We start from the raw sequence: 60,948 nt of genomic DNA, 5'->3' as shown, positions 1-60,948 counted from the left end.
GCCAATGTTAAATTATTCGGTTGTTGGTTGGTGTCGTTACACTTACAGGCAGCACAAATTATTTTTTTGCTTAGTTTTTCTACAAAGCAACACAATAATAGATAAACATCGCCAAGATCAAATTTTGTATTTTAAGGATTTTGTTTTTGTTGAATATAGTCTATTGCCGAAATTTATGCATCTGTTTTGTTTCAACTTTGTGATTGATTCCCTTCAAAGAAGAAAAAAAATTGTGAGTGATTGCCCTATATAGGACGAGGAGGGGCCAATAAAAAAGGACATTGATTTCCAATGATGCTTCAGGAATTTTCCTTTCTTGTCGATTATTCTACCTACATAATGGTTTAGGCACTACACCATCTCATGGGCTAATTATAACAGTTCAAAAGGTCAGTGAATTCCTTTGTGATATCAACCAAATGGCCACGACAAGGAAAATTGGAAAATCATAAAACGACAGCTCCATTGATGTCCAATTGTCAATGGACGATGACATGCTTTGTAAAGGTCCACCCATGTTAATGGACGATAATTACGGTTCTCAGGTTGAAATTTTTTTACAGTTTTTTTTTTCGTAAAAAGAAAAATTCAATGTGCAATTTCTTAACGCGAAGCACCAACTTGAATCACTCAATTACAAGAGAACAACTTTTGAAGGCATTTAAACCTCTACCACTTTTTCGTTGTGCCCTGCCGTAAACGCAATGTTAACACTAAAAACAACGTAATGTTTTGAAACTAACCATGTGATTTATTTACTTATCTTTGCTTGAGTTTTTAGAAAAAAATATCTTGTTTATAGTAGAAAGTGGATAATAGTTCAGAGAATGATGGAAGCTAAGGAATGTCTTTGACTAAACGACTCACAAACCGAGATTCAATCTATTCTGTTCTACATTTGCTATGGTACTTGTCTTGTAATTAAGTCTTACACATGATTAACAAGATTTAACCTAAGAACATTCAATTGAGAGAATCATAATTTGTCTTCTCAACTCTGTCTTAGAGGTTCTTATTCATGGATCCTCCTCCCCAACCTAGTAACAGTCATCCTTGCACTTAACTTCCCATCAATTTGATATTATGGGTGTCTTAGTAACAGATTTTCCTTGATGACCATAACTACTTTAAAGAGGGTATAGAAGTGATATAACATTAGTAATGGGATACAAGGATGTCCTAAGCCTGTCGGTGGGCAACCAGTAAAGTACATTTACAAATTATAATAATGATTTTAGAACATTAAAACCAATTATCTATAACATATTATACAAAAATAAAAAAAATCTTTTACCTATTCTTGTCGTTGCATCTCTACAGTATTTTCAGTGATAAGAAAATCTGAATCCTAGGTAGAGTTTTGGGTACTAATATTAATAGGATATTTATGCTATCATTTCGTTTCAATTAATTTTGTTTTTCTAATATTGAAATACAAGTTTAATAGACATGCATTTTCAATATAAAAAGAATTTACAATGCAAATCATAAAAGTAATTCCTAAAATAATTTTAAAGCTAATTATAATACATTCATATAAATATAAATATGCCATACATATAAAATTAGGATACATTCATACAAATATACCATACATATGAAATAGTTATTGTAGAAGTAAAAAATATTACACTTAATATATTATCTATTCTTTAAATAAATGCAACTGTACAATGAATTATGCTTCTTTCCTCAATGGTTTTAGCCACATGACCCAGCAATTATATTGTCATTTGGGTGTCTTTTTTCTGATAAAAAATAAATATATGCAGGGGTCCCAATCCGCAACTTCCTAGCATGCGACAAGTTCAAAGCCATCTTGATCTTAGCTCTCCTTATGCCATCCACACAGAAAGGATTGTCTTAGGTGTAAAAGAAATTTGGACAAAGACATAAAGTTATAACCACTTTGTTTTTCCTGTGATGAAAATTAATAATATGTTTGAAGGAATTAACCGAAAATTAGTTGATAATTGAAAATTAAAAAGAATTGAAAAATTAGTTGATAGTTAAAAATTAAAAATAACTTGAAAAGTATAAAATAATAAAATAATAAAAAAATCATATTTTATTTAGAAAGGATAATAAGAAAACTAAATAAATATATAAAGAATAAAATAAAAAAATATAAAAAAATAAAATTTAATATTTTAGAAAATGTTATTTTTAAAAAACATTAGCAACTATTAAAAAATAGTAAAAAAATTTGTTTACTAAATAACTAAATAAACTTTATAAAAAAAATAAAAACTAATTTGACATGCTTTGTGGAAGATAAACTAAGCGGTTAAACAAAATACGGTTTTCACTTTCCATGTCTTCGTCCATTCATATACTTTGTTCATCTCGTATTATATGTTTTTTTAGGCATTTTAGTTTATTTAAAAATATATATTTTTTACTATTGTTATTTTAAAAATTAAAAGTATATGTTAATTATTTTCAATTAATTATCTCCCCTGGATATTTAAATTAATTTATAATTATATTTTTATTTTTAATAAAAATAATTTTTTTCTTGAAAATATACGTTACATGATGTATTTTTGAACTCAAAAGAGCTCGAAAGATGATCCGTGAATCCACGTTGGCACGGTAAAGGGTCCAAACTTTGATAAATATAACAGAAAAAATTGCAAACTTTTTTTTTTAAAGAGGAAACGTGGCCTCTTGTGGAATAAATGGAAAATAAATAAAGTAAAAAGTAAACGAAAAATCACTAATTTTCTCATAAATAAAAAATAAATCCATATTGTAACTAACAATAACTCCAATAAAACTAAAAAAAGTGAAAAATAGAATAACGGGTTGGATTATATTCGTAACAAGTAAAATCTTTGTAATTAAGAAGTTCCAGTTTTTTTTTTTGACAGAATAACAGTTACAAAATTTGAGATTACCGAGATTTTTTTTTTCAAGCTCCATTTGTTGCTCTTCTCTCCGTGTTTTGCTCTTCTTCTCGTTTATGTGATATAACAAAAACAAAGCAATTATATTTTTCAATTGAGAAAAAACTGCAAACCTAAGATGAATATAACAGTACTCTGCTCCCAACAAAAATTGATTTAGTTAAAATAAAAGGTGCACTCATATTTTATAAGAATGTGAGTTTTTACTTAAAATTCTTGCTGCTAAATACTAATCTGTAAGTATTTTTTTTTATAAATGTCCTTTAACTCTTCTAAACTTTAATAAAATAAAATAAAAGTATATAATATAATAGTACTGCAACAACCAATATCTCCGTATAATACTATCTCACATAGAGAATCCCTTCCCCGAACTGAAGTTGCTTTTCTCCCGTGACCAGAAAACCAGGCATCATCTCAGTTTGTCTTATCTGAAACTGATTATGGTCATGAAGTACTAATAAAGAGTTATTACTAAACGCACCCATTTAATTTAATATAAAACATTCATACATTCCATATTTTAAGATAACAGCGCACGTAAAGCATCGCTCTGTGCTAATGTGAGGTGGATTAGTGGGTCACATGGATAGCAAGATACAAGTAGGTGCTTATCTAGTTACAATTTTTTTTTCCTCAAAAAATATACCTACTTATAAAGTTTCCTAAAACAATTGTTAAATAGTATGCAACTTTAGAATAAATTATTCCGTCCCTGAAAAAAAAGAATGAATAATTATTCTGAACGTACCAAATTTATGAAACCTACAATTTCATACATTGGATTGTTGATAGTAAAAGACTAATAATAAATTTTAAAACGAATATAAAATTAAAAAAATGTAAATTAAGAGTTCTGTTTAGAAATTCTAAAGTTTGGACGGAATCTATATTGAAAGCTTAATTAATTTGATGTAATTTCCCAATTTTCTTTCTGTTTTCCTAGGGTATTTGACAGAATTCTAACTTAATCAGTGATATTAATTTTAAATTTTAAGTATATAATTATGTTAAATATTTAGAGAGTAAAGTTTGATTTGTATAAAAAATCTTATTTAATTAGAGAAAATTATATTCCATAAATTATTCCTGTAATAGAAAAAACATATATTAATCTTTTAGTTCCTATTTCTATAAAAGAAATTATTTATATCATTCTCCCTCTCTTTATCTAACAAGTATAACACTTTTACAATGCCATACAAGTTAATTAAATTATTCATAAAATTTACTATGACAAAACTCAAAATAATTAAATTAAAGGTTTAGGCCATTGTGCCATATGAAAGAGCAACCACGAGATTGTGGGGGCAGATATCGCACTAGAAAACATTTGAATTGCATTTTAATCAGTGCCCAAGTTAGACACGAAAGTTATCTATAAAAAAAAGGTAGAGACGAAAGTGTATGATCAGGGTATACACAAAATAAATTTTAATAAAATCGTTACCGTATTATTATTATTATATTTATGAGAACATGACAATATATTTAAGTTTAAAATTAATGTGGAGAATATTTTTAAAAAAAATTGATATACTTTGTTAGATGTTATTTTTTTCGTTTTAAAATAATCGTTATCTTATGTTATTTTACATAAATAAAAATAATAAATAAATAAATAAGAATAATAATTTTAAAAGATTAATATTATTTCATCATTAATTTATGACTAAATGATTTATTTGATCATTTATTTTTTCATTCAGTTTAATCTTTATTTTCTTTTAAATCAAATTTAGTTATTTATCTTATTTTATTGATTTAATTTAATCTACCAATGATTTAAGAATAAATTAAATACTTTATATCACATTTTAATCTAAAATTTTAATGTATGTGTTTGTAGGTCTTTTCATTTATATATCAGTTAACTTGTTATTCCTATGGAATTTGAGATTTCACGTTAACACATATACTCTAATAACTGTAATTTTTAGTTTGAGAAAAAAATCTCAAATATAAATAATTTTGAATCGGAAGGAGTAATATAAAAAAATATATTATTAACATAATCTAATTAAATTCATAACTAAAATGATGATATGAATCATTGCTATACAATCATGGGATGTATTAAAAATATCCATGAATAGACGTGAGACTATAATAGAAATTTTGTCTTGTCTTTTCAACAAAGTTATTTTTAATTAAACAAACTTTCATAATACTTTTATAAATATTTATTCGAAAACCTTTTAATTATTTTGTTCATTGAAGAAAAAGATAAAGACAAAAAAAAAAAAAGAAGGTGAGGACAGAAAATAGAAACCCATATCCATAGAGCATAATAGAGTGGAGACAGAGTGCCGCTATTACTAATTGGCGAGAGAAGTGTGAAGAACGCCACCACATGTGCACTCTCTGTCATGAATATCCCCCATCTCCTTCCTAATTGCCTTTTGTTTCTCACTTCTTTATCATAATCAATCTCATTATTCTCCCTTAAATGACGCTATTGCCCTTTTTGTTCAATGCTTTTTCCTTTTCCTTTTCAACCTCTCTCAACTTCCAATCCAACCAACCAATCTTTTTCTTCATCAATCGCACCTCTTTCAAACGAATCTTATTGACAGAACCTTTAAGATATAATTAAAAGATATTCAATATATTTTATTAAATAATTTTGTTTTTCTATAAAATGATATTATACTATTTTTAAAGCTATCAATTAAATACTTTTTAGCCGATAGATCCATTCAAATTTGATACAATACATACACGAGTAACAAATTTAAATTTTGAACATGTAATTGTGTTTAATATTCAAAGAGAAAATATTTATAATTATTTTTCAAATATTTAATATAACTATATATTCAAATCTTAAATCTAAAATGTTTGATTAATCTGAAATAATCACACATCAATTAGTGAAATAAGAATGTTTTATGGTTTGATGTGAATGCAAATTAACATGAATGATTAAGGATTCAATATTAACTCCCATTTCTTTTATTGGTTTTTTATTTTTGGCTGACGAGCAATTCTTCCTAAAGAGTAATTGTAATCATATAAAACTGCTTACAATTTGAACTTTTGTGGTAATATTCTAGATAAATCTCTATTTACAATTAAAAAAAAATGCTAGTAGCATTCTGTCCAATAACATTAGGAGTGGCTTTTGTTGGCAAGCTCAGAATGCTACAATTCATGCACATTATTAGGAGAGTGCCAGCTGGCACGCCATTAAAAAAGCACTTCCACTGAAATGCCTTCTGGAAGGGTCAACCTGTCCGTATAACGCACGCCGTTACAGTTTTGACAGTCCGTGAAACGGAGAGTGGCATCATCGTAATAACAGTCAAAAGCAGAGGGCACTTGCGTAGTGCTTGAGGTGGGGTTCACATGCGGCCAAGCTCCACACTGCAGAAAACAGAACCGAACCGAAACTGTGAGCGATAAGAGCGAGCAAGAGAGAGACAAAGAGTGATTCAGAGGGAGAAAGCTCCCTCGCACAAAGCAATGCCTGCCATCACCTGAATTCTATGCTCCTTTTCCCTTCATCCGCATTGCTCTCTTCTCTTTCACGTAAGTAACACTCCTTCACCAGCCACTCATAACAATAAATAATTAAAATAAAAAGCACCGTCGCTGCATTTTTTGTTGTAGCTTTTGATGCCATTGTTTTCCTTTGCTTGTTTTGGTAATAGTGTTTACTAATGCATTCTAACACGCTTCCGAACTCAGTTACTTTTTCCTTTTTTTATTTCCTTAAAATAAATAAATAGAGAACTTAAACCGGATTGGGGTGTGTTTTAATTGTAGAATTCATGCTTGGATGTTGTGATTTTAGATTTCTTCAGTGTCAAGATTTTTTTGTTTGATTATTTTCTTGACTGATTTAATTGCATTTGCTGTTTTTGCAGCGTTTTTTGTCTCTGAATATCCAAGATCTTCAAGGACAATGTTATCTCTGAGAAACATTTTTCTGAATAGCGCTTGATCCGGCGTGAAACATTCAATTGTTGATAATTTACTGCTTCACTTTGGGCTGTGCGAGTGGAGCAGCCTATTTTACTATTAAAGGCATATTCTCTTACAAGGTATAAATAATTCTTATGCATGTATTTGCAGGATGCATTATTTTTATTTTTTTTAATAATCACCATTGTAATTTATTCCAATGTTTATGACATTTTTTTTTAATAATCACCATTATAATTTATTCCAGTTTTTATGATTTTTTTATTTTATTTTATAATCACCATTATAATTTAGTCCAATTTTTATGATGAAATTAAGGATTAAAATGCAATTTTGTAAAGTGGTGTTCTGAGTTTTCTGACCTGATGTGGCTGGATTTTAGGTTGATTTGCAGAGAGCATGGCGTCTTGGGATCAAATGGGGGAACTTGCAAATGTGGCACAGTTGACTGGTGTAGACGCTGTGCGGTTGATTGGGATGATTGTGAGAGCTGCAAGCACTGCACGGATGCATAAGAAAAACTGTAGGCAGTTTGCACAGCATCTGAAGTTGATTGGGAACTTGCTGGAGCAGCTCAAGATCTCGGAGCTGAAGAAGTACCCCGAAACTAGGGAACCTCTGGAGCAGCTCGAAGATGCTCTAAGAAGGTCTTACATATTGGTCAATAGTTGTCAAGACCGTAGCTACCTTTATTTGCTGGCTATGGGCTGGAACATTGTTTATCAGTTCAGGAAGGCTCAGAACGAAATTGATAGATACCTGCGTCTTGTTCCTCTCATTACTCTTGTGGACAATGCTCGAGTCAGGGTACCTGATACTTTGCTGTGCTCAATTATATGCTATCCTATTGTTGTCAATGGTCTTTTTATTGTTGATCACCCCCAAAAAAAGAAAGATAGAGGAAAAAGTTTGTGGTTTTTTACTCACTGGAAACATTCTTTCAACTTCTTCGATGCTACTGATCAACCATGCCAGAGTTGTATTCCCCTTCAAAACTATGTCTATATTGTTTACGTGGCCATCTTAGCTTATAATATTCTGGATTTCTAGGTTTTCAACATTTGTTGCATGTTCTTGTCAGTTTCAACAATGAGCAGTGTTTAAGTTTGAGGCCATCAAGGATTAAAATGGGGTTGCTTACTTCTTCAGTGTTGTCCTAAACATGTTATCTAGCACATGGTCCACATTTTGCTAGATACCCCAGATAATTTGTTATTGGATGTTTTAGTTACCACACTGGAATGTTGTAGTGTAGTACACAGAAAGTTTAAAATATTGGCCTCTGAAAATTTGGGTCCGACCCTAGTTAGATGCATGTACTGAATATGTACAGCGTACAGCCAGCTAACCATATTATGTAGTTTAGTTTGATACTATATACAACTTGTATGATTAAATGTATGGAAAATTAGTTTGAAAATCTCTTCATAAGGATCCATTTAATGAAACAACCTGCTTAAATAACATTTAACTGAATACTCTTTTTGAAAGTTGTATGTAGATTCATACTTTAAGAAAAGGACCCTGTTTCTTCATTACATGTGTACACACAACTATTTCCCCTGATGTTTTGTGTTGTACTATTTGCTATGAGGACAAAAAGCATTTATTGTAAATTATGACTCAATTCATTTGTCAGGATTACTGCATCATTTTGGTCCTGTAATTAGAGTTAGGTATTAGTCTTACTTTTACCTTTAGTTTTCAATCAACAGCACAATAAAAAAGGCAGTAGCCCAAGTTGTAAGCTATCAACCAACTAATCAAATCCCTGTTCCTCTTCTCATGTTTGTGTGAGAGAGTATGTATGTATGTGTGTGTGGCTGTTGCACAATTTGCAGCATTTTGTTTCTGGATTTTGCATATTCCCAATATTTATGAGGATTTTGACCTGCTTTGTCATTTTAACGGTAGCATCTGTGTCATTAAATTTGGTCCGAATATATGGTTAACAATCTATTGCTTCTCTCATTCTCTGAAATATTCAGGAGAGACTTGAAGTTATTGAAATGGATCAACGTGAATACACATTGGATGATGAGGACCAAAAGGCACAAACAGTTATTTTTAAACCTGAGCCTGACAAAGATGACACTGCTGTGTTGAAGAAAACACTATCCTGTTCTTACCCCAACTGTTCTTTCACTGAAGCACTAAAAAAAGAAAATGAAAAGCTTAAACTAGAGCTACAACGGTCTCAAGCAAATTTGGATATGAATCAGTGTGAAGTCATTCAACGTTTACTAGATGTCACAGAAGTTGCAGCTTATTCTGTTCCAGCCAAGTGTTCACCGGAGAAAAGTCACAAGAAAGAGGAATACAATTACTCTGATGCCAACAGTGACAAGGACCATTCATCTGATGAAAAATACCATGCAAAAATTGACAAGCATTCACCATCAAGGTTATGTATTTCTCTCTTCCTCAACTTCAATATGTTTTAGGTTCACTCAGGATAAACTAGTTGACCAAAAATTTGAATATTTATGTGAATTTTGAACCATACCCTTCTGTTATCTAGGAAGTAAAAATTCTACCCTTAGTTTTAAGTTTTAACTACTCTAAAAGTTCCTGCTTCTTCCATTCCTTTATTCCAATGGCATGCAGTCAATAATAGTTATTTTTAATAAACTTATCTGTCTTTACCTTTTTTATTACTAACTTATATTGATGTCAAACAGATATTCAGTTGCGCAAAAGGATCTGGCATCAACTGGAGGTTCATATCAGCAGGAAGATTGGCACACTGATTTACTTGCTTGTTGTTCTGAATCTTCTCTTTGTATGTTCTCCCTTGCTTGATTTTCTTTAGGTTTTTGTTTACCATTTATTCTTCCAAGGTTTATTACCTGTATATTGTGGTTCACTGTATTTGTACTTGTAGCCTTATCAACGATATAATGCCTTTTCTTGTTCATTTCCATTATGTCAGCACTACTAGTTTGGTAGTCTGTAACCCTTTATCATGTTGGATGCTACAAAACTCTTGCTCCTTTGTGACATCAATTTGAGGCTTATTTTTCATCTTTTTAAACTATTGTATGCTCGGCATGTGTCTGTTAAGGTAAAATGATTTGGTGATCCCCCCCCCCTTTTCTTTTTGGGCATTTGGGATCTACTCAATTGAAAATATTAGTTTAATGTAAGTTTGATTTTCTTTCACCAAATTTTAATCCCTCATGTTGCACTTATGGGAATGTAGTTTGCATGATATGTTGTTCAATACCTAATTGGATGTAAAAGATGACTGCATGAAAATTAGAAAACAGGATAGATGACTTAAAGAAGTCTTGATAAGGAGAGTAGATTAGATGGAGATTGAGGGTGCCCTATCTCTAGAGGAAGAGGGAGATCCAGAAAACAATAAGCGAAACCATTAAGAAGATTTAGAGGTCAATTATTTTTCTGTAAACAGTATTCATAATAAAATATTATGGTGCTATTTGATCTATGTAATTGACCCTCTTAGTGGGAAAAGGCTTGGATATGGCTTGTGTGATGCGCTTGTAATAAGATGAATACATGTTGAATCAGGAAATTGGAATATTTATGTTGGTGGACACTTTTTCTTCTGTGAATCTTAATCAGACTAGATGCTGTTAGTGGTAACTGTGGAAGCTGCCTTTTTCTGTTTTTAACTTGCATGTTGAATCACGCATGAATAATTGTCAAGGGGTTGCCTCATTGAGCTTTGAAAACCCCTTATGTTTTGATGAAATAGAAACTATACTGGTCAGTCCTTTGAATGGCAGAAAAAACAAGGAGATAGTATAAACACAAAAGAAATTAGCTCAAGAGAGCACCCAATGCCTCGATACTTCCCATTCCTAATAACAAGTATAACATTTGCTCTGCAGGTATGAAGACATTTTTCTACCCTTGTGGAACATTTTCAAAGATTGCTTCTGTTGCAAGAAACAGGTCCATATGTAAGTTAGCTATAATGCACTGTGTTAGTATTAAAGTGATGAATTTCTGATTGCTGTTTGATTTTAAATGTTTCCTGCCAACAAAGCTTGAATTTAAGATCAAGTTGACATCAATCTTAAGTTCTTAACACTATACTGTATGGGTTCAAATTAGATTGTGCACCTTATTCAAATCTGTTCCTTGTTTACTATGACATTTTTGGGAAGCTAGAATGATGAAATCTGGAATCTTTACTTCATCAGCTTAGCTGAAGATTAGATTAGGGTTTCCTACAGCCACCACACTGCATTACAGAACAAGATCACTCGTTGATGCTTCTTCCAGAGAACCCTAATATCTTGTTCAGACTAAAATAAACTTTCTTATGTTGTGAAAACTGAAGATATAATGATAAGGACTCAGACCACCCACGCCCACAGAGACCCACTATTTGGAAAGTATATTCTAGGAAAAATAGGACTTAAATTTTAATAAATGTAATGTTAGAACTCGATTTTTGAGAGAAAAGCTGTGAGTTTCTGAACTTTAGGACAGCCAAGAAATTGCTGTAATTTCTGTGATCTGGTGTCATTTAATCCTATTTTTGATCTATTACAACTGGTGTTCTATCAGAAGCAGAGTGTTACATCTTGAATATTTTTACCTACAATATTTATCCATAACTTACAAGTTAATGGTAAGGGTTCTCTTTGTTGCAAAAAGAAATTCATTACTTATAATGTTTACCTTCAATCTGGTTGGTTTGAGACATTTTAAGCATTATTGAGGTTCTGTAACTATGATTTCAGTTTTGTGTTTTTTCAGCCTCTGGAGAAGCATGTAATGACTTGATGGCATATTCTTTAATTTTGTCTTGTTGTTGCTATACTTGCTGCGTAAGGAGGAAGCTTCGGAAGATGTTGAACATCACAGTAATGCTTCCTTCCTTTTCTGCATAAATATGATATCTCATCTCCTCTTTTTTGGCACTTAGTGTTTGTGGTTTTTTTATATATCATTAGCTTTTAAGATGCAGATCGCATGTGAAGTTTTCTTTGGCATCATTGCTCATTGTAAATGTATTCATTTTATTCTATGGAATATACTCCATAATCCCCACTTATTTTTGTTAGCGTGTGCATATCATTCATTGTATTATTAATCCTTTTTTATATGCAATTTGTACCAACTCTTATTATTTCAAAGTAGGTTCTGTTCGATTGTCAAGGTGAGTTAAAAATATTGATAATGTTAATGTATTTGCTAGGATTTGAGCACACATCGGAATTTAGTATTAAGCATACATTTTGCGGGTCTCTTTAAATGTTTTACCCATAGCTACTTTCTATGCCAGGGGGGATTTATTGATGATTTCCTCTCTCATTTGATGTGTTGCTGCTGTGCCCTTGTGCAAGAATGGAGAGAAGTGGAGATCCGTGGGCTTAGTGGTATGCCCTCCTAATTCTTCAGCTTGCTTGAATGGAATATTGGGAACTTTATCTTGTTCAACCTGCTAATTCACCTCCAGCTTATTATAAAATTCTATTTATATTTTCCTGCGGCATTTTCTTTTTGGCTCCAAATTATTGTTTTCGGTTTTCAGTGCTCAAGTTGCATGCCAAGTGTTTGATGTTGAACCATTTTGCAGGTTCTAAGACCAAAACAAGCCCTCCACCCTCTCAGTACATGGAATCTTAACTAACAAATGAGATTATCATTTGGTTGTTGGGGATTCAAGGTTCCTTGAAGATCATATTAAAATAGAGGCTATTTGGCTATTAGAATTCTCACAGGAAGGCAGGAATTATGTATTTTTATTCTTACCGCACCTGACCTCGTTTTAACTATGTATAGTAATTTTATTTTGTTGTACTCGAAAAAGGTTGCTTTTAGATATAGTTGATGGTGTATCATAAACCTTTTTTTTTTTTTGTTTCCCTGGTTTAATATAGTCTGAATTAATTTCTTGGCATGTTTTGAGCACGTCTTGTTGTGTGATGCGTTAAAGAGATCCATGTCCAATCTCCACGTTGAAGCTAAAGTTACTTTGGTATTGCTTCAGGTTTTCTCATACTTGATCTACCTTTTGGGCTTTGAACGCAGATCCAAACACCCACTTTGTCTTGCTTCAGATTTTCACATACTTGATTCACGTTTTGGGGTTTGTACTCGGATCCAAACATCCACTTTGTCATGTATAAAATTAAAATCTTTCATTTATGTCACAACTCATTCGACTAGTTAACCCTAGTTTTTGGTCGATCTCAGTTATTTTTTTCTTGATACATTGACAAAAAATAAAGCTAAAGGAGAGGCAGTTAATCTCACAGCTCCTTTGCCCATAATATCACCCTGCAAAAGAGTATTTAAGGGTGTAAGCAAGAACGGGTCGATCTGGTTTGACCCGACCTTGATATCATGGTTTGGATTAGAGGCATGCCACGTTTAGTTTCTTAGGCAGCGCCACCCTCTCCTTGGGAGGGTTCCTTTACCTTCATATTCACGGGAGGGTTTTCTTTCCATTTCACGTGGGTATTTTTCTCTTTAGTGAGTTTTTTTTGTTTCTCACACTGTTTTTTACCACTATCACCTCTCTTCCTCTCCTAACCACCACCTTTCTTCTTTTTCTAGGTATCACTTAAGCCTTTTAACTTTATCTGCTTTTTAATGACATTCTCTTTTGGGTTCCTACCACTTCTCTAACACATCTCTTCTCTTCAAATGAATTTGTTAGAGTCATCTTTTGCAATAGTATCCAAGCTATTAGAGCTTCTTGTTCTACTCAAATTTATTGTGGGTTGTTTTGGATCACCCTGATTATGGACAAGTGTTGATCTGAAAGGAATAACAAAGGAAACCAAAAAAGAAAAGGTAGAAAAGTTTAGGCTCAATCATGTTTATTAATGGGAGGATGTTTTTTTTTTTTTTTTCCTTTAGTGTTAAGATTCCTAATATGAGTAGTTATTCACGGTGGCTGATGCAGAAATTTTTATTAGTGGAGACAAGTAATAGTTCTAATTTAATTAAAAAAACTTAAATATGTTTTTTTTTATGATAAATTAGTGAATATTGCTTTAGGTCTCTAATAAAAACTTTTTTTTTCATTGAGTTCTTAATAAAACAAAAAAGTTATTTTTAATCGTTGTTATTTTATTTTAGTCCTTCTAATATATCAACTTTCAATTTAATCTTTATAAAATTTTGTTCATTTTATTTTAGTTCCTTTGAAAAACATTTGATAAGGACTAATAGCGAATTATATACAAATTATAGAGGCAAAAACAAAAAATTCAATATATTAGAAGGACTAGAACAAAATAACAAGAATCAAAAATATATTTTTTATTTTATTAGGAACTCAATGAAAAAAATAATTTTTTTAGGAATTAAAAAAAATTAATAATTTATCAGAGACAAAAAAATATCTAAGTCCAAAAAGGTTCTAATTTAGTTAATAATTTTTCTTTAATTTATTTATTAGATTCAATTTGGTCAATTTATTTTTAAATGTTCTAATTATGTCCTTAATTTTTTGAATTGATTCAAGTTGGTGTCATCTACCATCAATTTTGATCTTCTGAGATAACAAAAGAAAATTGGGATCAAACTGAATAAATTTTAAAAAATAAAAAACCTAATTGAATCTTTTAGAAAATAAAGGAACCAAATTAAACATAATAAATAAATTAAAGGATCAATTAAACCTAAAATATAAATTAGATAATTAAAATAGTAATTAAACCTAAAACCTAAAAGGATAAAGTAATAAATTTAGTATCAATTTATTTTCTGTTTTTATTTTTTTATATTTTCTTACATTTATTTTAAAAAATTGGGGAAAATATGTATTTTCTTCGCCATTAAATAATTTATTTAAAAGTTTATTGTATCAAAATATATTTGAATTTTTTTACCAAATTAATTATACGAAAAAAAAATCAAACTAAATTCATATTTGCATGTTTATCTTCTCCATATACATTTGAATTTTTTCTTCATGTTTTGGATAAATTATTATTAGGCTATATTTTACTTTTTCAATCTAATTTGTTCATATTTTATCATTTTCTTAAATGATTTAAACATTTAGCTTTATTTCTAAACATTTTTTTTGTTCCCGTTAAATTTCAATTTTAAATTTATTTAATATTAGTAGTATTTCCACTCTCACATGTCTACAATTTATTTTTTAACCATATAGTTAATTTATCACTTATCTCTTTCCATCTATCAAATATGAAAGAGATGAGTAACAAATCAAGTATTGGATAAAGATAAAAATGAAAGTAATTTGAATGAGATGATTGAGAAAGAAATTTTTTGGACTGAACTTATTAAATTAAAATTGAGAAGTATATTTGAAAGGAATTAAACAATTTAAAATAAAAAATAAATACTCAATATACTGGATAATTAAATAAGATACCTGACTTGATGAAATTATAAATAAATCCTAATACGTCCTAATCAATAATAACTCTTGAAAATCTTTCTTGTTCATGAACCACTCTTAAAAATATTCTCAAATAAGAAGAGTGGTTGAATAGATTATATATTTATTTTTCTTGATCCTTAATTAATCTTTTAGTAGTAATTAATAAGTATATCGTTTATTTGTTAATGAATCTCTCATCTTAATAGAATTAAATACTAAAATAATAACATATTTTTGAGTAAAATAATAATTTCTTCAAATCCATGTCCATATCTCTCAATAAAAAAAACCATATCAATATCCTTTTTTAGATAACAAAATCATATCAATATCATATCGATAGAAAAGAAATCTAATCTAATTTAACGTAGAAAAAAAAGTGTATCTCCAAAACGACTCATTAAAAAAAAAAAAAAACTGTGACGCAGGAGAGACACGAGGACTTAACGTTGTAATGATCTAATGGATAAACCAAACAAACGATACATTTTTTAAAATAAAAAAAAAAAAAAGAAAATGTCCCGGTAGCCCTATAAATAAAGCCCAAGCGTTGTATTTAGCTTTTCATCCCAATCAGAAAAAGTTAGGGTTTGTAACTTTGTCTTTTGCTTGCGAATCTGAATCGAATAATAATCAATCAATCATCATGTCGTCGGCGAAGAAGATCACACTGAAGAGTTCGGACGGCGAGGCTTTCGAGGTGGACGAGGCGGTGGCGCTGGAGTCTCAGACGATAAAGCACATGATCGAGGACGACTGCGCCGACAGCGGCATCCCTCTGCCGAACGTGACGAGCAAGATCCTGGCGAAGGTGATCGAGTACTGCAAGAAGCACGTCGAGGCCGCGAATCCCGAAGACAAACCCTCCGAGGACGATCTCAAAGCCTGGGACGCCGATTTCGTCAAGGTCGACCAGGCCACGCTCTTCGATCTTATCCTGGTCTGTTCCCTTTTCGATTGAGCACTGTAATCGCTTCGAATTTAATCAATCATTCGTTTCTAGGTTTCGTTGTTTTCTAATTGATGGCATACGCGTTTAGAATCTATTTTAGTTCGTGTTTTTCCTGCGTTTGCTGTTTGTCACTTGCTGTGATCGGTGATGAAGTTTATTAGTTCTTGGAATTGCGTGTCGTTGCAATTTGGGAATTGTGGCAGTTATTTGACCTAATGTTTTAGGTTATAACCCTAGCCAATGGGTTTTATACATGTTTTTGTTGATTATTAGCTCTTTTGCTTGTTTTCATTGGCTCATACAGGGAAGGCATGGTTTGTGTATATGTACCTTGGTGTGTATTTTTGCATGAAATTGATGGTATACATAATTTGCTTTTTGCTTTGTTAATGGCTGTATTTTTTTGTAGGTTCAACATTTGCATGATATCCAATTTCATTGTTCAACATTATTGTTCTCCCTCTGCCTTTTTTCATCATCGGTACACATTATATAAAATATAAGTTTAATTATTCATTTAGTTCCTATAATTTCCAAATTTATCTCTTTTAGTCCCCATAGTTAATAAGTAGATGTTTTAGTCTCTTTAATAAGTGGATTTTTTATTCCCCGACATTTACATTTTAATTTCCAAAAGGTCTCTGCCGTTAAAATTTTATAACTCTCTTAGTTAAAGAATTTTAACAGCAGGGACCTTTTGGGAATTAAAATTAAAATGTAAACTTCAAGGGCCAAATAATATACTTATTAACTATAGGGACTAAAAGGAATGAGTTTGGAAACTATAGGAACTAAATGGGTAATTAAACCTAAAATATATAAACCAAGAAAAAATTCAGAATAGCTGTCATTCTAATGTCTGCTTTATCATGCAATATGATACTTGAGCCGACTGTAACATGCTGCTATCAGGAATTTAAAACACTGGAATTGATTGCCCCAAGACATTATTAGTGTACCAAAATTATGCATTGTTATAGTAAAAATCCAACCTCAACATTTTTTTATAAGAAATTAATAATTGAAGTGTAAACTTGTAGAGATTCACACTGATGGCATTATTGTAGTTTTATTAGATTTTGGTGATTTCAATTCTTGGTTCATTGAATGATGAGATGTGAATGACTGCACTTGCATTAACCAAATCCTGTCATATTTGCACAAGTCTTTTTCCTTAGGTTGTAGTCCCTTTTTTTTCTGAATGATAAAATAAGACTAACATTTTTTTGTCATCAGTGGCTGAGTTCTCTGCTGCTTTTATCTCTAAATGCGATGACTCGCTAGAGAGAATTAAGTCCATGCCTTTCTATCTATAGTTTGAAACTTGCTTACTTAGGGTTGTCCATGGTTGGATTATCTGGGCAATGGAATGCCACATATACTCTGTTAATTAGTAGGTTAAATCTGTACTAATGCATGTTAATGTGACAATTTTCCTTTTAGGCTGCGAACTACTTGAACATCAAGAGCCTGCTGGACCTTACATGCCAAACTGTAGCCGACATGATCAAGGGGAAGACTCCCGAGGAAATTCGCAAGACCTTTAACATTAAGAATGACTTCACCCCTGAGGAAGAAGAGGAAGTTCGTCGGGAAAATCAATGGGCATTTGAATGATTTTGTTGAGCTCATAAAATATGAATCAAAGATCTGCCATGTGGATTTATGCTATGCTTGTTTGTTTATCAAAGATCTTCCTTGTAGATTTGCCTATGCTATATACTTGCTTGTTTTATATTTAAGACTATTTCTGTTGTCAGAATTATCTTCCTTCATGAACTTAAGAGCACTTTGAACTGTAAGTAATAGTTATGATGAGGGGTGCGTTGATTCTGACACGAGGGTTATTGAGCTCAATAACAGCCAACTTTTGGCTCCAAATTTCTCATCCCGTATATTAATAATAACGTGTATGCCCCAAAAAGTGGTGCAGCAAAACAAGATTCGGAGACCGTTTGATTTACCAAGGTGGTAGCTCCATGTTTCATGGTCGGTTCATATATTATTTTGATCACGAATCATGTTTACGTTTATGTCTAAGAAGTAAGAAGCTACAGAGAAGTGAAAGAACATTCCGAGTACGTTACTGTCGTCCAAAACTTTTATGGTCTATTAGTCAAGTGAACTCTTTGCACTACTTCACTTTGATAGTTCTTCTTGACAGATGTTCATTAAAAATTAAAAACTAGAGCACATCGGAGATGAATTTACTTAAGACCTGACCAGCATGGCCCCGTTAAGTAAATAGTTTTTGCCTTCTTGTTCGTTTAAACTTTTTGTAGATAAAGGTTATTCAGTATGTTTGTTAAATATAATTAGGACAATGCGGTTAAAAGAATAATCGATGAGGTCCTTTTTAGTCAATACACGTTTCCTGCAGGAATATCTTCGCTTGTTCTGTCTATCAAAAGAGATAGATGCAAATTTAAATATGATTTTCGATATGATACATTTCCATCTGTGAAATAGCATAGCTGTTGGCAGCTGATTAAAATTGAGGCCATTTTCAACGCTCTTGTTTAAAGTTAAATAATGTTTAACAAAATTTATTATTAGAATGGATGAAATAGCCTTGTTTATATAAGGAACATTGCTTAATTAATTTTAAACAATAAAAAAATATTTTTCAGACTCATTTTATCAACTCATTGAAGACAAAAATAATTGAAATGGACGGTATAACTTACCAAAAAGCTTTTAAACAACTCAATAAACAATTATGTATAGTAGATGTTCTAAGTGAGTTATTATGAGCTTCCATGAGAGTGGAAAAATCCCCTGGGTTGCCCTCGGATCACAATGAATTTGTTTGTTTTATTTTTTAAATAAGAAGTTTTCTGCTCTTTTGATGTTTGAGTCCTGTTTTTTCTTAAAAAAATATTATGCTTTTTTTGGAAGCAAATTGTATCTACCTCTTAAAAAGGTTTTTTTTTCTTCTTTAAAAGCCATTTTTTATTTATTTTATTTTTTAAACAAACCGGCTCAATATCCTAATATTTTCATATAAAATTATTTTTTCTTCTTACGAGATGAGACCAAAAAAATTATGTTCCCTAGTATTTTAAAATGCATTTTTTAGTAAATAAGCCCGAGTGTTAACTGCGTAAAATGAATTTAATTGTTAGCAAACAAACCCACATGGGGAGGCTTTGTATGTCATGTAAATTTAAATAAATTCGTATTTCTAGCATCCTCTGGGCAATCCATTTCAATAAATATAACAAGAGGAATAATCATCTCGACAACCAATCCTTCTATTGCAGGGAAGCAGAGAAATCCTTGGTGGGAAGGAAAGTAAGTCTTGCACAAGCGATGCTAAACTTAAACAAGATTATAAGCTTAATCATAAATCCAAAACCTCAACACAATTGGGATTGCTGCAAGTATCCGTATGCATGCCCCAAGAGACACTTGGATCTATATAAAACAGGGATCCTAAATGATTGTTGAGTGAGTGGATGTCTACCAACAAAAATCCTGACAGCTTATAAAAAGAATGTAAATTGAACTCTTACGCTAGCTGTTCAAGAGTTTGCATTATTTGTCATCATTTTTGCTGACATTCTAGCTAGTACTTTGTTTCTGACCTAAATCAGAACTTGGCAAACTGAATCTATGAGCTAGTTCATCCATCATCAAGTTTACTGCTTCAATTCCCTCTTGCCCTTTGTTTGTAACTTTGAAATTGTGAACAATATTTTTCAAGTCCACAAGACTGCTTCCAGGTATTATCTCCAACCTTCTTTCCTTCACCAGTTTTTGCACTTCAGAAACATTCTCCCATTGAGCAGACACGGCATATATGATCAGCAGAAACTGGTAACAGGTGAGGTTCTTAGGATCCATGTCAACGAGAAGCTTAGCAATCCGTTCCCCCAAGTACACATCCCTCTTGAAATGACACAAACCAAGCAAACTTGCCCATACCAATGACTCACATGACATATCCCCATCAAACTCTGCCATGCTCCTTAGAAACTCTTCTGCCTCACCAACAAGCTTCACACTTGCAAGAAGGTTTGCCATGCACCAAAAATGAGCATAATTGGGCTTCACACCAAACACATCAGTCATCTGTTTGAAGTAAGACCTCCCCTCATCCAACATCTCTGCCCGAGCACACGCACAGAGAACACCAATGAAGGTTACTTCATTAGGGAGCAATCTCAGAGTCTCGTCACTCTCAACTCCATGTTTCATCTTCCCCATACTGATCATTACTTCAAACAGGTCGAGTCCATCTTCAGGACTCCCACGAATGCAGTGCCCCAAGATCATCATATTCCACGATACCAAATTCCTTTCTCTCATCCTCTCAAACACTATCTGCGCAACCTCCACCTTCCTACACTTACAGTACATGCCAATCAATGCCGTATCAAGAATCAAACTTGACCTCAATGACATCCTAACAATGCTCCCATGAACTGATTTTGCTTCCTTGAGTCTACCCGACCGACCACAAGCTGTAGCCACACAGACCATAGTCCTAGCATTCCCCCTCAATCCCAACCTGCCCATTTCGCGAAACAACTTCATCGCATAACCGGGGTTCCTACCCTTCAAATACCCACTAATCATGACATTCCAAGTAACCAAATTCCTCTCAGGCATTTTATCAAACAGTCGGTGTGCAGCATTCAACTCACCAACCATCATATGCCCATTAATGATCGAGTTCCAAGAAACCAAATCCCTACTCAACATTCCATCAAACAACACCCTAGCAAGCTGAACACCCCCGCAACAAACATACATGTGAATCAAAGAGTTCTGCACCGGCAAAACAGAATCAACCCCATTCTTCGTGGCCTGAGCATGACACTCCTTCCCAGAACCAATGCAACCCATTTTGGCACACGAAGCAACGAGTGGCACGAAGGTGTAGCTGTTGGGGAAAAACCCACGCATCAAAGAGCGGAAATAAAACACAATCGCTTCGCGGGGAGCGTGGCTGTTAGAATAGGCCTGGATCACGATGTTGACGCAGAACGTGTCGAGGGAATTGATGCTTCGAAAGATCACACGGGTGTAAGCGACGTCGCATAGGTGTGAGGCGCGGCTCAAAATGGTGCGTGCCAAGTAGGGGTTGCGGAAGAGGCTGGAAGTGACGAGAAGGGCTTGGATTTGAAGGAGGTGGCGAGCGTTTTGGCATGAGTTTTGGAGAAGCGCTTCGAAGTGTGAGAAGAGGGAGGAGAGTCTTCGTTTTCCTTCAGGGGGTGAAGTGTTGGTGGTGATGGCGATGGGGCGCGTGAGAAAGGTGTTTTGGATTGGGAGGCGTTGGAGCTTGGAGACTCTGGCCATTCATTTGGAGGTTGGTTTTCACGGTTTTCTGATGCGGAGAGCTTAATCGCCATTGACGAACATGCTTCTCTTCTCAGCTCTTTATGTTCAGTTCAGAGACCGCTTCCAGGCATAAAATAGTTAGGGATCGTATTCACATTTCTTAATCTCAGGTTACATTGTTTTCTTGTTTAAGGTGTAAAAACGGTTAACTAATTACGAATTACTATTCGTGTAACTTTTAAAACATAGTTGATAACAAAAATGCATGATCAAATAATAGGATAAACCGTAAATAGATAAATTCGTCCCAAAAGTTTGCTGCGGCAACAACTTAGTTCCGAGAGGAAAATACAATTTTTTTGAATGCGTAAAAAGTAAGATAAATTAATTATATAACACATGTTTCGTCGTTACGATATCAATATTTTAAAATATGACATTTTTTAAGTTTAAGTGAAAATTTCATTAATTTGATTATGACGATGGTAAATTTTTTTTTACGATATATATTTATCAAACAACACACAAATACATATACACACACCACATACATATATAACTACAGAAGAGTTAATAATAAAACACAACTCTCTCCCACAAAATAAATTTTAACGTTATCATGTCGGTTTAGTATCTCTAACAAAAAAATCTCCCTCTAGCATCACATATTGTTGCTTATCTACTCTCACGAAAAAAGGTTCGCGATTATCATAGATATCAACCACATGATACAAACTTGGAAGGGTGAGTTTATTATAAAAGATTAACAAACACCATATGACAATGATTAGCAAGAAAATAATAACAGTAATCACAATCATTCTCAATAATCCATCAGTTCAACATACACTTAACAAATTAGTCGTCATCTTTTTCCACAATTCAAATCAATTATGCTCAGAATGCTGCATGCACTTAACTCAACTTTCAAATGCAATGCGGTACCATTTGTCAGGAAATAGTCCGAGTGTGTCTACTTGATACTCTCACTTAGGAAAACTAGGCATCAAGTGTCAAGGTCTTCCTGTCGTCACTCCCCCCCACCATGGTGATCAGCATGAGTCTCAATGAAGTTCCAAACAGAGTGATATGCTGCCAAGTACTAGTATTAATATCATCAATGCATTGACCGTGAATAATTAAAAATTCTAAGCAATCTCTTCCCCTCTCCAAGGATGCTTGGAATTTTGAAACCAATCACCTTCCCTCTCTAGGTATATCCAACAAGTCACTGCACCCCATGTACATACATAGCCTACACCCATCACGATGACATCATTAACATCAACATCAACATTATCTCATCTCAGTGTCATCATCAACATCAATGTCATCTCATCTCAAATATCGTCATCAACATCAATATTATCTCATCTCAATATCATCATCAATATCAACATCATCTCATCTAAATATCATCATCAACACCATCATCATCTCATCTTAATATCATCATCAACATCATCTCATTTCAATATCATCAACAACACAAGCAATTACATTTCACATATATACATATAATGCATGCCCGAGATTCACATTCCACAGGTATTCAGACAACATACATCACATATCCTAATAAGTCATAATATCATGAATTGATATTTTAGGGAAAATTCTAAATTAAAGAGAATAACTATAGTATGCAAAACAAACTCTTATGCCCATTTAAAATTTAATAAGGAAGTAAATAGAATAACAAATATAAAATTTTAGGCAGAGTCTCCTCTGTAATTAAAACTTTTCCCAAAAAATTCAATCATTACAACAACATCATTCACAGTTTCATTCATCAATAGCAAATATATCGCATCCCATTAGTTTAAAACATAATTTTTTCTTGAAAACCAGTATGCAACAGGGACAAACATACATCCCCATAATCGGTTCCTTGATCCCAATTATGGTATCAAAAAGTGTAAACAAACAATAAACTTCCCTCGCTTATCTATATCTCTTCATTAGTTCCTCGAGTTGTTGTTCTGAGATCTCTTAGGTTCGCATCCTTTGGTTCAAATGCAAAACTCTATATACCAAATTGAAGATAATTCAGTATAGATTTAAAAAATAAGGTCAATATTAACATTCGGGATCAAATACCCATTTAGTTTTAAAAGGGACTAAAATGGTGTTTTTGGGTTCTATGTCATTTTGAAATTTTGATCACGCCAATATGATCGAGGTTTAGCAAGGGTCACAAAAACGACATCAAATTTATAAAAGCGTAACTTTTACAACGTCTCATTTTTAAAGGTTTTTCAAAGGAATTATAAAAATATCCAATAATGATACCCAAATCACAAGAGATACTAATAAAGGCTCAAACTAACTAGGCAAAGACAAAGAAATCATGGTTACCTCGAAGATACCACGAAAGAAGGGTTGAGAGCTCTGTTCTCTACAAAATCCTCAAGGTGGATTTTGAAGATTCCGTTCCGATTAAAGCATTCCTCTCTATGTGATGGTCTGTGGCAAGCAACTGCAACTCGTGGCGGTCATTAGTGGTCATGGGTGGTGGAAAATGAGGTTCATGGGTTTGGTTGAGGATTTACAAAAAGAGGGAGGGGTGAAAATCATGTTTTTCACGCTGAATAACATATTTATAATATGCAAATCTCACTTAACGAACTTGCATACCTAAGCGAAGTTCAACTTTTGGCATTGAGCATAACATTTCGTGTTGAGCTAATTATCTCCTCTGTGTGGAATTATGTTTGGCACGCTGATCTCGTTGAGCGAATTATTTGCTTTGTGCGGAATTACACTTAGCGCACTTGTCTCACTAAGCGAAATGTCCAAAGGTGTTATTTCACAAATCCCAACGTTCAAAACGTGTAGACGTGGGTTACGAACCTATAGTCCAAGTTTGAAGGCGCTCCAACGGTTGACGAGTTCGAGATTATAATTTTATCGAAACAAGTTTTGGGTCAAACTTGAAATCACACATTTCCAACACAAATCAATCAAACTCCACATAATCTAACAACCACACCAAATAGTTGCACAATGATAATTCACACAACACTTCAACTAATTCATATTAATCAAATAATCAAATAATACAATATATACATCAAACATCAATTTGTAGTTATCGAAATTTCAGGGCGTTATAAATTATGCAGTTAAATTTGTGAGACCATTCTATCATTCTATTGTAATATTCAAAGACCAATTTTTCAATAAATTATATTTTTTGAAGGCCAATTTGATATTAAGTTATAAACTTTAGGAATCAATTTATAATTAAATTTTCTATATAATTAATTTGTCATACTTTTTACACATTTAAGGAATTAAATTACTTTTTTTTCATTTTTAAAAGATCAATTTATTAGCATCTCATACTGATAGGGACAAATTTAATCATTTATCCTAGTATAAATTATAAAAGACGTTTATTTTAATATATTTTTATTTAAAACTTAATTTTCATGTAATGTTAGTATAAAAAAATTACAATGGTTGATCAATCAAAAGTCTTGGTTTAAATAATTATTATAAAAATTAATAAATTTATCATATATATAATAAATTGTGATTAAAAATGATAAGATATAAATTAGCTACAGAAGTTACACTATTCTTTCATTAGAAATTAAGAGAAAATTATTTAATAAAAATCAAGATTTAGCCAATTTTATATTTTTAATGATTTTAAAATAATATAAAAAGTATATTACCGACATAGAATTGGTTGATTTTAAATGTTTTTTTTAATAAAAAATCATTATCTTTAAATACTTAAAATTCACAATATACTTTTAACATTATAAAATTGATAGATCATGTTGAAGAGTGAGATTGTTACTCTATTTATTTTCTGAAATATTTTTTTTATATTCTTTCTTATAAATTAAGGGAATATTTTATAGTTGATATCGAGGTAAAGATGTTCCGACAAAAATTGATGTGAAGATACTTTAGTCAAAGTTAACATGAGAATAAGTTAAGGATGAAATAAAAATAGTCAAAATACTGACTGAATTCAAGTTGAAAATATTCTAGGACAAGTAGGTTAAACCGAAGTTCCTCTAGTCCAGATCAAAGTTAAAAATACTTCAGCTAATGCAAGGGTAAAAATATTATAGGCGAGCTCAAGGTGAAAATATTATGATTGAAGTAGATATCCTGATCAAGATTGAAATTACTTTGGTTGAAGCCTGGGTGAAAATACTTAGACGAATGAATTTGAATAATAAAATTTTTTGAAACAATTGGGAAATAATGTTTTTAAAATGATAGAAAGTTTTTAAAAATGTTTAAAGTAATTTTATAAATCTGTCAAATATTCAACCATAAAAAAATAAATGGATTTGATGAATTTTAATAAATGAATTATAAATGAGTTGGTTTTTTTAATGGATATAAACGAATCATTAGATTGTTTTTAATTCATCTAAATCAAAATTTATCCAATTTTACATGAAAACTATTTCTCGGCACTATTTAAAAAGAAATCATTTCTTACATTCTTGCTGAAAAAGTTATTTCTTAGCATTGTTTATACTGAAAAAAATAATTTCCTAGCATTAGAGGGCCATTTTGCAATTAAAAAGTCCTCTCTACCCAGCGAGAACCGCTTGAGAGCAGCAGTGAGGTAGAAAGGAAATGGTGAGAGTAAGCAAAGAGGTTCTGCAAAAAGCAGCCAAAACCCTATCCGACATCCTCGTATGCCCTCTCTCTAAGCAACCTTTGAGGTCTCCCCTCTCAATTTTATCATCATTGTTTTTTACTGCAAAGAATAATTTCGGCGTTTGTTCCCTAAACTTGAATCATCTCTCTTTCGTGTAGGTATTGTCAGGAATCAAATTCCCTAATCAGTGATGCTATTGGCGTTGCCTTCCCTGTCAGTTCTAACTCCCTCCTTCACCTTCCTTTCAGTTTTCGGTGTTTCGATTTCCACTTTCAATTACCCATTGACAATTGCCCTGTTCCTTTTTATCCTTTGGGAATTTCAAGGTTCCTTGTTTGTTTGCTTACAATGTTGTTTTGTTACTGAATTTCTAATTGCAGTGTAACTGCATAAACCCCACCCCATTTTCCACCGTTTATGTTTTTTTTTTTCTGTAAATTTCACCAGGGAAGGGTACCATTTTTTTTTTATATTTCTGAATTGTGAAGAATTATAAAATGTTTGTGTTGAAATGTTTACTAAATGGTCATTAGCAAACATAAATTACACAAAAGTCATAATTTCGTGTAAATAATGTGCATGCAGTTTTGGTGATGACTTGAATGGTTATGTTTCTTTTTTGTTTTTACCTGTTAGATAAAAAATGGGATACCATGCTTGGTTCCAAGAGATGGGAAGGTACTCGAGGAGGAAGATGCTTCAAAACCTGATCATGATATCAATTTATCTGCAGTGAATGAAGAGAATCGAGGAAGAAGTGCGTAATATGTAGTGTAAGATGTTTGGACTTCAATTTTTATGATCAACTGTCTGTGTACCTTGGTGGTGGTGGAATGTTGTGTGAGTAAGAAGTTACCCTGTTTACACTTTGGTGAAGAAACCTTTCTTTTTCTTTCTTTTCCTTCAATGGAAAAATTTTCCCCTTCCCTCTCATTGTTTTAATAGTTGATTTGTATCTATGAGATTTCTCTCTCTAACTACATGATTTAGGGTTTATTATCACTCCTGTGAAATTTAGTAGTGATACACCCAAGAGTCGCTTGTCGAAAGCTTTCTTTTCTTCCTTCTTAGTTCCAACTCTTCTGGAGGTAAAGAAAAAAAAACTATAACTCTTGTTCAATAAGAAGTGTTGAGGATACTAACCTCTATTGAAGAGATATAAGGATTTCCTATTGGATATAGAGATGTATAATATTAATTGCTTTGCAGAAAGAGGCTTTTCAACCTTGATCTATATTTTACTTACTGGTTTATAAATGACAATCAAGCTAAGTCATCTGTTGTGAGGCATGGAAAACGTGAGTACTTTCAATTTTTTCTTTGATGTCTATTAATTATATAGCTGGTCACTAACTAAGCTTGGGGAAGCTACAAAAGCATTGTAGTTCTGATTGCTAGACTTTTCATGTTTGTTTTCTTCTACTTGTGGATGATTCATTTAAAATTTGACAAACTAATTTTTTATTTGAGAACCTATCCCTGCCTTACCTTCTCTTGAGCCTCTTTGACTTGTTCCTCTTCAATTCAATCAAGTGAATGTCTTGTTTCCTCTCTAATAAATTTTTGCAATAACAAAATTAGAAACTTCTATGTCCAATGTGTTGTTGGTGCACCTCTATGTGGCAGTATGCGAAGCTTGCTACGTTGGTTCGGTTATAGCTTTGGTAATTCATATTTCATGTTGCAGAGAGCAAGAAATAAAGATAAAAGTCTTATAAGTTTTCATTTTTTTTTAATTTATTGTTATTATTATATATATACACGAGCATGTATGCACACATAGATACACGCATGCACACGTACATACACATATGAGTACGGGTATGAAGCAGGGTGAATAAGGTACTTGTAAGTTGTAATTGCACTCATCTCCATCAAATTTGCAAGTAATTTTCTCAACTGTTGTGATCTCCTCCTTCCTCTCCAAAGTGGTTGTGTGCAGTGAGGTTCAAAGGAGTTCTATCTAGAGGAAACATTATTGTTGGATTTGTTTAACGATGGTCATCTGGATGCGGTGGTCAATGGTGGTTGCGTTGGAGCAATTTTTGGTTTTGGAATGAAAGAAAAAATTAAAATACATGAAAAGTCATTGTCAAAAATCTTCTTAGGCGGTGGCGAACAATGGTTGCGGATGATAGTAATTGCAATGAAGAAAATAAGCAGTATTATTATGCAGACGGTACACCATAACACGGTAAATATTAGACCAATCTAAAGGTCACTATTAATGATTCATAATAAATCACCTATCAAGTGGTCATCGAAGCAATGATCACAGTACGTAGCTTTGTTACCTGTTTAGGATAGTTTCTTTATAACACATATTTTTAAAGAAATTATCCCCAACAAAACTACCGAAGTGATTGCAAGCGTATTTTGTGATCTGCACTAAATGTTCAAGAGTTTTATTCTTCTCTCTTTGTTCTTTAAATAAAAAGTTACATATAAAAAATACAGGTGTGCAATTTTTCTTCTTCTGAAAGACGTGCATTTTTGCTAAAACAGCTTTAACTTATTAAAAGTTATCATTCACATGGTATGGTAATCTCTTCGGCCAATTCTTAGGTAATTTCTTATCATCCCTATTTAACAATATTTACGTATTTAGTTAATGTCACGAGTTAGTGTGGTATTCGCCTAATAATTTAAAACAAGGCATATTAAATTTTAAAGGCTTTGTTTATATCGAGTAAAATAAAAAAGAAAGAAATAGGAAGAAAACAAAAAGGGTGATAGAAATAAAAGAGAAATAGAGTGGAGAAGATATATTATCTGGATGAATAAGAAAAAAAAAATAGAGAAATTTCTTCACTTGTTTTTTATAACCACTGTAATTTTTTAATCTTCGATGAAATTTAAGGTATTTTTACAAATTTGGATCTTTTAGATATAAGATTAATTCTTGATATGAAACTTAGTTATATTTAAAGTTGTTCGTATATTTTTTAAAATGTATTTTGTTTAGATGAATTAGAAAAGAGTTGAAAGAATTAAATGTTATATGGAAAATATTTTTATACAATTTAAAAAATGACTCTATTATTTTTTTTTCTTAACATAAAATTGCTTATTATTTTAAATTTTTGTTATAATTTTTAAGAAATTAAAAATAAAAACATAAATCTAAATTTTAGTATATTAGTTTTTAATCATAAAACTGATATTTATTTATGTTACAAAAAATTATTCTTTTTTTTTAAAAAAAAGATATAACATATTTTCCTATATTAGTTTCTTAATCATCAAATTTGTATTTATTTTTTTTAAGAAAAAAAACTATAAACGATACTTCAAAGCATAAAACTAATGCCAACGAGCAAATTTCCATTCCATTTGACGGGTATAACGAGGGAAAACAATTGTTTTGTCCCACATTATTATTATCTTTTTCCTTTTCATTTGCGGGCCAACCAAAGTACCCAAAATTCTTATTTCTACTGTCCTATTTTTACTCTCTTTCACTCCTTCTCAATTCATTCCTTTCAAATCATCTAAAACAAACATAGTGTAAAGCTCATTGTAGAAGAATCCTCCTCACATTTGCAATGTATTGTGCATATTAATCGCTAAACGTGGGCACAGTGAAGAGTATATGAGTTTGCGTTGACTAAGACCCGTATAAGATTTGGTGAAAATATTCAGCATGAGTGCCCTAGGTGATAGGGGTATCAAAATACCTCTTTCTCAATTGAGGACGACAAGCTACGATGCTTTCATGGAACGCCATCCCTAATTAATGAAAACACCAACTAAAACATAGAGAGAGAAAAAAAAAAAGGAAGAAATAATAAGGAATAAGAAAAAAAAAATTGTTAAAAAAGCATAATGAAGCACATATTACAAAGCACTAGGTGCTACACTGTAGTTAGGAATCCGGTAGTTTATAGTATTATTCTCCCTCAAAGAAATGAGGTATCTAGGTCAAGTGTAACACTCTTATGTTGGTGTAACCGCTTTTGTGTTTGGACGATTGAAACTGTCACACAAACCTTATCTAACCACCCTTTCAGACCAAGCAAGCAAAACATAATCTATGACCAAAGTGAGAACTATAATTGTGACAGAGTGACAATTTGTTGCAACTCTATTTCTTGTTAAGGGTCTAATAGATATGCTTCCCCACCAGTAAATCAGATGACTCTCAAAGGTTTGGTATCACTTGTCATTAATTTAATTGGCTTAGCTGAGGGAACAAGGAACAATGATGCCCCTTTACCTTCTTACATGCTATCCAGCCATATAGAAAGTAACAAGCAACAATCATCTGAATCTACATCAGCATCAGCATCCAATTTTAATGAGGATAGTTGGTGTTGTGTGTGCTTGTCAAGGTTAAAGGCCAAAGATGAAATCCGTGTCCTTCCTTGCTCGCACAAATTCCATAAGAGTTGTGTAAATAGATGGCTTAAGGGTCGCCACAAAACGTGTCCACTCTGCCGTTTCTCGATGGGAGCCGAGGAGAAGTCTCATCGTGCAGAAATGTTCACTGAAGAGATGTTAATATGGTTTTCTTCTTTCCATGTAGCTGGTATGTAATGATCCAAGTTTCACCATGGAATCTATATGTAGTTTTCTCCAAGCAGAGCCTTGCTTTGCTTCCAAGTTTTGTTTATGCAAGGCTTGTGAATCTGATTTCATGCAAGCTTAATCGAATTGTTATGGCTTATCATGCCTGCTCTATATGAATGAAAATGACCAAGTTCATAAGGGGAAATGATTTACATTCCACCTTTCTTTTACCTTATTGGGGGATCGATTCTCTTCAATTTACTATGTCTTATGTACATAGAAGAGAATCTACCCCCCCAATATTTGATAATGAATTACATTATAGGCAATAATAAGTTAATACTCAATATACGATGTCCATTCCTTCCTGAGGCTATCTTCATTCTCATCAAACTTCTGAGCCTTGATTTTATAGAATAACATCAACTTTAAGAAAACATCATCTTCAGCATATACAACCTAAATTTCTTCCTTCAGAAGTGAGAGATCTTCAGAGGCGAATATTCTCTAATTATTGTAAGCAGTTGCATTCACTTTAAGCACACACTTCAATCTCCCTGGTTCCTCAAAAGTTTCATATAACATGCCAAGATGCTCTGTCCATAGTGACATTCTTAGTTATGAAATATCACCTAATTTGATAAATAAAATATCCGATGGTAATATTCTATATTGGCACATAAGAGATAAGAGGTTCATATACCATTAAGGCATCGATCAATTTTCTCCTCACAAACACAGCAACAAAGGGTACAAGATATAGATAGTTGAAAAGTCAAACTAGCAATGGTTTTTATTTGGTTACTTATAACCATGATGTCATTAGTAGCATGGAAGGAAGTAATTCAGATTCAGTAGGAGGTAAGGGTGATTTCCAGGTCTATTTAAGCCTGAAATCATCCAATAATTCCACATAGAAAAATGCCAACTAACATGATATCTAACACACTCTTTATTTGTTATTGACTGAAATTTATTGGAAATTATAAAAATTTGTAGATTTCATTTCTAGTTTAATGAATTTCACTCATGATTATATAATTTCCAATAAAATTATAACCAATAATAGAATGTATGCTAGATTATGTACTGCTTGTACTCCTCTTTGGTATATTTGTAAAATGTAGTAATTTTGGATAAGTTACACGATTTTTAGCTCGTTATTGCGCTTATGTTGTGAAATCACATGTCATTCGCCGCTGCACAAAAAGAGATTTATAATTAGAAAAAGTGCTGCAAGAAATAATGCTTATGCGGATTTACAAGATCTTTGGTTGATGTTAGCAGATCTATAACAAGCTCTATGACAACGATCACCCCCCTAGTTAGCATGCACATAAATCATAAATTGGCGATATTTATAATGCTGCAGAGACCTTAAATAAAAATATATTCGCAAACCTTTCTTCATCAGTGTCTACTATGTAAGAGAAGTATTAGAATAGTCAAGAGAAAATGTTGTTAATGTAGAAACACGAACAGACATATAATCAAGAGGATTAAAGTAAAACATTTGGATGTATTACGAAAATATCTTCTATATCTTCATGCTAACGAAGAAAAAGCTATATATCCTCAGTCTCAACTATCAAAATGGATTAAAAAGTATGGTAATGGTACTTTTCAATGGAGGATGTAGACTGCTAAATGATCATTTTGTATGAGTTGTATTTGATTTATGTTTGACTATTTGTAATTGATTTGTTTGATTTATTTTTATTTGACTGATATTTTCATCTTGTATTTTATTTATCAAGTTATTTAATGGAAAAAAATAATTGTATAAAATTCAAGTTAACTAACTTAAACTTTCAGAAATTGATTTTCAAAATTATTATCAATTTATCCTATTTCAAAAAACAAAATTTGAAATATACTTAAATGATAGTTGTTCTAAAAACTTAAATGATAGTTGTTCCAGAAACTTTCATTTAATACATTAAGGAAATTAGTTTCTACAAAATAATAATTTTTAACTTTAATAGAAACTAGTTTTCACAGTGTAATAATTTTTAATACATTTCGAAAGTAATTTTCAAATCTTTGAATAAAAAATTTTGGAAACTAATTTTTGAAGAATTACACATTTCTAAAAATACATTTCAAAATAATTTTCCAAAAAAAATATTTTGTCAAAATAAATAAATAAATGAGGTGCTAAGGAAATAATAAATAAATAAAATCCCGGTAGTTGCTATATCCACTTTCTCTCTTTACTTATTCACTCTTCTTTTCAGTTTGTTTAAAAAAAATATCCACTTTAGAAAAAAATACACTCCCCTGTTAACATACATCATTTTCTCTTTAGAAAAAAATATACTCTCCTATAAAGAAGCGGCGCTACACTCTGCATGACCCAAACACGGAAAACACCACTCAGAACAAAAAAAACAAATAAAAGAAAGAAACCCATTGATAGAAGCAAGAACTCTTTTAGAAAGAAACCCATTACCACCCAAGTTTCACAAAAAAATGGAGTTTGTTATTAGGTGTTATTACATTGCTGTCAAAGATTTCTATCCGCCTCTCCCTCCTCCTCTTCAACTTTGTCGTCATTGGCATCAAAAGTGTATTTTTTCTAAAGATGACATTTTTGAAAAACAAATTGAAAAAAAGTAGATGAACAAAGAGGGTAAGTGGATATACTGCCTAGAATCCCCCACACTTTGAACATAAACATCAGCCCAATGTATACGTTTGAGCCTTCAGCTGGCCCAAATACTCAATGTCAATTGTCAAGTGAAAAGGACAAAGTTTGACCGGGAAAAACAAAACGAAATTTGAAAATGACACAAAACATAAAAAGTTATTCCGTTGCCGGGAATCGAACCCGGGTCTCCTGGGTGAAAGCCAGATATCCTAACCGCTGGACGACAACGGATTTCTGTTTATTATTCTATTTTAAATATAATTATAGAACTTTGTTTACAATAAATTTGTCTTATAAAATATTGCATTAAAAGTATTTAGTTAAATTAAAAATTTTACTCCATCTATTTTAAATTTCGTTTTTATTGGTTTTCTTTTCAAAATACTATAACATTTTTTTTATCAAGTAAATATTAATTGTTAATTTTGTTAATAGGAAAGACCAAATTCATTTTTTTTTCTTTTTTTCTTCTTTCTTAACCACCAACCTTATATCTCATACCACTAATAAAAAAGTGACTTTCAAAAAATTAATGTGACATTTTTTTCTTCCTCATTTTGCAAATGGTGTTAATTATTTCCTTGTTTTCTTCTTTTATTTTACAAAAGTGTACATAATTTTTTTTTATCTTCTCTATCAAAGTTGTATGGTGACATGATGATATAAAGAACAAAGTTAACTTAAAGGAAGAAGATAATGGAAAAGGATTAATCAAAGTGTATTGAATCTATAATTGATTGATTACATGAGGTGAGGTATGTTCCTCTTATATACAAGGCATACAAAGATAATTACCTTGCAACTAACTTGCTATTTGAACTAACTATTTTTCAACTAACCGTAACAAATTCTATATACACTAAGATCCCCCCTCAAGTTGAAGAATGTATGTTAGACATTTCCAACTTGGAATACAAGAACATAAAAACACCAAAGACAAAGCCTTGGTGAAAATGTTAGTTAACTGGTTAGTTAAGGAAATTGGAAGTAACTTGAGAAGACCAACAACAAGCTTTTCCTGAAATATGTGACAGTCTATCTCAATGTGTTTCATACACTCGTGGAAAACTGGATTAGTTGCAATATGCAGTGTAGACTTGCTATCACAAAATAACAAAGCTGGTCGAATAAAGGGAATCCAAAAGTCTTCAAGCAAATAAGTCAACCATTGAATCTCACAAGTGGCACTAGCAAGAGAATGATATTCTGCCTCTGAGGAACTGCGAGAAATTATTGTTGGCTTCTTTGATTTCCAAGAGATTAAAGAATCACCAAGATTAACGGAGTAGCCAGTGATTGACTTCCTTGTATCAATGCAATTGGCCTGATCCAAGAGTACCCTTAATGTACCTAAGAATTTTGTGAACTGCTTGAAGATGAGCAGTGATTGGTTTTGAAACGAATTGATCGAGATGCTAAACTGCAAAAGTGATGTCAGGTCGAGTGTGTGTTAGATAAATCAATCTACCAATAAGCCTTCAAAAAAAAGAAGCATGTATGTCAGGTAATAACTCTCCTGGATGTTGATGTAGTCTATTGTCATAATCAATGGGGGTCAAAATAGGCTTAGAAGCTAGGAGTCCAGCATCATTCAAAATGTCAAGAGCATATTTGCATTGACAAATGTTGATACCTTCAGAATTTATAGCAACTTCAAATCCAAGGAAATACTTCAAATCACCAAGATCCTTGATTTTGAAAACATTATCAAGCAGCTTTGTAATTGGGAAATTTCAGTCAAATCAATGCCAATGAGAACAACATCATTTGGATACACTAATGATGTTGTAAAAGAGGAATTTAAGTGTTTGGTAAAAAGGGGGTAATCTGATTGAGAATGATGATAACCATGTGAGATTAAAAAAGTGGAAAGTCTAACCTACCACTGTTTGTTGGCTTGTTTAAGTCCATGTAAAGATCGTTGGAGCTTGCAAACTTGACATGGTTTAAGAAACTGCATTCCAAGGGGCATAATCATGTCAACTTCCTCGTTGAGATCACCATGCAGAAAAACATTGTTGACATCAAGTTGCTTAAATTGAAGGCTGCAAGAGCAAGGAGAATTTTGACAGTGGTAATCTTGGTCACTGGTGAAAAAGTATCCAAGTAATTTTGTCCCTCTATTTAGGTGTAACCTTTGGCAACCAAGCGTGCCTTGTACCTCTTAATTATGCCATTAGACTTGTGCTTTATTTTTTAAACCCATTTACAACCAATTGTTGTTTTGTTGGGAGGTAAATCAGTGATAATCCAAGTATATGTCCTTTCTAAAGCTGTAATTTCTTTAGCCATGGCTTGAACCCATTGTGGATGTTTGGAATCTTTTAAGTAATAGTTGGGTTCAACTTGAGATAAAATACTCATGACGAAACTATTATACTTAGGAGACAAACTATCATAAGAAAGGACATAAGAAAGGGGATAACGAATACCTGAAGAATAAGTGGTGACAGTTGATATGAACTTGGTGTGATAGTCTGTAAATCTGCTTGGTCTATGCCTCTGTCTATTTTATCTACGATGAATGACATCATTAATCAAAGGTTATGGTTCATGGTCAGAGACAGGTGAAGGTGAAGGAGGGTCTGGTGATGGTGTAGACTTTAGTAAAGAATTAATGGTGGTGTTTAGTAATGAATTGGAAAAAGGGTTGACTGTGGAGGGTGTATGGGAAATATGAGAATGAGGAAGTAATGGTTTTGCAGAATCATGGCAAGGAAAATTATCCTCATGAAAAACCACATTTTTGGAAACTTCAATAACCTTTGTGTGTAAATTGAACACAACCTTCTTATGAGGTTTAAAACCAAGAAAAACACAAGGAAGAGCTTTAGGATCTGACTTCTTTCTCTATGCAACTAATGTATTAGAATAACATAAACAACCAAATACATGAAGTGTAGATATGTCAAATTATGTATTATGCGACTTTTCATTTGGGGAAACATTATCTAGGAATGGTGTAGGAAAACAATTAATCAGTAATGATGTATGAAGAATAACATATGACCAAAATAGAAGGGGTCAATGTGATTGAAACAACAAGGCTCGTGTAACATTTAAGAGGTGTTGGTGTTTCCTCTCAACAATGTCATTTTGTTGAGGGGTTTCAACACATGTGGTTGGATGAATGATGCCAGTTTCATTAAAGAATTGATGCATTATAAATTCTGCACCATTGTCAAATCTGACAATTTTAAATTTAGTATCAAACTGTCTCTCAACCTGATTAATGAATGCTTTGAAAAGTGTTTGTGTATCGACTTTTGAGTTTAAGGGAAAAACCCATACATATCTAGTGTGGTCATCAACAATAGTAAGGAAGTATTTATAACCATGTATAGAGGGAATGGCACAAAGGTCCCAAATGTCAACATGAATCAAAGCAAAGGGAAGAGAAGCATGAGATGTACTATTAGGGAAAACAAGCATCACAAACAATATATTTATTAATGGACAAATATGGGTAATTTGCTTTCATTACAAGAATCATATCATGAGACGGATGTCCTAATCTACAGTGCCAAAGATCAAATGGCATCTTATTGCAAGAAAAAATAGAATAAACAAAATTTGCTAAGGAACTTAAGTCTTGACCAACAATTGATTGCATCTGAAACTTGTACAAACCATCATTCACATCAACTATACCAATCATCTTCTGGTTGGTAATGTCTTGTATGAAACATTTACTGGCACAAAAAGTGAATTTAAAATTCAAAGAAGCGACCAATTTAAAAATAGAGATGAGATTGAATGTGAAACTAGGCAAATATAGGACATTTGTAAGGTAAAATGACTCAGTAAAGTGAAATGTCCTCGAATGAGTGACCACAACTTATTCACCATTTGGTAACTTAACAATAATGGGTTGAATTTGTTTATATGAAGAGTGTAAGCTCAAGGAGGAAGCAACATGATCAGTTGCACCAAAATCAAGAATCCAGGCAACTGAATCATGCTTAGTTATAGTGCGAGTAGTTACATTTCCTACAACAGTGTGAACTGAAACATGAGAGGGAAATGTATCGATCTAATTGATGTGAGAAGAAGTAGTAGAATTTGGATTTGCTACATTAGATTGTTGTTGAATCAAAGCAAGTAAAGTATGATATTGTTGTGGTGCCAATTTCATTTCATTGGATTAAGAAGTACTTGGATTTGAAGAGTCAAAATGTTATTTAACACCATTATTAACACTGCTTCTAGTATTGGCTACTGCATTATTTATTGAATTCCCTTGGGGTCTATAAAACTTGTGGTCAGGAGGGTATCCAATTTTCTTATAACATTCCTCCACTGTGTGGCTAGTGATGTCATAGTTTGTGCATACCTTGTTTCCTCTTCCACTCATGGTGCCTCTACCAAAAGATCCTTGACTTCCTCCCCCTTCTCTATTAGATGAAAAGTTGGAAGGAAAACCATTCTTTTGATAGCGATTCTCCATTGTGTGATTGTCTCTACCACAATAATTATATGAAACTCCAGAATTTTTGTTTAAGCTAGAACTTTTAACATTAACTAGGCTTAAATTTCTAATCATATTTGAACTATTAATTTGTCTCTCTTGTTAAATCACATAAGAGAGTACTTTAGTGATCTTAGGTAAAGGGTCCATCATTAGAATGTTTGATCTAACATTGGTGTAATTATCATTCAATCATCTCAGAAATTGCATGACTTGATCTTGAGTCTTTCTTTGTATCATAGTAATTAAAGCATCACAAGAACATACATCTAGTCTCACATGTACATATAGGATCAGGTCTATAACTATCCAATTTATCCCATATAACCCATAATTTTGTGAAATATTCAGGTATAGTGGTATCACCTTGTTTTATTGACACCAATTCTTGTTGAAGATCTGAGATACATAATAAATCCCCTTGAGAGTATTGAGACTTCAAATCTTTCTAGATGTCCACTACATTGCCCATCCATAATATGCTTTGATGATTCAAAATTAAAATTGGGTGTACCAATCACGATACTACCATATTGTTGCATCATTTACAGGCTCTCAAGAGAGCATGGTTTCGTGCGAGCTTGGATATTGAATCATCAACAAATTCTACTTTATTCTTCACGCTAAGTGCTGTAATCATTGATCTACTCCACGGATTATAGTTAGTAGGATCTAATGATGGTGAAACCAAAACTGGTGTAGGATAATAAAGTTATTAATTAACTATACTCATTAGAAACTTAATGATAATAACTCAAAAAGGAATTAACTTTATGAATATGAGGAAAAAGCGCCAGTCGATAAATACTCCCCTTCACATTCTATACTCCCGAGTCCCCACCTTCCCTTGCTTGTGTGTCATGTTTATTTTTCATCATGTTCATAAAAATATGTTATATTAAAGGACCACTATTAAATGAAATAAAAGTACAAATCATAAACAACATATAAGCATATTATTAATAAACAAAAAAATATATAAAATATAAATCACGTGTGAAAGGAAATATGATCTTCAAGAAATGTGCTGGAAGTATTTCTATTTACAGACCCCACCTTACCTTAGAAATGAAGCAGTCCATTGGTTTAGAAAGATAATGTAATGGTGATTACTTATTAAGCACTATAGCAATAAAAATAATATGAAATCATCTTATACTACATTTTGTCCTTGAAAAAAACAAACGCTTTAAAAAAATGTTTCAAAGAGCTTTGAGGCATAGCAGGAGTTTTATGTCACGGATCCAACCAAGGTTTGATCTTCGAAGCAGTTTTGTGCCATTTTCAAAGCAGATCCCGCCACCATAAGCATTTGGGTTTCCCTTTAGTTTTGTGCAATATTCAAAATCAAGAACTTTCGCTTCTCATATCCCACCTAAGGAGGTTAGAGTTAATGTTCTTATACAATGCGATAGGATCATTTTCATTTCCTTATTCCTCCGAACAGTACAATACGTGCCACTTTAAAATTTTGAAGATTGAGATTTATTTATTTATTTATTGTATTCAAAGCGGATTCCAACATTATCATCATCATTTGGGTTTCCCTCTAGTTTGTTGCAATCTTCAAAGTCAAGAACTTTCTCTTCTCAGATCCCACCTGAGGTTTGTATTCTTATACAATGCATCAGGAACATCTCCATTTCCTTACTCCTCCATACAATTTGTGTCACTTAAAAATGTTAAAGGTTGAGATTTTATTTATTTGTTTTAAAGAGCTGGTTTTGTTTATCCAGTGTCTGGTTGGTTTCAAATGCAAGAAAATGCTTATCTTCTATTTACGAATGTTAGGACATGTTGGTAGATATGAGAGTGATGGTATTGTATTGTATGGATATTGTGATGGTACTCATTTTCGTATTATGGTTTTTGGTAATGGGAGGGAGACTTTTTGTTGGTTGTTCTGTATTCCTCTGTCCTGTTTATTCTATTACATTTTGTACCAGTTTAGCAGGACATGATTTATAATACGTTCCCTTGCTTGTTTCAAAAAATTTATTTGTCTGAAAAGAATCTGAAAAACACTTTTTTCTCTGTTATTCTTTCTTCACCTGTTACGCCTTTCTCCCTCCATCCCTCTCTCTCTTTTTCTCTCAATTTTGGGAATCGAGGAATTACTGCTCAGCCTTCATTTTCTTTCAGAAAATTAACACAGAACATTAACTTGTAAGAAAGTACCTTCCCTTCTCCTTTGTCAATACTCAATAGTGACTTCACAAAGTTGAGTGAGGAATTCAAGATTCTAAGTCAGTGAGTACAAATTATAAAAAAATAAAATTAGTAATTTAATTATATAAATATAAATGAAATAAAATATAAAAATATAAAATTTTATTTATAAATTTAATAAATTTAAAAAAATGAGGGGATACAACTGCACATCTTTGACTCGCTGTGGGTCTGTCAGTGACGAAGGCCATAGGCAATGTTTCAGCCCAGGAACATGTGGTAGCTTCAAGGATGTGAAAAACATGTTGTGGATAGTAAAACAACTTACAACCACGGTTAGGACTTTGTCATCAAATGCGAGTCAAGCAACAAAATTTTCCTTATTGCATAACGACTAATCATAAACATATTATACTATATGTGATAATCCTTCACTTTGAAGTTAGTTAATTCTTTGCATCTGCAAAGAGGCGCCATTTTTCATGTCTTAGCATTGCAAGTATTTTTAACTCTTAATACATAATGAAGTTGGATAATGATTCACATGCAAGAAGATTTTTCATACACCAAACTCTTTCTGTTCAAGACAAAACAAGAACATTAATGATTGCCAACAACTTTATAATTGTCAATTAAATTCACATTATGTAAGATTTGTAACAATCACAGTCATACATCCATCAGTACAGGGAATGATTTCCATTTATAATAAAAAAAAATTCGTCATTATTGCAGTATGTGTTCCCACCGCTGGATGTTTTTGGCATCGAACGGTGTGAAGGTTAAAAAAAAGTAGTGTTTTAAACTGTTAATTTAAATAAAAGTATTTTTTTTAATGCAGTATGAAAAAGATGAAGATCAAATGAAGAATTGCTGGGTGTCATCTTTTCATATGTTAACCTACAATTGGTAGCATCCAGTATGAAAATTCCTAGAATCCATTAAAGCAGTAAATAATCCTGCAAATAGAGAAAACAAAAAGTGGAAACCTGAAGAAGATGATTTGACTGTTATACATTATCACTGTGAAATGAATGTCCTAAGAGGAGAATAAGACAACTTATTATAAAAAAAAGAAAGAAGAGAATTAGTAAATTGGACTTTTTTTTTAATAAATAGTAAATTGGACTTAAGACGTGCAGATTCAGGAAAAAAAAAAAACTTAGAACATGCAGAAAGATGTGCATTGAGTGAGTGAATGTGCCGCTGAATAAATCTCATCCATTCATTCCATTTTAAGCCATGTGTCATATGCTCATTAAATGAAATGAAAATGTCCATTTCTTTTGAGTAATACTGGAGAGGGATGACGTAAAAATTGGTTGAGCGAGAGATCAACACAGGTAAAATTTCATCTGCGTTTTAACTAACTTTTGACTAAATAAATTTATTTTTAATTGATACTTTTTAGGAAACTTAAATTATATTTCTTATTTATCATTATAACTTAAAATTAAACTTTCCATTAATAATTTTAATTATTCGATTTATCTGACTGTTTTCTATATTTAATTCACAGCCATTTGATTTTAGTTTTATAAAATCTCAAATTTTATCAGAAAATATGTTTTTGATACATGTGATTTGAGAATAAACTCACTTTAGTTATAATATTAATCCTACGCTGACTAACTATTTTCTCGACAATACACTATATTTTACAAAATTTCTTCATAAAACTCTAATTTTTATCCTTACTTTGACCTGTAAAACATGAGTTTACGTTCAAATAATTATTTCACAATTATTTGAGACTTATTCTAGTGTTAGGATCATTTGAATGAATTAGTTTGAAATTATGCTCGATTATCTTTCTTTCTATTAAGATTGAATATTGATGATGCAATAAAAAAGATCTTTTTAGTAATATTTAAAACATGAAATTCACAAAAGGATCATTATGAAAATAGAGATATAGGAGGTTGAAAAAGATAGATTCAATTTGATAGGCTCCAAAGAGGTGATATGATATCCTTGAATACATTAATTCGAAAGAAAAGAAATCGACTCGTTACTAAACGATTAACAATTATTCAAAACAACGAAGTAGTGTGAGACAAATGACGAAATCCAAAGGGATCAATTCGCGTTCAAAGACATGTCGTGATCAATCATGAAAATTAGTTTTTATAAATAGACAAGAATGTATAATTTTTATTTGGTTACGAACATTTGCATATTTTCTGTAAATCAATTCTTCCGCAACTGTGGCTTATTTGGTGTAATGGAAACATGTAGTTCTTGCTCATTTCTTTTATTTTCAATTTTGATTTTGATCTCCATTCTACTTTCTATAACTCATTCTCCTTTCTATAACTATCTATAACTCATTCTTTTTCCTATGACTCATTCTTTATTGATTTTGAATATTTAGCTAGTCTTATGTTATTGTGACCATGTTTATGTATTCGAAAATGTTTACAGTTCAAGTATTATCTTGTGTTTGTCAATAAAACTTGTTGACATTTATACAAATTAACTATTGTAGTCCAAATACTTTTTTTATACTTAATACAAAATTTGTTATTGCAATAAGTTTCTGAAAAGATACACTGTTTGTTAAATTAAAAATCTAAAGATTGCTAGTTTTGAAAACAAAGAACTCTAAAAGTGTTTTGGTTTAGTGTAACTAGTTCTAAGATTAAACACTTATCTATTGATTTAAAGTTTCCAACCTAACGCCAAAAATTCTGGATCAACACCTTACTATTAGTCTTTATAACAAAAAATTTAGTATTTTTAATTTCTATATCTTGTTAATAGTTTTAGTCTCTGTTATCAGTGATAATAATAACAATTAGTGAACTGATATTGGGAACCCATGACTTGTTATGTTACCTAAAAGTCTGACAAATTTAATGATGCCTAATTTTTTAAAAAAATTATATTTTTATTTTTTCATCTATTGAAATCAATTGATGAAATCTTTTCCTTTAACATTCACGTTAGGTGGACATACCCAACATGTTTTTGTTCCAAAATTTTATATTTTAATTGTGAGATACACCTTGAAAGAATGAGTGAACTTGGCGTGACGGAATTTAGGAGGAAAAAAGAACAAAAATCACTCCTATTGTTGCGGTCCAGTCAAAGGTTTTTGAAGGAACCTAGTGGGCCTAGCTTAATGGTGTGGTAAGGGTTAGTCTTCTCTCCATTAGGAGAGAAAGACAAAAAGGATCTCTACTCGTGTGAAAAAGGGGATATATGCATGTTGATAATAATCAACAATTATATTCCCCATTTGTGGTACCACATTGCCTTTTGGAAAAGCTATTATGTTGTCTGCCATACGTGACTAAATTACCTAATCTGAGAACATTCCCCGTGTGGAAGAACGTATTCGTCCACTCTTGGGTGGACAACAATTCGATCACAAATGAAATGAAAATATATATATACTTCGATAAAGAAAGGAGAGGGAAAAAAAACAAAACGCCTTTTAGGCCCCTCCGAAACAAAATCACAAATTGAACTGCATCAAAGAAAAAAGGCCCCAGCCAGCAAATTAGGAAGGAGCAGAATCTGATGATTCCTAGGGACCGCAAAGCAACAGCAATTATGCTCCAAATAGCAACTTATCCGTTATATGTAGTATCTTGCAACCGAGATTATGCTCCACCACCTATGTTTTTGTTTCACAAACACCTTGGATTTATTTTAGAGTTAATTTTTCTACTATTTACACTTTTTTGGTGTAGAATATGTGATAAGATCCATTTTCGCTCCAAATATTCAAGACAACTAAATAACTTAAGATTTGAATTCAAAACATCCAGGCTTTCGGTGGTTACACTACTAAATAATTAAATATAATTTTTAAAGCAAATATTTTAAATATAATAATCTTATTATATATATGAAACCCATGGATTAGATGATAAGATAGTTTATTTTACAATATAGTATATTCTAATTAAATTCTGAATGTTATGTACATTTTAATATAGAATTTGTTAAAAAAATGAATATCCATATTAATTATATTTAACAATTTAAAATTGATTTTATTAAAATGAGTATCACTCAATTTAAAAGCAAATGGGCTTCCATATTAACAATAATCAACCGCAAACAATTAGCCATACGTGTATTTTTTTTATTTTTTATTTGCTGAATAACCATACATGTATCTTACACTAGAGATAATAATTTAAAACCTCTAAGTTAAAACAACCTTCTACCAAATTGATTTGTTTGATAGTAATATCTGCATTTTGTGTTGTAACCAACTTTACATTTGGAAAATATTTATGACCGTATTGTTTCAAGCCCCAAATGTCTGCATAAATAATGTTAAATGGATGTTCATAATTTGTTGTGCTTGTGGCAATAAGGTGATTTCAATTACTAATTGGAAAACTTCACATGGATCGTGAGCGGTTAATGGAATAAAATGTTTTTTTTGCATTGTATCAAGTTTAAGTTTGTTATGTGAGAGATAGCTAAATCTTAAAGGTATGCTTGCTTTAGGAAATAAAAAAAATAGTGATATAGGAATAAATAAAATTTAAGTTATTCGATAGAAAAGAAAATAAAAGGAAAAAAAAGATAAATTCTTTTTTTTTTGTGTGTGTGGGAAAGTGAAATAAAAGAAATAAACAATATATGTATAAATTAATGTAAATAAAGAATGAGATGTGAGAAAAATAAAGGTGTTTTTATCTATGTATCCAAAATTGGAAGGAAGATAAGACTGTGAGACCCATTCCATACCTACTTTGCAGCAAAACAACTATCAATAACGATATGGTTCATCATGCCTTCATCTATTTTAGGATGCTTATGTTATCAGATCCGCAGTGTTTTACGTATGCATTTAAAAAGTACACATGTTTAATTTTAATGATTTCTAATTATAATGTTTTCTGTAAATCCAATTTAATTTCACATTTTTAGTTAGTTTAATTTATATAATATCACTAGACGTTATGTAAGGGATAGAAACGAGTCCCACATAAATTTATTTTTTGACAAAAATTGGGCAGAAAAGAAAGGGAGTAAAACTATTTTTATGTATAAAGTAAAAATGTTTTTATTTATGTTACATCTCATATCTCATCTTTCATTTAGAATATTTATATCATTTTACACATGCACAGATATATTACCATCTCTCATTTTCTACACAACCAATAAGAGCAAAATAAATATTTTTATTTCCTTTCATTTTCTTTTCTATTAAACGACTTAAAAAATCACATTTTCTATTACTTTTCTTTCATTTTCCCTTCTTTCCTTGCACTTTCTTCTTTAAACCAAACTAACCATAAAAATAATAACTAATATAATTTTTAATTGATTAATAATAAAAATCTTTATACTGATGCATAGTATGTAAAAATTAAATCCGATAATTAATTATTATATTTTCGAGTTGATGCTTGTAATCTTGAGGCAACGAAACCCGTTTGTTTTCATTTTCAACTGGCTAAAATCCTGTGTGACTTCATTAATCATGAAACATGTGTAATATGTTTGGCTGTCTTATGTTACTTTTAATCGTAATAGAAAATAATACGATCGAAATGCATGTGATGGCGATAACAGTACATAATTATTTTTTTAAAAAAAACTTTTTTATAAATGAAATTAATTGTAACTAAATGAGTTAAGTAGAATTTTTATAATCATAATTCTTTTTTAATTTTAATTTACTCTTTTAAAAAACAAAAAAAATAATATGTAGTTTTTCGCTTCCAGGTGAAAAAAACCTTTCAACATCATTTTATTAAATTAATTTTACTAAATTTTAAAACTAAAAACTATTTACTATTAAGCTTTTGGCCACTTCCTCATGTCAATGATGTCATGATAAAGTCATATTTGGCAACATATTTGAAAAAATATTTTTTATTTAATTTTTTTAAATGATAATTTTTTTTAAAAGAAAAATGTGAATCAATCAGACATAATAATACTCGTTGCCCATGGTGGGGGGAAAGAACAAAACGTCCCGTCGTGCAAATATCCTCCAGCCTATAAGACTCTTTGGTTTCCTCTTTGGCTCTTCCTACTTGCCAGAATAATAATTAAGTAATCACTAATTGACTATATGAATTAAAATTATAAAATCAAATAAAAAATTATTATATAATTTTTTGTAACCAAGAATATTATTTAAAAATTATAATTTTAAATTATTTTTATTTTTATTCAAAAATTAAATATTTTGCTAAAAATAAGAAATAGTGTAATACTAAATGGGTTAATAGATAATTTTTTTATTAAAGTATTAAAAATAAAAAATTTAACTACAATTATTGCATTATAAGCTTGACTACTATTTGTTCAGAAAAAAGCTTAATTACTATTTTAAGCAACGTTTGAAAATATTTAAAATTAATAAAATAAGTTCATTTATTAAGTATAATAAACTAATATGATAAAGCTTATGATGAATACATCTATTAAGTTATTGATATTTTTTATATATACCTAAGAATCAAACATGTAATTAAGAAAATTTATCATATTCATACACCATGTTCACGATTGAGTTAAACTACTTGATTATTATTTGTTGATATAAAATATCTACTAACATTATTAATTATTAAAATATAACAAAATTTGTCTTACCACTTTTAATTTTTAGTGAAATCTTTCCTCCGATCACCCATTTTTTATCCCTCTAAATTTAGTTTGAAAGAACCGAGTTTAATTCTACTGAACCCAATATCTTAGTTATAATATAGAGTGTTTAGATTAAAATAGTGTTTCCATATCATTACTTATGATTAAAATATATAACTAAAGCAATCTTAGATATGCTAGCCAGCTAGGGTAATTAAGAATGGATAGTTTCTTTTGAAGGAAAAGAATATGAATAGTTCACCAAACAGACAGCTTTCCGCATGAAGAAAGTTCAGTGATAGAGAAGAAAAATGCAACGCAAGACGTCAAAACTAGTTAAGAGGGCAATACCATATAAAGACCCATCAAAATAAGTTCCCCTCAGGGAACGCAAAAGCCCGTTCTTCTTACTTCGCATTAATATCTCATACATTCCCCAAATTACTCTCTAACGTCTATAAAGGGAGGGATTTAAACGTTGAAGGGTCATGACCACAAGTCTAGAAATGCATTAAAACCCATTACATCATCTTCACTCAAAAGGGTAAACCGGAGATTCAGGGGCCGCATCTGATCGAGGTGGACACTAAATAGTAAATAGAGACTCCTCAAAATGGTGCCGTAGATGCTCGACATAGGGTGCCCTTCTTCTTTTGCTCACTGACTGCGGCTTCATACAACTGCAATCACATAGTATAATAGGGACAATCACCTTTTACTAGTAGTGCAATATCAAAACACACACACACACACAGTTACTGTTACCAAAAGAATGAACTACTGTTATCAAGTATGTGCAGTGACCAATAATTAACTATCTTCGCGGGATAACAACAACACGAGTTATTTTATTTGGGTGTTGATATTTCCACACTCAAGTTTCAAATACTTAAATAGAAAATCTTATATTCTCTTAATCTCTCTCATCCCGTTAAATCATATCACCTATCATACTTATATTTCTTTCTTTTCTCTTTCAACTCTCTTATATTTCTTTCTTTTCTCTGTCAACTCTCTCGATATATGTTAACAAGCTTTGATTGTCAAAATATCTTTTTTTCTTTATTTTCATAGTATGTTTTCAAGATATTTTCTTTACTCCTTTTCAAAAACAGTTATATATATAAAAATCTTACTATTATTTTTGTTATTTATTTCTCTTCCTGATATTATTAGTTGCATTGTCCTTCAATTATATTTATTTTTTACGAGATCGCATGGGGACATATGCTTGAGCAGAGTAGAAACATTATGAACACTGAACTCTCTCAAAGTAGTTACATACCCAAGAGTAGAGACTTAAACTCAAAATTATAAACTACAACAACGCCCTGTTAATTGATTAGTTCACACGTTTAGTGATCCTTCCATTTTATTAATTTCTATTATTCTCCTGAATAGAAATGTAATTTCTCGAACCATAATTATACCTGTTGTTGCTGTCTTTTGAGCCTTGCGTTCTCTTCCTTTAAGTGCTCAACTTCAAGCTCCAGTTCATTCGTGTAAGCCTGAAGAAACCAAAAAGCGAGACATGTTAAGCATTGTTTTTTCATTAAAAAAAAAACGAAAATGATATAAACTGCATAACATAACCCGATTACATATATGTTTCATTCCGTCAACACTCAACAGTGATGTTTATATATACATATATATATATATATATATATATATATATATATATATATATATATATATATATATATACAATTTTTTGTTTTCCAGTGACATCCTTTTTTGGAGACAATTTTATTCAACACACGTGGAAACATGAAAGATGACAGAGTTAACTAGTCACTGTGGTTTGTTTTGATGTTGCTATGATACAGAAATAGGAAGCGAGATAGATACTATTCCTGTTTTCTAGCACGCGATCGTGCAGCGGACTCGCGATTCTTGATCATGCGCTTATTTCTTCTGTCGCCTATGGTGCTGCAATGGTCAGCAGGTTGAGCAAATCTTTTGTTGGAGGGTGGAGGAGGGAGTGAGGAGGGGTGTTCGAAACGGAAGTGGTGGTGATGAGGGAGAGAGCTCAAGCTGAGAGTGACGAGAGGTGGGGCAGGAGAGGCAGGGGAGAAAAGAGAATTAGCGGCGGTTTCTGAAGAGGCAGAGGAAAGTAAGGTGGTGTTTGGTGGGTCAATGGTGGTGAAGGGTCGAGCCAGAAAGTCTTGAAACATAACGCCTTCGACGTTGGGGCGAGTACTAATGGTGCTTTGCTCATTTAAGGTAGCCAGGTTAATGTCTTTCCACACCTCTTCCATGGTGAATGGGAAAGGGAAGTGAGAGGGGGGGGCAAGGGGTGTGGAGTACCGTTACACTATCATTGCTTTGCTTGCTTAATATTTTCCAACCCTCTGTGCACTTGTGTGAGTGGTCATATCTCACTCTCCACACGTGACACACGCGTGAGCCAGAAACCCTAACCTCACTCTGCTCCCACCCCGTTAAGGAATGCTTTGGTTGCGGGGAGAAGTTATCACTCAGGGACACATTTTTTAAAAGTAACCTGGGTTTTATACTTATTTTTTTTATATTTTAATTTAAATATTTTTTTCTTTCACACAATTAAACCTACCATAAGAAATCATTTGGTAGAGCTGAATGAGAGTTGAAAATAGATAGAAATCTTTCACACAACTAAATATACCATAAAGAATCATTTGGTTGAGGTGAAAGAGACTAAAAAATACATGAAATCAACAATAAAATTTTGTGAAATTTATACTTTTACTTTTTACTTTAATTTAAAAGATATACTAAGGATTGATTCGTTTAAAATCTACACTTTTATATTTTATTTTTAATTCAAAACTTTCATCTCAATTTATTTTCATTCTATTTTTTTCACTCTACCCAATGGACCATAAATTAATTATAATAAACTTATTTTTCTCAATTTCATCGACTTTACCCTTACTTCTTTTGTCCTTAATTATAAGATTCAAATTAAATATGATGTTTTTCTTTAATAAGACTTAATTCCTATTGTTTCTCACATTAAGTATTTACAAACTATAATACCTCTATTTAATAGTAGTGATAACACAATTAATTAAAAGAGACAAAAGTGTTCATATCTAAAAAGAATATTAATGACATGGGTAAAAGTGTGATGTGATGACAAATTGGTCCTTAAAAGATAAAAAATATAAATTTAGTATCTAAATATGCAAAAAAGTGAGACATTATAAGATCATTTTTTCGTTAAATTGTAATGTTTGAGGGTTAATTTGACATTATATTTTTCAAGGATAAGTTTAGCATTAAGTTGTAAAGTTTAGGAATCAATTTATCATTAAATTATTTGTAAGATTAATTTGTTACACTTTGCATATTCAAAGACTAAATTTAAATTTTTCATATTTAAATGACTATTTTGTCGGTGTCTCGCACTTTCAAAGATGAATTTAAATATTTACCCAATATATAAATATAAGATAAATTTATTATTATCATTTAAATTAATAACTTTCTTTATATAATCCTAATCAATTAAATAATTGAATCTTATAATAAAACTAATAAAATATTTAATTGTGATTGTATTGATGTGACAATAAAGAAATTAATATCATGTATGTATACATATAATATGTCACATCAACATATCATCAATTAGATATTATATCATTAATTTTTGTTTAAAAAATTGACAATAAATTAATGGTGAATCAACGTTACTAAATTTTAAAAGGTTAAGAATCAAATGTATAATAATATTTATTTTTTGAATGACCAAAATTGTCCAATTACAAAACAATAGAAATAAAAAAAATGAAGTTAAGACTTTTTAAATTATTAAGGGCTTAACCTTTAATGATGTCATCAATAAAGTTTTGGAATGCTTAATTGATGATAGATCCCAATTTCATATTTTATTTGTTTATTTTGGTTGTGCAGATCCGCAAAGTCATAGAAAGGACAAGGCAGAAATCACAATGGGTTAATGTCGGTAAGTTGTAGGATTATAGTGTGCTAAGTCATTGATTTACAATGAGTTTAGCCTTTGGTAATTTGTTTTAATTACAATGGACTGAGTCCATAGTAATTCCCTTAATGGGATCTAGACACAAACAAAATGCATGAATGATAATGGGTTTAACCTTTGGAAATTTGTTTAAATTATAACAGTAGGTACTTTTATTAAGAGTGTTGAACTATGAAAATGGTTGGATTAAAGTGTAATATATATACCAAATACTATTATTAGGATTCCATTATTAACTTAATTAGTTTGTGAAATTCATGAACTGTGAAATGTATTAGATAATAGTAGTTAATTATCTATTTTTCTTAAAACATTTTTTGGGTATCAAACATAATCTTATGTCATAATTTATTGCCTCTAATAAAAAAAATAGCAATAGAGCTAAGGAAATGAAGTTTTTCATCATGTATCTCGTCTTTTGGTATGAATAATTGATAATTAACAATTGTCTCAATTGGCAATTTATAGTTGAAAAAGAATACTATCATAAACAATTAATTGCGTAAGAATGAAGTATATGTATTGCGCCTTGTGCAGCTAATATGCATGTTTCACAATATAGTGTTTGGTTTCACATTTCTTTGCCAGTTAAGAACTGGTTGAGTGAGAAACAATTATTTACTGTTTGTGCATTATTTTTGCGCTTGAATCGTCTTAAAATATCTTATAGGTTTAGTATGTTTGATAAAATTAACTAATAAATTAAATGAAAACTTTAGGAGTTTAAGGCTGAAATTTTATAAATTAATTGATTTAATTAAAAGAATTGGATAAAATTAACTGATAAGACAATTGATAAATGTTAAAACAACATATATAATATTTTTAATATTTTAATTTATTTTTAATAACTTATTATTTTAAAAAATAGGATAATAATTTTTTAAAGTTTGTATCATAAAAGAATGATAAAAATTTGGTGATTTTACTCATATTATTTAAAATCAATATTTTACTGAACTGACATTGTTTTAAATTATTATTTTTTAAAAAAAATAGAATTAAATTAAATTATGTTTTAAAATAATTTTTTAATATTTAAAAATTTATAAAATTAATATAATTCAAAGAATTTTTAACCTTGACAAACAATGTAACAATAATAATTAACAAGTTGGTTGTCGTATGCTGGTAAAAATGTTAAAATAAGTAAAATAATATTAAAATTGAATAAAAGAATAATAGAAGAAAAATTAAAATAAATTAGTGACCAGATAAAATTGAAAAAAAAAATAGTAACAAACAAGTATTTTATAAAAACAAGTTAAATTATTAAAATAAATTTGTGTACTAAACCAGATTAATTTGATAAAAAAATAGTTTATAAATTATTCAAAGAAAATTATAAACTAATAAAAAAACTTTTAAACAATCCAAAAAAAACGTACACTTAGTCCTAGCACGATTTGTACGAATCTGTTGAAATCAACTTTCGAAAAAAATAAAAGAAAGGCTGATGTTAATCCACTTGTTGAGCCACGAGAAGAGCCGTTCCATAATGTTTTAAGGACACGCTGATTTGACACGTGCATCAGTTGCCAAAGTACATATGTAGATTGTCGGAGGCATGTAAATTACACTGTCAAAACTTGTTGCTCCACCTATTCAGACTGATTCATGGGTTAAGATGAGTTATTTTCGGAATCTGGCTAGTTCGTTTGGATTATGAACTTGTTAATCCAGTACTCCGTTTTCTTCCTTGGGAAATCATCAACTCGGATTCTGTTTAGATGGATGTAAGTTTTCAGTTTTAATTTTTGGTGTTAAACATTTTAAAATAAAATCTGTTTGGTACATTCACTTTCTAGCTTAAAGAGGTGCTAAATCAATTAAAATTACTGAATTCAGATAACTTCACTGGTTATGGATGTTAGGAAGTTAGCGTCACATCGACACCATATTTTACGATAAATATGTTAAATTATGTGATTACGTGATTTTATACTTGACATAACTTCAACTAATTTCAGAAGTTAAAACACACAGACACGTTTTAATATAAGTAATTGTGCCCTTTCCTCATCATTTCTATGGGGGCCCCTACCCTCACCCCAACCCCAGTAGTCAATATAGGAAGCTTGTTTGTGATTTTTGTACATATAGACACTATGCAGTGATAGTATATCAGTATATGTATTTTTTTCCATGCAAAATACAGAATTATATTAGATTATTTTGAATTTACGACTTTTGAATATTGTTATTAAGAGTAAATTAAACTGAGCTGAGGCAGCTGAAGTTTCGTGAGTTTACACATCTCTTTTTATTTTTTCAGCTTTTACATCAACTTTCTCTATAGGAAAACACGATGTAATATTTTTCCAATAATCAAAGAGACTAATTTAATGTATAAAGAGTGTGAATGTAATATTTTTAAATAATTAAAGAAATTAGTATAGCTGTAAAAAAAAAAATTTGCACAATCTCATGAAGTTTCAAGAGGTCTCAACAGTATAATTATTGTATTATTAAAATGAATCTAAATGTTTTGGAATCTTAGGACGTGATTCTCCGAAACCACAAATGACAATTTTGGCATATACTAATTTGATATGTTGAGATTAATTATGAGTAGATCATTCCACCTTGTTTGACCCTAGTCTTGGCATTAATATGAGTAGATCATTGCAAAGTTCGCATAAAGGACATAACATCTCAAACCATTCAAACATGTTCGTAGATGACCAATTCAGAGTTGAAGAGGACCCAAGACAATATTCTCCTGCAATTAAGTTCTTAACCACTTTGGATTATCACCTATAACTTCTGCCAGACTACCACTATTTCGCCCACTCAGCATTGTCATGGTCATGACGATATATATTGTTGCTTCCACTAATGATCAAGGTGGTCATGGTTACCCTAGCTTGATTTATAGGACTTTGATAATTATATGTTAGTTAAACCATTTTTCATCTTTTAGACTTTTTCTTCTACTTTTTAATTTATACTTTCATTTCCTATTATGTGTGTTTGATTAATGTACGGCATTTGATTTTGAATGTTACTTCGATAATTTTAATTCATTTGATTTTACTTAATTAATATATTTGTTATTATAATTGTGACAATGGTTGTATTTCTTATAATTATAACTAGGTTTTTTCAATACAAATGTAAAGATAGCAAAGGAAAAAAAAACAAAAATTGTATAGGTTATTTAGCAACCGAAAAAAATCAACAATTCATCGTCACTAACAATTCGCGTTAGAATTGAGTAGTTGTTAATAAGAACCAAATACAAATTGAATTTTTAATGTTAGCGATCACTCTCGTAAACCACTTACCAAATAAATAGCAACAAGTAACCGAATTAGTGACCAAAAAAGTAATGTGAGAAAACTGTAAGTACGTTTGTCCTCATCAAGTAATAAAATTAATTATCGTTCCCAGAGGGAGGGACTGTGGTTTCTACTTACTAATTTATCATGATTAATAAAAGTTAAACGGGAAATGATATTTAATTGAGAAGAAAATAATGAGAATAAATCAAAGGTGAAAGACTAAAAAACAAAGAACAAATACGCAAGAATTATCAAGATTGGGAAAATTCAATATGAAAAATGGTTCGGTGCGCAACAGTAAACACATTAGATGAGAACACCACACAGGGTGTGAACATTGTTGTCAACAAATTTAAGCATCCTGGAATGTGCTACACCTATGGCGAGCACCACATTCAGGATGTGGACTTCTGTAGTTCAAGTTTCCGAGTATCTTTTTGCACCACTGTAGTGGGTTACCATATTTATATTCTCCTGTCAATACTATAAAAGTAAGTATAGTAACGTTTAAGCTTTTAAGAAAATAATTTGTTTAACTTTTATTATATACTAATGGCTATGTTTAATAAAATTAACTATAAACTAAGTAAAATGTTATAAGCTAAAGTTAGGAATTGATAGAGTTATAATAATAATAAAAAATGATGATGTAATGATAATATAAAATAATTTTATATTATTATCTAATAATAATTTAGTGTTATTATGACTTTTAATATAATTTTTATAAAATTTAACATAAATGATAATATTTGATTGAATGAATAACTACGTAAAATCATTTTAGATTGTAAATACATAATTTTTTTCTCATAAGAATATTTGAAAAACAAAAATATAACAACAAATTAAATATGTGAGTATAGATAAGATTATTTTTAAAAAAGAAATTCTCAAAAAAAAATTATGTTATTGATTTTGTTCAATAAGAAATCATTTAGCTAAACATATACTAAATTAAAATTTACTGTATAATTAGATTATAAGAACTCTTTGAAATGAAAGTTAATACCTGCTTAAATGTGAAACTAACAATATTTAAACATCATATTTGAACAATAAATAAATAAGTGTATTATTTTTTATATTTTCTCTCATTTAATTATGCGGAAAAAATCAAGTTATAGAAGAAAAATTATAATAGAAGCCACTTAAGCTTTTTCCCTGTTTTATGAAAATAAGGAAATAAAATTTATTTAATTAAATAAAATTTATTTAACAAAAATATATTCCTCAATTTTTTAATCAAATAAAGAATGTATTGTTAAGCAAATTATTATTTTTTGATAAAGATAGTTAAGTCACTTGATAAATTTTCTAAAATTACACAAATTTTTGGGAGTTTTACAATTAAGGGTATTATTTTTTTAGATTTTTTGTATAGAGTCGTTTTCAAATTATTTTTAAGTAGGGGGTAAGTTGTTACCACTTCCAAATAAGTAATAAATCATAACACCTATTATCACTTATTATTTTTTTAATTTCTTTTAATGGAAGTCGAAAAAAAAATTACACTTCATTTTAATTTTTTACTTTATTTATGACTTCAAAGTCGTAAAAGTTGTAAGTTTTGTTTTTTTTATAACTTTGAAGTCATTTCTTTTATTCCTTTTAAGTTTTTATTTCAAAATTTTTTATTTACTTGTATCTTCTTTTTTGTTTTGTTTTCAATTTTTTTAAAAAAATTATAAATAATTTTATTTATTTAATTATAAAATAAACATTTTTAATTTTATTTGTTATTAGTTTTATTTAATATATTGTATGTATTTTTTATATGGTTTTATTTAATATGTTATATACTTTTAAAATATTTTTTATTTAAACTATTTATATAAACTTTGGGTAATGTTTTATCTAAAATGTTTTGTATATTTAAAATTTAGATTATTTTGTATATTTAACATCGTACTAATTGTGCATATAAACAAACAAGTAGACAATTAATATAATTTTTTCTTTTTATGTTTCTATTTAAGTTGTATTGTTTATTTTATATTAATATATTTTGTCTTTTTTTTTAATTTAACAATTACTTTGATTACTAAATTATTAGATGTTGTTCTTTTATATAAAATAAATAATATTATATTATTTCATGAATTATAAGTTGATATTAGTAACAAAAGTAGTTGTTAAATTAAAAACAATAGAATATATTAATATAAAATTAAGAATACAACTTAAAGAAAAACATAAAAAATAAAAATTATATTAGTCGTCTAGTTATTTATATGCACATTTATTATCATTATGTTAAATACACAAAAATTAAAATATACAAAATTATCTAAATTTTAAATATACAAAATATTTTAGATAAAACATTATTAAAAAATTATATAAAATATTTAAAATAAAAAATATTTATAAAATGTATAACATATTAAATAAAACCATATAAAAAATATATACAAGATATTAAATAAAAATAATAACAAGTAAAATTAAAAATATTTACTCAATAAATAAATAAATAAAATTATTTAAAATTTTTAAAAAAATTTAAAACAAAACAAAAAAAATACAAGTAAATAAAAAAATTTAAGCATAAAAAAATACGACTTCAAATTCATAAAAATAAAAAAAAACTTATGATAAAATAAAATATTAAACTGAAGTCGCAAAATTTTTTACAACTTCCACAAAAAAAAAGTAAAATAATAATAAGTCATAACAATCACTTCTTAAAAAGTCTTAATACCTATTAAGATTTATTCCTTTTTGAAAATAATTTAAAAACCACCTTATATGGAAAAATTGAAAAAAATGAAGGAATTTTAACCATTCACGAGTTTTTTTTTTTGTGATTTTTTCATATGGGTCCTTTTCTAATTATTTTAAAAAATGGAGTAAGTCATAATAGGTGTTATAACTTATTATTTTTTTTACTTTTTTAACGGAAGTCGTAAAAATTTAATTTTTTTTATTTTATTTATGACTTTAAAGTTGTACATATTTTTTTAACTTACTACTTCAAAGTTGTAAGTTTTGTTTTTTATTTTTTATGACTTTTAAGTCATATTCTTTTTTTATTTTAGAATTTTTTTATTTACTTGTATTTTCTGTTTTTTTTGTGTTCAATTTTTAAAAATAATTGTAAATAATTTTTTGTTTAATTATTAAATAAATATTTTTAATTTTACTTGTTATTAGTTTTATTTAATATCTTGTATATATTTTTTTATTTAGTATTATTTAATATGTTATATATATTTTTAAATTTTTTAATTTTAAATATTTAACATAATCATAATAGTTGTGTACACAAACAAATAGATGATTAATATAATTTTATTTTTTATGTTTCTCTTTAAGTGTTATTGTTCATTTTATATTAAGGTTTATGTATTTTTAATTTAATAACTACTTTTGTTATTAATATTAACTTATAATTTATGAAATAATATTATTTATTTTGTATAAAAGAATTTACTATTAACAACATCTAATAATTTAGAAACAAAATTAATTATTAAATTAAAAACAACAGAATACATTAATATAAAATGAACAATACAACTTTAAGAGAAACATAAAAAATAAAAATTATATTAATCATCTACTTGTTTGTGCTAATACGATTATGTTAAATTATAAAATATTAAAATATAAAAAATTATCTAAATTTTAAATATACAAAATATTTCAGATAAAAAATTATTCAAAAATTAAATAAAATATTTAAAAAAATATATGACATATTAAATAAAACCATATAAAAATATATACAATATATTAAATAAAACTAATAACAAGTAAATAAAAAATTCAAAAATAAAAAACTTTAAACATAAAAAAATGACTTCAAAGTCATAAAAAAAAATAAAACTTACGACTTTGAAGTTCTAAGTAAAAAAAGAAACAAGTACGACATTGAAGTCGTAAATAAAACAAAAAATTAAACTAAAGTCATAAAAAGTTAAAAAAATTAGAAAAAATAATAAGTCGTAATAGGTGTTACGATTTATTTTAAAAATAACACCTATTACAAAAAAATTCAGAAATAATTTAGAAAAAAAGTAATTTAAAAATAACCCATATGAAAAAACAAAAAAAACCTAAATAATAAAACTCCCCAAAAAAAATATCCTTGGTAAAACTCCCCAAACATTTCCTACTTACTCTTCCTCCGGCACTGGGCAAGCGTCAGCCCCCATACATGGTCTTACGACTTTGCGAAGACCAGTGTTTTTGGTAAACAGTCACTCGGGCTTGGTCACTGCGATCCCCTTTGTGAGGAGGCACCCCTTTTCCCAAAGTTACGGGACTATTTTGCCGAGTTCCTTAGAGAGAGTTGTCTCGCGCCTCTAAGTATTCTCTACCTATCTACTTGTGTCGGTTTCGGGTACAAGTACCCATTTGTTGAAGGTCGTTCGAGCTTTTCCTAGGAATATGACATGGATTACTTCAGCACTGTAGCACCCGGTACTCGAACTTTGGCTCGAGGCATTTTCTCTACCCCTTATTACCCTGAAAAAGCAGGGGCACCTTGCGTCCTTGAACCAATAACCATCTTTCGACTTACCTAGCATCCTCCGCTAACCTTCCCAGTTGTTTAAAAAAGACAAAATTATATTTTTGGTCTCCTAGTTTATCTCCTGTTTCAGATTTAGCCCCCCACTAATTTAATTCACGAATTGAATCCTCCTATTTTGCAAAATCATGCAATGTTAGTCTCCCATGCCACAATTGGATGTTGACCGTTACCAAGTGATGTTGACTGTCACGTCTCACGTTCTTATTGGATGATGATTGTCACATGTCATGTTCTGATTGGTCAATAAAAACAACAATGCATTTCATCTTTCATGGAGTTGACATCCAATCAAAACATGACACATGACAGTCATCATCCAATAAGAACGTGACACGTGGCGATCAACATCACTTGGTAATGGTGAACATCCAATTGTAGCCTTAGGGACCAACATTGTACGATTTTACAAAATAGAAGGACCCAATTCGTGAATTAAATGACTGGGGGACCAAATTTAAAACTGGAGATAAATTAGGAGACCAAAACTACAATTTTACCTTTAAAAAATAAAAAAATATTTGATAAACACTTATAATACTATCTTACACCTAGAGAAAAGTTGAAAAAAATATAAATATAATAAGAAAAGAAAATAAAAATATTAATGAAATATTTAAAATAAATAAATATATACGTATCATTATCTATAAAAAAAAATAAAAATTACAGCAACGTTCTTTATGTATTACAGTCATTTTCTTGATTATTTGAAAAATATTATATATTTTCTTTCATGTTCAAACAAAACATTAGTCTTGAGCCTAGCTTGTCAACTTAGAACTAAACAGCTGTCTACTTTTAGTCTGTGAGAATATCTTCCACATCACACAATGTTGGGCAACAACCCCACGTGATACGTCCCATTAGTGTACCCATACCCATACATTATCCTTTCTTTGGACTTAAGGACCCACTCACTTTTGCTTTAACCAGTCATTGTTATTGTTCTTGTTCCCACCTCATTTTCCCGTAAAAGTATCCCTATCCTCAGGACTCAGGTCACCTTGTACCTACTACTACTTACTCCTAACCAGTCTTTCTCTTGCTTTCTTCTCCCCCCCACTTACCATTTTTCACCCATCTTTTCCATATGAAGAGGAGACACAAATTTCTTTAAATACCCCTCCCTATTCTTCTATTCCTTACTTGGTACGTCTAAAATCAAACCAAATCGTGCAACATTTTCATTTCCCTTTCTACTAACGTTTGTGATTACCAAATTTATTAAGCAACAGTTCAAATTAGAGACTGCCCAGAATGATGATCGCTACTCGCTAGAAGGAAATAATAATATATAGCTAGCAGTTTTTCTTATGCCTAGAAGAAGTTTCAATAATGCATACTAACGAAACCTTTCACATCATATAGATGGTTTGATTGATGGAGACTCATCAAGCTAGCTAGCACTACGATGTACAGGCGCTCAGAATCAATAACAATTAAAGACAGACACAGTCTTTAGAAAAAAAAATATTTTTATTTTTAAGATATATTGTAATATGTTAATTTTTATAAAATAAAAGAAGCATGGATTAAAAGTACTTTTTTTTTTGCTTTTGATATTTAAATTAAAGTATTTAACATGCTTAATTCTTTTTGAAACAAAAATAAATATACACATTTTTTTTTAATATTTTTGGTACCTTAGGTGGAATTAGAATCAAATCTTTTGTCACACCCCATATAATGGATTTTTGTCAGCTAGCACAGGCAATGTGGTATTGTCCAGTGGTGTCAAAAGTCCAATTGGATACTAACTGTTGGATGCTTGATTACCATGGTCTGGGAGAACAGAGTATATAGGAAGAAGCCCTAGGGCATAGAGTCCTACGTGGTTGGAAACAAAGAAGCAAAGCAGAGTGATACTCCAAAAGGACCATGTCTAAGAAGACATTAAAGACCAACACATGGCCAAGCCAGAGCACCATTTAATTCAAATGCACGTTTGCACACTCCAACTTCTATCAACCTTTTTCCACGCTAACAGTTTTTACGTGGCAGTTTAGTGTAGAGGGAAATGGTATCTGCCTTTCCCCCCCTTTTTTTGGTTTTGGTTTTTGGATCTCGTTAATCAGTATTTTTTTTATATTAGTTAAGAAATTAAAAAATATTTAGATATAAATTATAAGAGTACATTAAAAAATTGCGTATAATATAATTTTTTATCTTCTAATAAAAATATTTTTATTTTCAATTCTTCAACCAATTCTTAAGACACTGTCTAGTATTTGTATTTTTTTTTTTTTTTAAGGATACTCAATCAATAGTGACACCAATATCCCCACCCTTCGACACGCGTAACCTTGGAACAAGTACGCTTTATCGGGTTACTTTTTCACCAATTATTTTATTATTTAATTATAATATTTAGAGATGAATTTAATATTATATTATAAATTTTTAGGATAATTTAATATTAAGCTAATAAATATTGTTATAGTACTTTTTACATATATAAAATAAAAATTTTCATTTTTTTCATGAACTAAACTATCACATATTTATACTTTATGGATCATGGTAACCATTTATCCTATTTTTATTGTTTATATTCACTTTTTCCATTTTATTTGCCAGTTACCTATACTTTTAAGTTGATTTTTTTAAAAAGATATTTAAAGCATAGTATTTTCTTTCCGATTTAAGTTGTTTATTTGTTTTTTTATGGATCACAAATATTTTTGGGGAGAAACAATTTTACTAGAGCAGTTGA

General features: G+C 30.4%; 6 protein-coding genes and 1 non-coding gene across 8 annotated transcripts; 4 read left to right on the top strand and 3 right to left on the bottom strand.

The window, feature by feature from the left end:
• Positions 1 to 6,274: 6,274 nt before the first annotated feature.
• Positions 6,275 to 12,722, top strand: LOC114419606 (cell number regulator 13-like). The gene is made up of 9 exons (XM_028385326.1): positions 6,275 to 6,440; positions 6,779 to 6,955; positions 7,219 to 7,643; positions 8,825 to 9,240; positions 9,518 to 9,618; positions 10,694 to 10,765; positions 11,571 to 11,677; positions 12,100 to 12,193; positions 12,394 to 12,722. Exons 3-9 carry the CDS (start codon positions 7,236 to 7,238, stop codon positions 12,441 to 12,443), a joined length of 1,248 nt encoding a protein of 415 aa, XP_028241127.1. The 5' UTR covers positions 6,275 to 6,440; positions 6,779 to 6,955; positions 7,219 to 7,235; the 3' UTR covers positions 12,444 to 12,722.
• A 3,008-nt stretch (positions 12,723 to 15,730) lies between these two features.
• LOC114419597 (SKP1-like protein 1A) lies at positions 15,731 to 18,013 on the top strand. Its single transcript, XM_028385316.1, has 2 exons — positions 15,731 to 16,120; positions 17,576 to 18,013. Exons 1-2 carry the CDS (start codon positions 15,827 to 15,829, stop codon positions 17,747 to 17,749), a joined length of 468 nt encoding a protein of 155 aa, XP_028241117.1. The 5' UTR covers positions 15,731 to 15,826; the 3' UTR covers positions 17,750 to 18,013.
• A 1,275-nt stretch (positions 18,014 to 19,288) lies between these two features.
• On the bottom strand, positions 19,289 to 21,606 carry LOC114419587 (pentatricopeptide repeat-containing protein At3g51320-like). Its single transcript, XM_028385306.1, has one exon. The coding sequence runs from the start codon at positions 21,434 to 21,436 to the stop codon at positions 19,697 to 19,699; it is 1,740 nt and encodes a 579-aa protein (XP_028241107.1). The 5' UTR covers positions 21,437 to 21,606; the 3' UTR covers positions 19,289 to 19,696.
• A 4,313-nt stretch (positions 21,607 to 25,919) lies between these two features.
• LOC114419572 (UPF0434 protein ERGA_CDS_01260-like) lies at positions 25,920 to 27,207 on the top strand. 2 transcript variants are annotated; one of them, XM_028385294.1, is made up of 3 exons: positions 25,920 to 26,118; positions 26,213 to 26,380; positions 26,691 to 27,207. In XM_028385294.1, the coding sequence occupies exons 1-3, from the start codon at positions 26,030 to 26,032 to the stop codon at positions 26,692 to 26,694; spliced, it is 261 nt and encodes an 86-aa protein (XP_028241095.1). In that variant the 5' UTR covers positions 25,920 to 26,029; the 3' UTR covers positions 26,695 to 27,207. The 2 variants fall into 2 exon arrangements, with proteins under 2 accessions (XP_028241095.1, XP_028241088.1); XM_028385287.1 differs by having other exon boundaries at positions 25,937 to 26,118; positions 26,213 to 26,267; positions 26,691 to 27,177.
• A 2,866-nt stretch (positions 27,208 to 30,073) lies between these two features.
• On the top strand, positions 30,074 to 30,912 carry LOC114419563 (probable E3 ubiquitin-protein ligase ATL44). The gene has a single exon (XM_028385276.1). The coding sequence runs from the start codon at positions 30,189 to 30,191 to the stop codon at positions 30,588 to 30,590; it is 402 nt and encodes a 133-aa protein (XP_028241077.1). The 5' UTR covers positions 30,074 to 30,188; the 3' UTR covers positions 30,591 to 30,912.
• Positions 30,913 to 33,372: 2,460 nt separating this feature from the next.
• On the bottom strand, positions 33,373 to 33,444 carry TRNAE-UUC. The gene has a single exon. It is a non-coding gene; the product is annotated as a tRNA-Glu (tRNA).
• A 14,799-nt stretch (positions 33,445 to 48,243) lies between these two features.
• Positions 48,244 to 48,743, bottom strand: LOC114405660 (bZIP transcription factor 27-like). The gene has a single exon (XM_028368107.1). The coding sequence runs from the start codon at positions 48,682 to 48,684 to the stop codon at positions 48,274 to 48,276; it is 411 nt and encodes a 136-aa protein (XP_028223908.1). The 5' UTR covers positions 48,685 to 48,743; the 3' UTR covers positions 48,244 to 48,273.
• Positions 48,744 to 60,948: the final 12,205 nt, after the last annotated feature.

Source organism: Glycine soja, chromosome 1 (assembly GCF_004193775.1).
Source record: "Glycine soja cultivar W05 chromosome 1, ASM419377v2, whole genome shotgun sequence".
Classification (NCBI taxonomy): Eukaryota; Viridiplantae; Streptophyta; class Magnoliopsida; order Fabales; family Fabaceae; genus Glycine; species Glycine soja.
Note: the sequence above shows the minus strand (reverse complement) of the source record. Positions and strands in the feature narration are given on the sequence as shown.

Coding starts and splice junctions, on each gene's coding strand:
- LOC114419606 (XM_028385326.1), top strand. CDS start 7,236: ATGGCGTCTTGGGATCAAATGGGGGAACTTGCAAATGTGGCACAGTTG. Junction 9,241..9,517: donor GACAAGCATTCACCATCAAG/GTTATGTATTTC, acceptor GATGTCAAACAG/ATATTCAGTTGCGCAAAAGG. Junction 12,194..12,393: donor GGAGATCCGTGGGCTTAGTG/GTATGCCCTCCT, acceptor ACCATTTTGCAG/GTTCTAAGACCAAAACAAGC.
- LOC114419597 (XM_028385316.1), top strand. CDS start 15,827: ATGTCGTCGGCGAAGAAGATCACACTGAAGAGTTCGGACGGCGAGGCT. Junction 16,121..17,575: donor CGCTCTTCGATCTTATCCTG/GTCTGTTCCCTT, acceptor TTTTCCTTTTAG/GCTGCGAACTACTTGAACAT.
- LOC114419587 (XM_028385306.1), bottom strand. CDS start 21,436: ATGGCCAGAGTCTCCAAGCTCCAACGCCTCCCAATCCAAAACACCTTT.
- LOC114419572 (XM_028385287.1), top strand. CDS start 26,030: ATGGTGAGAGTAAGCAAAGAGGTTCTGCAAAAAGCAGCCAAAACCCTA. Junction 26,119..26,212: donor CTCTCTAAGCAACCTTTGAG/GTCTCCCCTCTC, acceptor TCTTTCGTGTAG/GTATTGTCAGGAATCAAATT. Junction 26,268..26,690: donor CTATTGGCGTTGCCTTCCCT/GTCAGTTCTAAC, acceptor TTTACCTGTTAG/ATAAAAAATGGGATACCATG.
- LOC114419563 (XM_028385276.1), top strand. CDS start 30,189: ATGACTCTCAAAGGTTTGGTATCACTTGTCATTAATTTAATTGGCTTA.
- LOC114405660 (XM_028368107.1), bottom strand. CDS start 48,684: ATGGAAGAGGTGTGGAAAGACATTAACCTGGCTACCTTAAATGAGCAA.